Below are 72,089 nucleotides of genomic sequence, written 5' to 3' on the forward strand. Positions count from 1 at the left end.
TACAAATAAATACAATTAAATAAACTAACTAAAGTACAAAAAATAAAAAAAAAACTAAGTTACAAAAAATATTTTTTTTTACAAACATTAGAAAAAAATTACAACAATTTTAAACTAATTACACCTACTCTAAGCCCCCTAATAAAATAACAAAGACCCCCAAAATAAAAAAATGCCCTACCCTATTCTAAATTACAAAAGTTCAAAGCTCTTTTACCTTACCAGCCCTTAAAAGGACCTTTTGTGGGGCATGCCCCAAAGAATTCAGCTCTTTTGCCTGTAAAAAAAAACATACAATACCCCCCCCACATTACAACCCACCTCCCACATACCCCTAATCTAACCCAAACCCCCCTTAAATAAACCTAACACTAAGCCCCTGAAGATCTTCCTACCTTGTCTTCACCATGCCAGGTTCCCCGATCGATCCAGAAGAGCCTCCGATGTCTTGATCCAAGCCCAAGTGGGGGGCTGAAGAGTGACGTCCATCCTCCGGCTGAAGTCTTGATCCAAGCGGGCAGAAGAGGACATCGGGACCGGCAAACATCTTCATCCAAGCCGCATCTTCTATGTTCTTCAATCCGATGACGACCGGCTGATCTTCAAGACCTCCAGCGCGGATCCATCCATCTTCACCGACGACTTCCCGACGAATAACGGTTCCTTTAAGGGACGTCATCCAAGATGGCATCCCTCGAATTCCGATTGGCTGATAGGATTCTATCAGCCAATCGGAATTAAGGTAGGAAAATTCTGATTGGCTGATGGATTTGATCCTGGTTGGGGAAAAGAGGTACCTTGCTGAGTACGGCTCCCAACACCACCTGGGCTATACCAGAGACCATCCCGACCGCGAGACATCCACAGACCTACATCACAACGCATTGGTCAGCGTACTGACTGCTGAAAATGTCAGCCTGCCTGTCTGCACTTTTTTAACGAAAAGTGCCACTCCGCTTGTGAGTACCTGCCTTTTTGTCTATACTATACCTTTACACTGTATAGAGATATCTGCACTATGAGGCGCTCTCTTTTTCTTTTCACCAATGTGATAAAGATGTAATGATCTTTTAGCTGTGCCTCCAACGTGTTATAAAACTCAGGTTACAATATTAATTATACTCTATTGCAGTGGTAACCTCTAACGTATTATATATTTACGTAACAATATTTCCAAAGTTCTGATCAGTTAATCCTTATTAAAACATTATGATTATATTTATGCAGTAAATAGTGTATTAATTATGGCCAAATATATATGTTTAGTTGTTAGAATATTCTATACAAAGCACACCATAAAATATATTTCTATAAGTTAACCTTAGCTCCAAATAAATTAAACATCAGATGTTACCATAAACTTACAAGACAATTTATAATTAGCCAGCAACACTTGCTCCAATACCACAATATGGACTACTAACTTGACAATGCTTAGTTAACAATATAACCAAATCCTAATAAATCTATAGAATTTCCAGGGAAATATAATTAAGCTATTTTCATCCCCATATAATCTAATATACTTCACTTAAACCTAGAGATTTTTACATAATACTACCAATTCAACATATGCCAATTAATCTAGCATGAAACACTTCTTATTTAGCCACAATAAAACGAATTCTAAAATATATCACACTAACTGCAATTAACTTACGACATAAAAATATATAATTCCTTTCTTAATAATAATATTTAATACCAGTACACTTACTACCCTAGTCTAATCAATATTAAATATAAGAATAAGATACCCTTTAACTCACAAGCTGTAGCTATAATATGCTATAAAGAATTTATTTGCTAAAATCTAATAAAAATATAAAATAACCATTAATACATTAACACACAACCAATATTTGAGAGTTTCAGCTTTTCCAGATAAATGATTTTCACCGTCATATAAGTGGTGAGTTAACCTTGGTTACAAACTATCGCCCAATGTCATTGCTCCCAGTATTTTCAAAACTCTTAGAAAAATGCGTCCATACGCAACTATGTGAGTATTACCAACAATCTATCTGACCCCTGTTTAATCAGGTTTTCGCCCGAATCACTCCATTACAACTGCCCTCCTAAAAGTTTGCAACAACATCCAAACTGGCATGGAACAAGGAGACCTAACTGGAGCAATGTTCCTTGATTTTGCAAAGGCCTTTGACACAGTAGACCACAACATACTACTGCTCAAACTAAAAAACTCAGGTATTGGTGATCGTCCGCTAACCTGGTTTCGATCATATGTATTGGATTAATCACAGTATGTCTCCATTTTTGACAGCGACTCCCTCCCTCTCCCAGTCACGTGTAGTGTTCCCGAGGTTCCATTCTCGGCCCCCTACTATTCACATTATTTATAAATGATCTGCCAAATGTCTGCAAATCCTCTGTACACATGTACACAGACAACACAGTAATCTATGCAAACAAATCCGATCTGCCGCAGCTTGAGGCAGTGCTCCAAGACCAGTTCATAGAGGTAGAAAAGGGAATCTCAAAAAACAAACTCTTCCTAAACACTGACAAAACTGTCACAATGATCTTTGGAACGGTACCTAAATTACACAAACTACAAAATTCCCATCTACGCATCAAAACAAAATCAAATTGCACACTGACCGCAGTCTACTCTTTCAAATACTTGGGTATGTTGTTAGACCCCAATCTATCTTTTGGCCTCCACATAGAGAAACTGGTATCTAAACTCCAAAACTAGGTGCCCTGTACAGAAACAAATCCTGCCTCAGCCCTACAGTAAAGGAAAAGATTGTACAGCAAATGCTGATGCCAATCATGGATTATGGGGATGTAGTATATGCACCTGCACCGCAAACTCACCTAAATACACTTAATACACTGTATAACTAGTTCTGCCACTTTGTGCTACAATGTAACTACAGGACCCACCATTGTGACATGCTAAAAGAACTAAACTAGCTGTCGCTGGAATCCAGGCGCACCCTCCATCTTTCCAGCCTTATGTTTAAGAGCTTTTCTGGGAAGCTCCCACCCTACCTGAGCAGAATGCTCTCTCCAGCTGTTCCAACCGCCCATAACCTCCAATCCAGTACCAGCACATTATTTAGTCTGCCTCCATACAAAAAGAACACAGCTCGATCCTCCTTTTCCTACAGAGCACCACAATTATGGATCGACCACCCGCACACTTTAAAACCTTCCCCAAGCCTAAAATCCTTTAAGAGATCCCTCTTTGCATATCTCAAAACAGAATGCACCTGTCATGGTTGATTATATATTTCCTACCTCTTCTATGTTACATTTTGCATATATTATGTATTAATATTGTTTTTGTATTTTATTGTACTCTATTGTATCAATGCAATGTTTTGTGGACCCAGGACATACTTCAAAATGAGAGAAATCTTGATGTATCCTTCCTGGTAAAATATTTTATAAATAAATATGACGGGATGCACAAGTCTGGACGTAAATGGTAGGCCCAATTTTGTCTTACAAAACTCTGTGTATTTCCAAGGCAGCAGTTTGTCAGTAAGCCAAGTTAAGCAGCAAAAAAGACCCATTATTTCCTATGCCAGAGCTTTTATCCCAGTGATAAAGCCCACCTCTTTTCTTATCATTGGTGAAATTTGTGTACACTCTTATTCAGAGCTTGTCTCTCATTGGTTACTGGGAAATGTCATTCAATTTCCTTAAATTGGATCTCTCTGGCCGCAATTCCCACATCGGACACCGGAGGGCAACAGACAACGGAATGTAGCTTTGTTGCCAAAATCTTAACTGTTTAAAGATATCTATATAGAAATATACATTTAATACCGCTATAATTTCCTATCTTTAATAAACTATATGTTCAAGGAATGGCCCGCCCAAGCTAACTGAGCGCGTATTTACAAGTCCAAACATGGGTATATTCAACTTATAATATACCTATAATAGGCCAGAGGGGTATCTCAGTTGGTAAAATGCCCTGACTACAAAAGCCAGGTTCAAATCCCAGCAGGGCCAACTCAGCCCTTCATCCTTCCGAAGTCGATAAAATTATTACCATTAAAATTGGGTAATAGTAACAACTATTACTATTTAGCTGCCAATTTGGTTAATTCCGAGAGCGAGCGCTGAAAAAGTGCTTAGAGTCCTACTGGGAGAAAAGCGCTATATTAATACTAGTTATTATCATTATATATATACTTCCTATTGGATTATATCATATATATAATCTGTAAGTGGCATTCTGATGTGATTAATTATATATGCTATATTTACATTCGATTAATATTCCATTTTAATCTAAATTCAGTGTATCCCATTTTTAGTATATTTTGTGCATTTAATTATAATTCTGTTGTAATAAATTATACAGATATATTTATTGGATTCTCATTCCATTTTAATATTAATATATCCCATATTCAGTATACATCTTGATAATGTTATTTTGAATGCATGAAAACACGAATGTGATATAATTTATGGGACAACTCATTGAATATGTATTCCTTCACATGTCTGAAAAACAAAGATGTTATTTATTTTAAATATACAGTCATATTTTCATTTAATATAGTATATAAACCTGGGACATATTTCTTAATAATTTTTTAGTGCATGGACTTATGTTTATGACAAATATTTATAGGACTGCTTATTTTGCACACATTAATATATTATTTGGAACCGAATTCCTGAGACAAAGAAAAAACAGAATTTATGCTTACCTGATAAATTACTTTCTCCAACGGTGTGTCCGGTCCACGGCGTCATCCTTACTTGTGGGATATTCTCTTCCCCAACAGGAAATGGCAAAGAGTCCCAGCAAAGCTGGTCACATGATCCCTCCTAGGCTCCGCCCACCCCAGTCATTCGACCGACGGACAGGAGGAAATATATATAGGAGAAACCATATGATACCGTGGTGACTGTAGTTAGAGAAAATAATTCATCAGACCTGATTAAAAAACCAGGGCGAGCCGTGGACCGGACACACCATTGGAGAAAGTAATTTATCAGGTAAGCATAAATTCTGTTTTCTCCAACATTGGTGTGTCCGGTCCACGGCGTCATCCTTACTTGTGGGAACCAATACCAAAGCTTTAGGACACGGATGAAGGGAGGGAGCAAATCAGGTCACCTAAATGGAAGGCACCACGGCTTGCAAAACCTTTCTCCCAAAAATAGCCTCCGAAGAAGCAAAAGTATCAAATTTGTAAAATTTGGCAAAAGTGTGCAGTGAAGACCAAGTCGCTGCCTTACATATCTGGTCAACAGAAGCCTCGTTCTTGAAGGCCCATGTGGAAGCCACAGCCCTAGTGGAGTGAGCTGTGATTCTTTCAGGAGGCTGCCGTCCGGCAGTCTCATAAGCCAATCGGATAATGCTTTTAAGCCAAAAGGAAAGAGAGGTAGAAGTTGCTTTTTGACCTCTCCTTTTACCAGAATAAACAACAAACAAGGAAGATGTTTGTCTGAAATCTTTAGTAGCCTCTAAATAGAATTTTAGAGCACGGACTACGTCCAAATTGTGTAACAAACGTTCCTTCTTTGAAACTGGATTCGGACACAAAGAAGGTACAACTATCTCCTGGTTAATATTTTTGTTGGAAACAACTTTCGGAAGAAAACCAGGCTTAGTACGCAAAACCACCTTATCTGCATGGAACACCAGATAGGGCGGAGAACACTGCAGAGCAGATAACTCTGAAACTCTTCTAGCAGAAGAAATTGCAACCAAAAACAAAACTTTCCAAGATAATAACTTAATATCTACGGAATGTAAGGGTTCAAACGGAACCCCTTGAAGAACTGAAAGAACTAGATTTAGACTCCAGGGAGGAGTCAAAGGTCTGTAAACAGGCTTGATCCTAACCAGAGCCTGAACAAATGCTTGAACATCTGGCACAGCTGCCAGTCTTTTGTGAAGTAAAACAGATAAAGCAGAGATCTGTCCCTTCAGAGAACTTGCAGATAATCCTTTCTCCAAACCTTCTTGTAGAAAGGATAGAATCTTAGGAATTTTTATCTTGTTCCATGGGAATCCTTTAGATTCACACCAACAGATATATTTTTTCCATATTTTATGGTAAATTTTTCTAGTTACAGGCTTTCTAGCCTGAATCAGAGTATCTATTACAAAATCTGAAAACCCACGCTTTGATAAAATCAAGCGTTCAATCTCCAAGCCGTCAGTTGGAGGGAAACCAGATTCGGATGTTCGAATGGACCCTGAACAAGAAGGTCCTGTCTCAAAGGTAGCTTCCATGGTGGAGCCGATGACATATTCACCAGGTCTGCATACCAAGTCCTGCATGGCCACGCAGGAGCTATCAAGATCACTGAGGCCCTCTCCTGATTGATCCTGGCTACCAGCCTGGGGATGAGAGGAAACGGTGGGAATACATAAGCTAGGTTGAAGGTCCAAGGTGCTACGAGGGCATCTACTAGGGTCGCCTTGGGATCCCTGGATCTGGACCCGTAGCAAGGAACCTTGAAGTTCTGACGAGACGCCATCAGATCCATGTCTGGAATGCCCCATAATTGAGTTATTTGGGCAAAGATTTCCGGATGGAGTTCCCACTCCCCCGGATGGAATGTCTGACGACTCAGAAAATCCGCTTCCCAATTTTCCACTCCTGGGATGTGGATCGCAGACAAGTGGCAGGAGTGATCCTCCGCCCATTGAATTATCTTGGTCACTTCTTTCATCGCCAGGGAAGTCCTTGTTCCCCCCTGATGATTGATATATGCAACGGTCGTCATGTTGTCTGACTGAAACCTTATGAATTTGGCCTTTGCTAGTTGAGGCCAAGCTCTGAGAGCATTGAATATCGCTCTCAGTTCCAGAATGTTTATCGGGAGAAGAGACTCTTCCCGAGACCATAGACCCTGAGCTTTCAGGGATTCCGAGACCGCGCCCCAGCCCACTAGGCTGGCGTCGGTCGTGACAATGACCCACTCTGGTCTGCGGAAGCTCATTCCCTGTGACAGATTGTCCAGGGTCAGCCACCAACGGAGTGAATCTCTGGTCTTTTGATCTACTTGAATCGTCAGAGACAAGTCTGTATAATCCCCATTCCACTGTCTGAGCATGCACAGTTGTAATGGTCTTAGATGAATTCGTGCAAAAGGAACTATGTCCATTGTTGCAACCATCAATCCTATTACTTCCATGCACTGCGCTATGGAAGGACGAGGAACAGAATGAAGTACTTGACAAGAGCTCTGTCAGAAAAATCCTCATTTCTAAGGAATCTATTATTGTTCCCAAGAAGGGAACTCTTGTTGACGGGGACAGAGAACTTTTTTCTTTGTTCACCTTCCATCCGTGAGATCTGAGAAAGGCTAGGACGATGTCCGTATGAGCCTTTGCTTTTGACAGGGACAACGCTTGAATCAGGATGTCGTCCAAGTAAGGTACTACTGCAATGCCCCTTGGTCTTAGAACCGCTAGAAGGGACCCTAGTACCTTTGTGAAAATCCTTGGAGCAGTGGCTAATCCAAATGGAAGTGCCACAAACTGGTAATGCTTGTCCAGAAAAGCGAACCTTAGGAACTGATGATGTTCCTTGTGGATAGGAATATGTAGGTACGCATCCTTTAAATCCACGGTAGTCATAAATTGATTTTCCTGGATAGTAGGTAGGATCGTTCGAATAGTTTCCATTTTGAACGATGGTACCCTGAGAAATTTGTTTAGGATCTTTAGATCCAAAATTGGTCTGAATGTTCCCTCTTTTTTTGGGAACTATGAACAGATTGGAATAAAATCCCATTCCTTGTTCTCTTATTGGAACTGGATGTATCACTCCCATCTTTAACAGGTCTTCTACACAATGTAAGAATGCCTGTCTCTTTATTTGGTTTGAAGATAATTGAGACCTGTGGAACCTTTTCCTTGGGGGTAGTTCCTTGAATTCCAGGAGATAACCTTGAGAAACTATTTCTAGCGCCCAAGGATCCTGAACATCTCTTGCCCAAGCCTGAGCAAAGAGAGAAAGTCTGCCCCCCACTAGATCCGGTCCCGGATCGGGGGCTATCCCTTCATGCTGTTTTGGTAGCAGTGGTAGGCTTCTTGGCCTGCTTACCCTTGTTCCAGCCTTGCATTGGTTTCCAGGCTGGTTTGGGTTGTGAAGTATTACCCTCTTGCTTAGAGGATACAGAATTAGAGACTGGTCTGTTTCTGCGAAAGGGACGAAAATTAGGCTTATTATTAGCCTTAAAAGACCTATCCTGTGGGAGGGCGTGGCCCTTTCCCCCAGTGATGTCTGAAATAATCTCTTTCAAATCAGGTCCAAATAATGTTTTACCTTTGAAAGGAATGTTAAGCAATTTTGTCTTGGAAGACACATCCGCTGACCAAGCCTTTAGCCAAAGCACTCTGCGCGCCACGACAGCAAACCCTGAATTTTTCGCCGCTAATCTAGCTAATTGCAAAGCGGCATCTAAAACAAAAGAGTTAGCCAATTTAAGTGCTTGAACTCTGTCCATAACCTCCTCATACGAAGATTCTTTACTGAGCGATTTTTCTAGTTCCTCGAACCAGAAACACGCTGCCGTAGTGACAGGAACAATGCATGAAATTGGTTGTAGAAGGTAACCTTGCTGTACAAAAATCTTTTTAAGCAAACCCTCTAATTTCTTATCCATAGGATCTTTGAAAGCACAACTATCTTCGATAGGAATAGTAGTGCGTTTGTTTAGAGTAGAAACCGCCCCCTCGACCTTGGGGACTGTCTGCCATAAGTCCTTTCTGGGGTCGACTATAGGAAATAATTTCTTAAATATAGGGGGGGGAACAAAAGGTATGCCGGGCCTTTCCCACTCTTTATTTACTATGTCCGCCACCCGCTTGGGTATAGGAAAAGCGTCGGGGGGCACCGGAACCTCTAGGAACTTGTCCATCTTACATAATTTCTCTGGAATGACCAAATTGTCACAATCATCCAGAGTAGATAACACCTCCTTAAGCAGTGCGTGGAGATGTTCTAATTTAAATTTAAATGTCACAACATCAGGTTCAGCTTGATGAGAAATTTTTCCTGAATCTGAAATTTCTCCATCAGACAAAACCTCCCTCATGGCCCCTTGAGATTGGTGTGAGGGTATGTCAGAACAGTTATCATCAGTGTCCTCTTGCTCTTCAGTGTTTAAAACAGAGCAATCGCGCTTTCTCTGATAAGTAGGCATTTTGGATAAAAGATTTACTATGGAGTTATCCATTACAGCCGTTAATTGTTGCATGGTAATAAGTATTGGCGCACTAGATGTACTAGGGGCCTCCTGTGTGGGCATAACTGGTGTAGACACAGTAGGGGATGATGTAGTATCATGTTTACTCCCCTCATTTGAGGAATCATCTTGGGCAATATCATTATCTGTTGCATTACTGTCCTTACTTTGTTTGGACACTATGGCACAATTATCACATAAATTTAAATGGGGAGACACATTGGCTTTCATACATATAGAACATAGCTTATCTGATGGTACAGACATGTTAAACAGGCTTAAACTTGTCAACAAAGCACAAAAAACATTTTAAAATAAAACCGTTACTGTCACTTTAAATTTCAAACTGAAAACACTTTATTACTGAATATGTGAAAAAGTATGAAGGAATTGTTCAAAATTCACCAAAATTTCACCACAGTGTCTTAAAGCATTAAAAGTATTGCACACCAAATTTCAGAGCTTTAACCCTTAAATTAACGGAACCGGAGCCGTTTTTACATTTAACCCCTATACAGTCCCAGAATGAGGCTCTGTCTATAACTAGAAAGGCCCCCATCTGAAAAAGGTGTCCAACACAGTGCCTGCCGTTTTTCTAAACATTCACCAAGATTATAATACCAATAATTAGTTAGAATCTGCATAATATGCCTAGTAAAGCAATTGTTTTAGCCCAGAAAAATGTCTACCAGTTTTTAAGCCCTTTTTGAAGCCCTTTATTCTTTTATGTTTAACTAAGAAAATGGCTTACCGGTCCCCATGAGGGGAAATGACAGCCTTCCAGCATTACATGGTCTTGTTAGAAATATGGCTAGTCATACCTTAAGCAGAAAAGACTGCTAACTGTTTCCCCCAACTGAAGTTACTTCATCTCAACAGTCCTGTGTGGAAACAGCAATCGATTTTAGTTACTGTCTGCTAAAATCATCTTCCTCTTACAAACAGAAATCTTCATCCTTTTCTGTTTCAGAGTAAATAGTACATACCAGCACTATTTTAAAATAACAAACACTTGATAGAAGAATAAAACTACATTTAAACACCAAAAAACTCTTAACCATCTCCGTGGAGATGTTGCCTGTGCAACGGCAAAGAGAATGACTGGGGTGGGCGGAGCCTAGGAGGGATCATGTGACCAGCTTTGCTGGGACTCTTTGCCATTTCCTGTTGGGGAAGAGAATATCCCACAAGTAAGGATGACGCCGTGGACCGGACACACCAATGTTGGAGAAATAAATGTTTTTTTATTCTGAAACAGTTTGCTAAACATTTTAAATTCACCAATATAGCTACTCATTCCATTCAGCAGATACTTATCTAATATGTTACTGTTAGGCATTTCTCTCAGATCCATAAATATACATTTATACAATACGGAGGTACATAATAACTGAACATTTTACTATATGACTTGAACACAAGTAATTAAGCTTTTAAAGTTTCAAACTTATGCTTTCAAAATACACAGGTCTTAAAAGTTTCTCTTTGTCATTCAATAGAGAGGTAACGTCTGGATATCTGTGTATTTAGTGGGCTCAGAGAGGTTCAGTGATTAATCATTTGTTTATCAACATGACTATGTTAATTACTACATCCTCGAGATTCTGCTAGCTTATCTGAACTAAAGTACAGAATTGTGTCTCTGTCACCCCAGGGGGCATCCTGAACTAGGTAAGTATCAGGGCAATTATTTTAATTGAGTTATTTAGAAATACATCAAAGCAGCAGTCTGTGTATTGAGTGTATAGAGCTCTGGGCTGAAAAGTTTGATTTTTCATGCAACTAGCCAGACTTTAATATACAGATTAATTATTTTATCTTATCATATATAGGTATATGTATATATATATATATATATATATATATATATATATATTCTCTAATGTCACTCAGCCATACCCTGAAATGATATACCAGTATAAGCAGATTAATTGTATAATAAGCTAAGTTTTCGATACAAGCTATCATTTAACAAGTAGAGAAAATACAGTTAACGTTTGTATTGTGGTAACTAAGTATTCTGATTGGTTTCAATTAAAAAAACTTTTTTTAAGATGTGCACAATACAGGGGCAGAACTACCATTGGTGTAGCAGGTGCGGTGGCACCAGGGCCAAGGTGCTGAGGGGCCCATAGCAACCAGTCTATACATTGGCATGTGCAGAATCTGTACAATTTTATTATTGCAGGTCTATCTATCTCAATATCATTTTACAGAGCAGCAAGAATATTATTAATATTGCTTAATACTAAGTTATCTGTAGTGGGCCAAAAAAAAAAAAATGGCAATTCCCTGTAGGTAATTTTCTATAGTTATTTTAAAAGATCTTAGTAGGATCCTAGAATTTATTTATTTTTGGTGATATTTTATAAAACATGTGTGAAATAAAATATTTTAAGGTATATCGGTAGTCTCCTTATATTCTCCAAGTAAAGGAGTGTACAGTTCTGGCCAAAAGTTTTGAGAATGACACAAATATTAATTTTCACAAAGTCTGCTGCCTCAGTTTTTATGATGGCAATTTTTATATACTCCAGAATGTTATGAAGAGTTATCAGATCAATTGCAATTAATTGCAAAGTCCCCCTTTGCCATGAAAATGAACTTAATCCCCCAAAAAACATTTCCACTGCATTTCAGCCCTGCCACAAAAGGACCAGCTGACATCATGTCAGTGATTCTCTCATTAACACAGGTGTCAGTGTTGACGAGGACAAGGCTAGAGACCACTCTGTCATGCTGGACCACACTGTCATGCTGATTGAATTAGAATAACAGACTGGAAGCTTTAAAGGGAGGGTGGGGCTTGAAATCAGTGTTCTTCCTCTGTTAACCATGGTTACCTGCAAGGAAACACATGCAGTCATCATTGCTTTGCACAAAAAGGGATTCACATGCAAGGATATTGCTGCTACTAAGATTGCACCTAAATCAACCATTTATCACATCATCAAGAACTTCAAGGAGAGAGGTTCAATTGTTGTGAAGAAGGCTTTAGGGTGCCCAAGAAAGGCCAGCAAGCACCAGGACCGTCTCCTAAAGTTGATTCAGCTGCGGGATCGGGGCACCTCCAGTGCAGAGCTTACTCAGGAGTGGCAGCAAGCAGGTGTGAGTGCATCTGCACACACAGTGAGGTGAAGACTTTTGGAGGATGGCCTGGGGTTGCTTTTCAGCCAAGGGAGTTGGCTCACTCACAATTTTGCCTAAGAACACAGCCATGAATAAAGAATGGTACAAAAACATTCTCCAAGAGCAACTTCTCCCAACCATCCAAGAACAATTTGGTGATGAACAATGCCTTTTCCAGCATGATGAAGCACCTTGCCATAAGGCAAAATTGATAAATAAGTGGCTTGGGGAACAAAACATTGACATTTTGGGTCCATGGCCAGGAGACTCCCCAGACCTTAATCCCATTAAGAACTTGTGGTCAATCTTTAAGAGGCGGGTGAACAAAAAACCCCACATATTCTGACAAACTCCAAGCATTGAATATGCAAGAATGGGCTGCCATCAGTCAGGGTGTGGCCCAGAAGTTGATTGACAGCATGCCAGGGTGAATTGCAGAGGTCTTGAAAAAGAAGGGTCAACACTGAAAATATTGACTCTGCATAAACTTAATGTAATTGATAATAAAAGCCTTTGACACTTATGAAATGCTTGTAATTATACTTCAGTATACCATAGTAACATCTGACAAAAAGATCTAAAAAAAACTGAAGCAGCAGACTTTGTGAAAAATTAATATTTGTGTCATTCTCAAAACTTTTGGTCATGACTGTATACTTTGGTGCAAATTTTAAAGAAAAAATTGTTTCATAACATTGCTATAAACATTGTTGCAAACACTGCTGCTAGATGGCAAAAGACACATGCATGCTCATCAACACACCTAGAATTACTCTTTAACAAAGGATACCACGTGAACTAAGAAAAAATTATAATAGAGGTAAATGGAAATGTCTTTTTTTTTTTTTTTAAATGTCTTGTTCTATCCAATCGATTTGACTTTATTGTCCCTTTTAGTCAATAAATTATCCTAATAGTGAGAATGTGTAATCTGTAAGTGATTGCTGAACTGATTGCTTTTTATATATTATATGTGCATTTTTACTGTGAAATATCCCTTTTAAGAATATCAATAATGTCAATGGTTATATGTAATTAGCCCAGAATCAGATAACAGTGTATGATTATTAAGGGAATATATTGAATTGTCATTGTAGAGCATAAAGACTGCAATGATTTTTAAGTGTCTACAAAAACATACCAACTACCTAAACACTGACATTTCACCTAATAATAATTTTTAAGGGCTGGAAACCAGAGTGATTTCTATCATACTAGCACTGTAACAATGGTTGTCAAAGATAGTCATCACAGCACCCATGTGTATTTTAGTCTCCCTGTTTAATAATTCTATTTATAATGAATTGCCGTATTTCTCTAATGTAATCTGAGTTAAATGAATATAAAAGTGCAAAAAGAAAATGCTCTAATATATAAGAACATTTTACCATTTCTATGTATACAGGGAGTGCAGAATTATTAGGCAAGTTGTATTTTTGAGGATTAATTTTATTATTGAACAACAACCATGTTCTCAATGAACCCAAAAAACTCATTAATATCAAAGCTGAATAGTTTTGGAAGTAGTTTTTAGTTTGTTTTTAGTTATAGCTATTTTAGGGGGATATCTGTGTGTGCAGGTGACTATTACTGTGCATAATTATTAGGCAACTTAACAAAAAACAAATATATACCCATTTCAATTATTTATTTTTACCAGTGAAACCAATATAACATCTCAACATTCACATATATACATTTCTGACATTCAAAAACAAAACAAAAACAAATCAGTGACCAATATAGCCACCTTTCTTTGCAAGGACACTCAAAAGCCTGCCATCCATGGATTCTGTCAGTGTTTTGATCTGTTCACCATCAACATTGCGTGCAGCAGCAACCACAGCCTCCCAGACACTGTTCAGAGAGGTGTACTGTTTTCCTTCCTTGTAAATCTTACATTTGATGATGGACCACAGGTTCTCAATGGGGTTCAGATCAGGTGAACAAGGAGGCCATGTCATTAGATTTTCTTCTTTTATACCCTTTCTTGCCAGCCACGCTGTGGAGTACTTGGACGCGTGTGATGGAGCATTGTCCTGCATGAAAATCATGTTTTTCTTGAAGGATGCAGACTTCTTTCTGTACCACTGCTTGAAGAAGGTGTCTTCCAGAAACTGGCAGTAGGACTGGGAGTTGAGCTTGACTCCATCCTCAACCCGAAAAGGCCCCACAAGCTCATCTTTGATGATACCAGCCCAAACCAGTACTCCACCTCCACCTTCGGACTGGAGCTCTCTGCCCTTTACCAATCCAGCCATGGGCCCATCCATCTGGCCCATCAAGACTCACTCTCATTTCATCAGTCCATAAAACCTTAGAAAAATCAGTCTTGAGATATTTCTTGGCCCAGTCTTGACGTTTCAGCTTGTGTGCCTTGTTCAGTGGTGGTCGTCTTTCAGCCTTTCTTACCTTGGCCATGTCTCTGAGTATTGCACACCTTGTGCTTTTGGGCACTCCAGTGATGTTGCAGCTCTGAAATATGGGCAAACTGGTGGCAAGTGGCATCTTGGCAGCTGCACGCTTGACTTTTCTCAGTTCATGGGCAGTTATTTTGCGCCTTGGTTTTTCCACACGCTTCTTGCAACCCTGTTGACTATTTTGAATGAAACGCTTGATTGTTCGATGATCACGCCTCAGAAGCTTTGCAATTTTAAGAGTGCTGCATCCCTCTGCAAGATATCTCACTATTTTTGACTTTTCTGAGCCTGTCAAGTCCTTCTTTTGACCCATTTTGCCAAAGGAAAGGAAGTTGCCTAATAATTATGCACACCTGATATAGGGTGTTGATGTCATTAGACCACACCCCTTCTCATTACAGAGATGCACATCACCTAATATGCTTAATTGGTAGTAGGCTTTCGAGCCTATACAGCTTGGAGTAAGACAACATGCATAAAGAGGATGATGTGGTCAAAATACTCATTTGCCTTATAATTCTGCACACAGTGTATATATATAAGGTTAACCCCTAAAAAGGAATTAAACACATAGGGGTTGATCAACAATCCTTTAGAAACACTTATCAACTGATTTAAAGGGACACTGAACACAATTTTTTTTCTTTCGTGATTCAGATAGAGCAGCAATTTTAAGCAACTTTATAATTATCAAATTTTCTTCATTCTCTTGGTATCTTTATTTGAAATGCAAGAATGTAAGTTTATAGATGCCGGCCCATTTTTGGTGAATAACTTGGGTTATTCTTGCTGATTGGTGGATACATTCATCCACCAATAAAAAAAATGCTGTCCAGAGTTCTGAACCAAAAAAGAAGCTTAGATGCCTTCTTTTTCAAATAAAGATAGCAAGTGAACGAAGAAAAATTGATAATAGGAGTAAATTAGAAAGTTGCTTAAAATTGCATGCTCTATCTGAATCAAGAAAGAAAATATTTGGGTTCAGTGTCCCTTTAACTACACAATTCCCCATAGACATAGTGATTTTCTGTTGAAAATCATTAGATACATTTTTAGAAAGGATTCTGATTGACTACATAGTTATAGTCAGCTCCAGAGCAGCAATCCATTACTGAGAGCTAGATGAACACATCTGGTGAGTCAATGACAAGAGCAGGGTCAGCTCTAAGGGGGGGGCATTGGGGGGCAATAACCACCCAAATGGAATGCTGTGCCTCCCAGGGCAAAAAAAGTGATTTCAAAAAAACAAAATTTTTTTTTTTTTTTTTTACATTTTAAAAGTGACAGAACGTCCAGGGTCCCAAATGTCGCATAAACCATTTGCAGCCACTTGACCCTGGAGATCCGCCACTTAGAGGGCCCAGCTCTCTTTACTCTCCTCTATTTACAACCAGATAACAAATAAAGTTGCATTTCCCTGCTGGTGCTCTCACAGTTAACCTAAGACTTGCACTGCCCCTCCTCCTGCTAGCCCAAGGAGCTGAAGTGAGATCATGACATCATCAGACCTCTGCAGGAAGTGCTGGGAGAAGCTAACAGTCAATGAGAGGGAAGGCAGAAGTAATTTTGTGAAAACACAGCCGTATAACCAATGTGTGTGTGAGAGTAGTATCCCTTCCCTATTGTGCTTTATGTCCTGGCAGCCACAGATAAAGAAGCAAATTGGGGATTCCTTGGTTTCCCCACTGCAGGTCACACAAAACAAGTGTGCATTGTGCCTGCTTTATCTGCAGTGATCAGTGTAAAATGTGTGTCAGATTATAGGAGCTCAATACTCACATTTCACATGTAACTGTGGGACAATGAGTGAAATAGCCTTATGTTTATTATTTACATGTTTCAAAACATCTCCTATTTGTCCCCAAGGTTGTTTTATTTATATATATATATATATATATATATATATATATATATATATATATATATATATATTGTTTGTGTGTGTGTATATATATATATATATATATATATATATATATATATGTGTGTGTATATACATATATACTGTGTGTATGTGTGTGTGTGTATATATATATATATATATATATATACACATTAATAATATCTGTACAAGTAATGTACTGCTTGGCACTCAAACTTATTGTCACATAAATGCTTATTTGATCATTAGTAGGGTCATTGGTAGAGCTACACATGCAAACAGTGTCCACTGGCTGTGTCATATGTGGGAGACATTCCTGAGATATGACAAATGTAACCCCTGCACTGCCATAAATCTGGTAAATGTAACTGCTGCGGCACTGCCAGACATCTTATAAATGTAACCATTACACTCCTTGAGATATGACACATGCACTTCCAGAAATATAAACAAATCTAACTCCTGCACAGCCAGATATCTGATAAATGTAACCACTGGACTGCCACAGTAGGTCTGCTCTTATTTTGACTCTCATACATGCTTTTTAAACGCGTGCCCCCTCGTGAAAAAAAAATGCCCCCCCATTTCATTCGTTCTGGAGCCGACCCTGGACAAGAGACAAATGTGTGTATCCACCAGCTAGCTCCCAGTACTTTAAGATATGTTCATATTCTTTTTTAACAAGATTCCAAGAGTGCAAATTACATTTGAAAATAGAAGGCAAATTAAAAGTGTCTTGAAATAACATGCTCTATCAGAATTATGCAAGTTTAATTTTTCCTTTTCTATCCCTTTAAGGTTAGATAAATAATAACTATTGTCAAAATGTAATATACAGTAATAATTTTACTAAGATTTCCTTATATACCTCTATAGTTATATTTATTAAGATGAAAGATCACCTTATAAACATCATACATTTAAAAAATCATGTTTAATAAAAGCTCGAATCACTGAAAAAAAATTGGGTAGCCTCTGAATTTTTTACTTGTTTTTATGACAACAGCAAATAACAAAATATAAAAATCTTAGGCTCTTACTACTACTGACAATTATGTTGCTCTGTAGCTATATTTGTGAAATCACTTTAAAAACCCACAATACTCAAACATGTTTTCTCTTCTGTATAAAAGAGAATATTTCAAAATGTTATGTTAGATAGTACTTGTACTGACTAAAATCCAACATTTGTCTGTTGGTGTTGTACCTGTCAGACACAGAACTGGAAAATCACAAGTCCTAGTACATAATCAGGCACTTTCTTTTAGTTTCCATTTATAGTTATACATCTTTTACATAATCTTATATGCTGGACTTTTATGTATGTGACAGAAAATATTTAAGTAATGGACCCCTTTAATCCTAGTATTGGAAATGATAAACATTCACACATTGCAACGTCACGGTGACTACAACAAAGCGGAACTACCTTTCCTAACTCAACATGCTGCACGGTTTCTAATAATGACTGCATTAGCCTGGAACGTACCATTTTTCCACTAGGGGCGTTATTTGATATTTATACTAAGCAACCTCTCCTGAAAACGTTGATATTATTTTGGGAGTTGTTCATAACCTATTAATTCACATAGAACGTAGATCTATGATAACACCATAACCTTTACAGAATTATAGTGGGAGACTGTGGTTGATCCCGATCTAGTTCCGCTCCGTCCTGTAATTTCGTATCTGCTAAACTTTGTCTAATACGCATGTTTGTGTGATGGGCAAAAAGAAGGCAACATGTGGGTTGGGGAGAGCGTTGATTCGGGAGAAGAATCAGAGTCATCGTGTTCTGCGGGGCAAGGATTCTTGGGTAAATGTGGTGTCTTCATATTGTGTCAGAATCACACTGCTGTTGTGTACTAGCCATGACTGTACGCTGTAAGGATAACTTAAAGGACATGCTTCTGATGAGTATTGTCAATAATTATAACATTTTGAAGCATAGAGGAAATGTACTAGAGTGTTTGCCAGTAAATTTGATAAAATCATAAATACTTGTGACTACACTCTGTCTGAAGAAGGGCCTGTAGTGGCCTGAAAGTTTGTGGGGGGGGGGTTTACGCTATTAAAGGTAACTTCAACATAAGGTGTTTTTTTTTCTTCTCTAAAGCTAATGCTCTTGTACTGACTAAAATTTTAAAATGTGTTTTAAAGGGATATGTAACCCCAATTTTTTTTTTTTTGTAATTCAGACAGGGCGTACCATTTAAAAAATAAATAAATTCCGGTTTACTTATATTATCAAATTTGCTTCATTCCCATGATATTCTGTGTTGAAGAAATACCTAGGTAGACATCTGGAGCACCTAGGTATCTTCAACAAAGGATTACAATAGGAACAAAGCAAATTTGATAATAGAAGTAAAAAGGAAACATTTTAAAAATGGTATATTCTGTCTAACTCACAAAACAAAAATTTTGGATTTAATAGCAGTTTAAATATGTGTTTTTTAAAAAAATCTGTCTCTTTTGCAGCTCCATACCAGTGAACTAAATGATGGCTATGACTGGGGTCGATTGAATCTTCAGTCTGTGACAGAGCAGAGCTCCATTGATGACTTCCTAGCTACTGCAGAACTGGCTGGAACAGAATTTGTGGCAGGTAAATATGAGACTAATAATGGGATACTTATGAATAAAGAATTGGTATAAAAACTAAAGTTGGTTTGGTATAATATTTGACATATTGTCTTCAATTACTGTATATTAACAAACAATGTGCTGTATGACTCATTCAATTAGTTAACTGATGAAAAAACTCTCTTGCATTCTTTTAGAGAAGCTTAATATCAAGTTTGTCCCTGCTGAAGCCAGAACAGGTTTGCTTAGTCCTGAGGAGACCAAAAGGGTTCATAAACTCCAGGAGGAGAATGAGCAGTTTTTATGTATCCCAAGAAGGTGAGGGTTTTTTTTTTTTTTACTTTTGTATGTCCAGTGGCATTATGAAGTAGCTGGGTAGGGGCCATGAATATAATATTTTCTGTTATTTCCTAAAGTTGTTTGTTATCCAAAGTGCTAAGTAACTGCATAATTTAATGTAAATTGATTTATGGATAATTTGCTTCATATTGGCTTAAATTTTTGTTGGGTGGTTAGTAAAATCACCTGTGTGGTGCAGCAACTAAAGAGGTCTTGGGGAGAACACTGTCCTGTTTGTATTCTAGTTTTTTGTTTACATGGTGCATGGGATTAGTTTTATCTAACCACTTCTTATTTTCTTGATTTTGGTTTTAAAGGGACATGAAACCCCACATTTTTATTTCATGATTCAGCATGCAATTTAAACCACTTTCTAGTTTACCTCTATCATTATTTCTTCATTCTTGTGGTATCCTTTGTTGGAGCAACAATGCACTACTGGGAGCTAGCTTAATACACCAGGCGAACCAATGGCAGGAGGCATATATTTGCAGCCACCAATCAGCATCTATCTCCCAGTAGTGCATTGCTGTTCCTGAACCTACTTAGGTTTTTCAACAAACTATACCAAGAAAATAAAGCACTTTTTTTTTTATTTTTAAATCTAAGTAAATAGGAAAATTGTTTTAAATTGCATGCTGTCTGAATCATTACTGTCTCTTTAACTGTAAAAAAATAAGTTATAAAATACACAGTTGCACATGTGGCTACAAGTTCTTAGGTCACAATGAAGGCATTGCATTGTATATACGATAAATCATGTGTCAGTACTAAATTAGTTACTAAGAAAGCACTCCCAAGTATAAAGTAATGAGAAGAATGTCTATTAAAGCTCTTCTTTTTCTTGTGAAATTAGTTGGTTAAAATAGCTCACCAATTTGTTACCACAGATTGTTTCCAAAATATGCTAAATATATTTTAAAGGGGATCAGAATAAAAGCTCATAAATCCTTTTAAGGTGACTTAAAGAATGTAAGGATGGCTATTTCTTTGGAAGCCCAATGTTTACATTTTTTCTATATACCAATGTGACGTTTTGTACAGACTTTTTGCACCGGCATCACTGCCACCAAATGTTTAACATGCATATTGCAGTAGTCCATCGATCATGGTTTAGATACAGTGGAGAACTTATAATGTAAGTAGGAACTCCTTACTCCATGTTTGCAAGCTTTTGGAATGACATTCAGTGAACAATAAAGTAAATAAATAGGTTGGCTGCTGTCCAGTCTTGCCAAACGGTAAGCCTTTTGCTAATATGTATATTTAGTTTGTTGTGTACATTATGTGGATCTCAGGTATTTTCTTTTTCGTTTAACCTGATAATGCAAAACTTGAATTTTGATTTGCTTTTTCCAGGCCATACTGGGATAAAGACACCAGTGCAGACGTGTTAAGACAGTCTGAAAGAGAGAACTTTTTGGAGTGGAGACGTCAGCTTGCTCAGTATGTAGATATATCACTCGGTCATGTTATTGCGTTTGTTATTAAATAGTAATAATCAGAGTTTACCTGTTTTGTCACATGGCAGGTTAGAAGAGGAAAAGAAACTTATCCTAACTCCATTTGAAAGGAACCTTGACTTTTGGCGTCAACTGTGGAGGGTTGTTGAGAGAAGGTATATTAGAGAGCTAATTAAGATTTATTTTCTTAACTATAATTATACAGTAGCTTCATTGTCAGCACCGATTTGCATTTTTCAGCATGATTAGTCTTGATTGGTCATATTTTTAATGCTTAAAGGGATATAAAAGAGTCTAATTGCTGTAATAAAAAAAACTCTTAGCAGTGGATTATACTTTAATATAATTGCAATATGTAATTCATAATTTTGATCATGCTCAGGAGAGGCAGATTGCAACTTATGTTCTCAACATGTCTGCTTCCATATGTAACCATGGGCTATGGCTACACTGACAATTTGTAATGCTAATTTTGCAAGAACAAATTCATTTTGCTGTTTTTTTTTTTTTTTTTTAACACAATCTTTTTATGTTTACTTTGATTTATCATATTATTTTGTTATTTAAGGAGCACAGTTTCATATCCCTTTGTCACTCACAGGCATTTAAAAGACATTCCTTTATAAGCATTGTTGACAGGGCATTAGTCTGAAGTGCAACTAATTATTGTTTATAGCACAATTGCTTCTAAATTAAAGCTAAATAAAGAATAATACAAATAAAAAGAAAGTTATTAAAATGTAACGTTATTAGTATAAAAAAATACACTTAAGAAAGAGTGTCAGGTGGTAGGAGCAAAGTCCGCATAATATCTTTGCTGTAATATATTACTTAGATTTCATTACCTATGACAACTCATCACAACCTTAATGTTATTTGAGCTGTGTAGCATTTTGTTGGTTAAGATTAACCCCTTAGTGACCAGAGCACTTTTCCATTTTCTGTCCGTTTGGGACCAAGGCTATTTTCACATTTCTGCAGTGTTTGTGTTTAGCTGTAATTTTCCTCTTACTCATTTACTGTACCCACACATATTATATACCGTTTTTCTCGCCATTAAATGGACTTTCTAAAGATACCATTATTTTCATCATATCTTATAATTTACTATAAAAAAAATATAAAATATGAGGAAAAAATGGAAAAAAACACACTTTTTCTAACTTTGACCCCCAAAATCTGTTACACATCTGCAACCACCAAAAAACACTCATGCTAAATAGTTTCCAAATTTTGTCCTGAGTTTAGAAATACCCAATGTTTACATGTTCTTTGCTTTTTTTTGCAAGTTATAGGGCAATAAATACAAGAAGCACTTTGCTATTTCCAAACCACTTTTTTTCAAACTTAGCGCTAGTTACATTGGAACACTGATATCTTCCAGGAATCCCTGAATATCCCTTGACATGTATATATTTTTTTTTAGAAGACATCCCAAAGTATTGATCTAGGCCCATTTTGGTATATTTCATGCCACCATTTCACCGCCAAATGCGATCAAATAAAAAAAATTGTTCACTTTTTCACACATTTTGTTACAAACTTTAGGTTTCTCACTGAATTTATTTACAAACAGCTCGTGCAATTATGGCACAAATGGTTGTAAATGCTTCTCTGCAATCCCCTTTTTTCATAAATAGCAGACATATATGGATTTGGTGTTGCTTTTTGGTAATTAGAAGGCCGCTAAATGCCACTGCGCACCACACGTGTATTATGCCCAGCAATGAAGGGGTTAATTAGGGAGCATGTAGGGAGCTTGTAGGGTTAATTTTAGCTTTATTGTAGTGTAGTAGACAACCCTAAGTATTGATCTAGGCCCATTTTGGTATATTTCATGTCACCATTTCAACGCCAAATGCGATTAAATAAAAAAAAAAGTAAAATTTTTCACAATTTTAGGTTTCTCACTGAAATCATTTACAAACAGCTTGTGCAATTATGGCACAAATGGTTGTAAATGCTTCTCTGGGATCCCCTTTGTTGAGAAATAGCAGACATATATGGCTTTGGCGTTGCTTTTTGGTAATTAGAAGGCCGCTAAATGCCGCTGTGCATCACACGTGTATTATGGCTAGCAGTGAAGGGGTTAATTAGGTAGCATGTAGGGAGCTTGCAGGGTTAATTTTAGCTTTAGTGTAGAGATCAGCCTCCCACCTGACACATTACACCCCCTGATCCCTCCCAAACAGCTCTCTTCCCTCCCCCACCCCACAATTGTCCCCGCCATGTTAAGTACTGGCAGAAAGTCTGCCAGTACTAAAAAAAAAAAGCTATCCTTGATAAAACATAAATAAAAAAAAATGCATATTTACATATGCTGCTCTGGAGGATCCCCCCTTAGCCCCCAACCTCCCTGATACCCCCCAAACAGCTCTTTACCCATCCCCCTCTAACTTATTAGTAGCCATCTTTGGTACTGGCAGCTGTCTGCCAGTACCCAGTTTATAGTAAAACCTTGTTTTATTATTATTTTAAAATAGTTTTCTGTAGTGTAGCTTGCCCCCCCCCCAAAAGACAAACCCACCACCCCTCCCAGATCTCTTAGATCGATATAAATATATATATTTTTGGCAATCACTGCCACTTTTCCCCCATACATGTTCTGTAGTGTAGCGGTTCCCACCCGCTTCCTACCCCCCCACCGCGCGCGCGCACCCTCGTGCACGCGCGCGCACCCGGCGTTCCCGCCCACGATCCCGCCCCCCGCCACATCATACGGCCCATCGATGGCCGACCACCCGCCTCCCAGACTGGCTCCCACCCACCAACGAAACCGGCCATCGATGTCCGGTACAGAGAGGGCCACAGAGTGGCTCTCTCTGCATCGGATGGCCAAGGGGGGTTATTGCAGGATGCCTCGATGTTGAGGCATCACTGCAATAACCGGAAAGCAGCTGGAAGCGAGCAGGATCGCTTCCAGCTGCTTTCCAGACCAAGGACGTACGCCACACGTCCTCGGTCATTAAGTGTATTTTTTTAGAGGACGTGTGGCGTACGTCCTTGGTCGTTAAGGGGTTAAAGGGACATTAAACCCAAAATTTTTCTTTCATGATTCAGATAGAAAATACAATTTTAAACAACATTCCAATTAACTTCTATTATCTAATTTGTTTCATTCTTTAGATATCTTTTGTTAAAGAAATAACAGTGCACATGGGTAAACCAATCACATGAGGCATCTATGTGCAGCCACCAATCAGAAGCTACTGAGTCTATCTAGATATGCTTTTCAGGAAAGAATATCAAGATAATGAAGCAAATTAGATAATAGAAGTAAATTAGAAAGTTGATTAAAATGGTATTCTCCATCTGAATCATGAAAGAAAAAATGTGGGTTTAATGTCCCTTTAACCGTTAAGATGCTAAAAGGTTCTGCAACTCATTGCATTTCTGAAATACAAAAAATAATGTGTATATGCAGGCAGCAATGTGACTGCAGACACATCACAAGGGATAGACATTACATCAATGGTGACATTGTCCCCATCATAAATCTAAAATGGTTACATAATTGCAGTAAATATTACAATTTTATTCATAAGTATATGATTTGTAGTTTTGATTATTTTCATAGCAAATTATTAACTTATTGGGTGCCTAGACTGATCTAAATGTACAAGAGCTATTACATTTTACCAACACTGATTTTGTGAGTGTTTTAATAAATTTACACTGCTCCTTATACTAGAATCCCATGATACATTTTCTTTGTTGGGTACTTGATCTCCTCCAGTGTGCATTTTGATACCAGACATTGAGTAGTAGAGAGTATGTATGAGCATATGAAATGAGGGTTTATTGAATAGGGGCACGGATAAAACTATACATAAAACTCTTTCGGCTTGAACTTTATTTATTTAGTTAATTCTACTCCTTTACAGAATTTACATTTTGTCAAACTGAATATTTTATTTTAATCACTAATTTGCCATTAAGGGAAACACATTAAGGTATTATTTACAGCTTTTGACCCTATAATGATAGCCTGATATCTACTGTAAACTTTAGTATTAGTGTTTGTCATCTGTTTGTTTATTCTACTGCTCTTCATGCATAATGTTGATCATATAATCAAAAGCTTCAGCTATCAAATTGTGTTGCTCTGTACTGTTCGCCTAAAAATGTGATTAGCCTTACTCCTTTGTCCACTCTCCATGAGACATGTACATTTTGTAGCCAGGTACTAAATACATACAGTAGGTATATGATTTCATGCAGTCATGTCCTGCAATTAACTGAGCCTGGCATAGTTCTCTCTCAGTGATGATCCCCTCCCAGGGTACAAGCACTTTTATGGAATGTGCCAAATTCAGATAATTTTTGGCCTACAATTGCATCTAAAAAAATAATTTTGATCTTTCAAGTGAGTTAGTGTTTCTTCTTTTTTTAATGGAAGACACATTTATTTTGCAGTGATATAGTTGTGCAGATTGTAGATGCAAGAAACCCACTTCTTTTCAGATGTCAAGATTTGGTAAGTTTTATTTATTTATTTATATATATATATATATATATATATAAAAATAGTGTAGATGGGGGAATTGGAGTACATCTCTTTACCCACAGCCGCTTGAGTAATGTCTGTTTTACCCGTAATGTGTGTGTGTGTGTGTGTGTGTGTATATATATATATATATATATATATATATATATATATATATATCTGCATGAGAAATATCAGTAACTGATAAAACCATATTCTATTTAGTTTGGGACTTAACTTCCACCTTTCTTGCTAGTTTCTACCAATGCTTGCTTATAGCACTTGTGTGGGTTCTATATCCGAATATCTACTATCAAATTGTGTTGTTTCTTTTCTAGGAGCGATATGTTAAAGAACTAAGCAAACACAAAGAAAATATAATCTTAGTAAACAAAGCTGATTTGTTAACTGAACAACAACGCAAATCATGGGCAGAGTTCTTTGAGAAGGAGGGCATAAAAGTGATATTCTGGTCAGCTTTAGCAGAAGGAGAGAGACTTGCTGCAGAAGCAAAGGTATTGTACACCAAAACTGAAGTTGATCAGTAATTCAGTAATTTTTATTACTATTGCAGTGCAGCTTTAAATTAAGTTTTTGTGGTTTTTTATGCTGGAGTTTAATTTAAATTGCAAGGAGAAACATTTGAAATAAAACAATTAATGTATTGGTAAGTATTTTGAATTTCTATTTTTTTTTTTTTTTAACTGCTATTCCACCTGAAGAAACATTTATACTTTAAAGCAGGATGAGCTTCAGGAAGGATCTTTGCAAGAAGAGTGCTCAGATGATGGAGAAAGTGAAGATGAAGAGGATGGAACAGCAAACTCTCCTTTGAATGAACATGATAGTGATACAAGTGATGAGTACGAGGACTGTGAAGAGGAGGAAGGGTGGCAGACCTGCTCTGAAGATGCAGAGGATGAAAGAATAACAGTGGACCAAGTGCCAGATACAACACAAGACAAAGTTGTCTGTAATTATAGTCATTTAGTGCACAGTGATGAACTGCTGGAAATATTAAAATCCATTCACACAGGGCAGAGAATTAAACCAGAGCAGATCACAGTAGGACTGGTGAGTTCTTTTGGCTCTGTTTGTCAGGATTTATGCATACATAAAAAGTTTGTTTTATCAGCAATTAAACACTAACACTACATGACAAAAGATCTGCATGCAATATAAAGGTCTCAAAATATTTAAAAGGACAGTGTACGTAGGCAAGCAGCTGATAAAAAGGTCACCATATTCAAACCCCCCCCCCAATGAAACACTTGTGCTGCTGTGTCTTTTTTACATAACTTTCTACAGCCAATACTGCAAAATGGTACGTAAAGGAGCTATTCTTAAATAATGTAATACACTCCAGTGGCAAAAAAAATATTTGGAAATCCTTTTTATAGTGCTATGCCCCTTTAAACTGTAATTTAAAGAAATCATTGTTCTGCAGTCCAGTGACGCCCCATTTAAAATAATCTTATGTCCTTTACTGTGGTCACTTAGGGACAGATAAGCTATTGGCTTATGCATGTGACTTCTGGGAACTGGAGAAAACCTCAATTTTCAGAGTTACATTACAGGAAAAAGAGATTTAAAAAAAAAAAAATTAATATGGTAAATTAATATGTATGTCTATTTTAATATTAGAAAGGAATCCTTACCTCTTCTGCAGATGTGTTGCCTGTGGCCATTAATAATCTTGTTCTACTTCTCAGCGTTATTACGTCTCGATTCAAGTGGAGCCTGACTAGCTGTTTTTCCTTCTTTTTATAGGTTGGTTACCCTAATGTGGGTAAGAGCTCAACAATCAACACTATTCTTGGTAACAAGAAGGTTTCAGTTTCTGCAACCCCAGGACACACAAAGCATTTCCAGGTACTTAAAATTCAACCATATTTACTGTGTAGGTATTTTGAACTTTAGAAACAATGTAGGAATATGTTTATGATTAAGTGCCACTAGGGGGCGTTCTTTTCATCTCTAGATGCCATCCAGTCTGCTGTTTGATGGCTTTTACTTGATTCAATACAATTGTGGATTATATTTTTACAGCACACCATGCAGTGCAATAATTTTCATTTTTTCAATGTAGGAATTTACCTCTTTGTAATCTTTTTGTGTTTATACTGAGCAGTAGTAACTATATATGAAGGCACCATTTTTTAAAAAAAAAAACCTAGAAGAATGTTTATTACATAGTAGCCAATTTCATAGCAGCAGTATTGGATAAAGCTTCTATATTATATATACAGATCTGGGGTACAAGTTGTTATTATTATTTATTTGTATAGCGCCGCCAAATTCTGTAGCGCTGGGTACAGTGATAGGGGTATACAATGACAAGGATTTGTGATAAAATACAAAACATAACTAAACTAAACAAATCTAGTACAGGAGGAAGAGGGCCCTGCTCTGGAGAGCTCACAGCCTATAGGTTTAGGGTGCAGAGACATAAGGTTGGGGGTAGCTTGTCACATCACTTGCAGCAGTGAGTCAGGCAGTTCATGTATTAGTTTGGTTAGGAAGAGAGCTGGAGGAGAGATGGTAAGCCTTTCTGAATAGGTGAGTTTTCAAGGAGCGTCTGAAGCTATGCAAGGTTGGAGACAGTCTTATGGAGCGGTGTAGAGAGTTCCAGAGGACAGCAGCAGCACGTGCGAAGTCTTGGAGGCGGGAGTGGGACGTAGAGATAACAGGAGTGGAGAGACGTAGGTCAGAGGTTGATCGAAGAGGACGAGATGGGGAATATTTCACGATGAGAGAGGAAATATAGTTGGGAGTTAGACTGTTGAGTGCTTTGTAAGTTAGGGTTAATCTTAGCTGTATGTGGTGGGATGATCCATAGCAGTGAATAATAATATTAGCTATTGCTGCATTGTTTAAAAATCCCTCTTTTGTTCCAGACCTTGTATGTGGAGCCAGGCCTGTGCCTCTGTGACTGCCCTGGGTTAGTGATGCCGTCTTTTGTCTCAACAAAGGCTGAGATGATCTGTAGTGGGATTCTACCCATTGACCAGATGAGAGACCATGTCCCGCCAATCTCTCTCATATCCTTCTTAAAGCGCTGTAAACTGCTTTACTCATTACTCTTTTTCTGTATTATATTATTATAGAATCACAATTGTGCCTTTGTATGCTGGGTATGTTTCATCATTGAGTTTTTTACTTTGTTTTTCTATCATGCTTATTTTAATTCCTTTTGCTTCTTTCTTTCTAATGATACAGTGAGTCCACGAATCATCAGTAATTACTATTGGGAGTATCACTCCAGGCCAGCAGGAGGAGGCAAAGAGCACCATAGCAAAGCTGTTAAGTATCTCTTCCCTTCCCACAACCTCCAGTCCTTCTCTTTGCCTGCGTTGCAAGGAGGTGGTAAAGTTTAGGTGTCTGAAAGAAGTTTCTTCAATCAAGAGTTTATTATTTTGAAGCAGAGCAGTTTTGCTCTGTCTTCCTGTGGGTTTAGCCGTAGACCACATCAACCATCAGGGAGGTGTTCCTTGGCCATGACAGAGGTAATCAAGATTATTCAGTGGGCGGAGACACACAACTGCTGTCTATCTGCGATCCACATTCCAGGAGTGGACAAATGGGAAGGGGATTTTCTGAGCAGACAGACCTTTCACCCGGGGGAGTGGGAACTCCATCCAGAGGCGTTTTCCAACTTGATTCTCAAATGGGGACAGCCGGAGTTGGATCTCATGGCATCTCGACAGAATGCCAAGCTCCCGAGGTACGGGTCGAGGTCAAGGGATCCTCAGGCTGTACTGAGAGATGCTCTGGCGATCCCTTGGAATTTCAGTCTAGCATACCTATTTCCTCCGTTCGCTCTCCTTCCACGGGTCATTGCTCAAATCAAACAGGAGAAGGAATCGGTGATCCTCATTGCACCAGTGTGGCCACACAGAATCTGGTATGCAGACCTCGTGGGGATGTCTTCTCTCCCACCTTGGAGACTTTTTTTTTAGCCATGGGCTGCTGTAGCAGCTAAGAACGGCGATCAGTTGAAACAAAGGAGCTTTCTATATGAAGTATCTTATACTTCATGAATGAAAGTCCCCTTTATTTGTTTCAATAGTCAATCCTAGCGTTTGTACAACGCTAGGATTGACTTTCACGTTAATTCTAAGCGCAGGTTTCCAAGGTCGGTTATTGGGACCTTAATTCAGGCTCGTAAGCCTGTGACTAGAAAGATTTACCACAATATATGGCGCAGATATCTGTTCTGGTGTGAATCCAAGGGGTTCTCGTGGAGTAGAGTCAGGATTCCTAGAATTTGGTCCTTTCTCCAGTAAGGTCTGCAGAAGGATTTATCTGCAAGTACTTTGAGGGGTCAAATATCGGCCTTATCTATTTTGTTGCATAAACGTCTGGCGGATGTGCCAGATGTGCAATCCTACTGTTAGTTAGAATCAGGCCTGTGTTCAAACCTGTTACTCCTCCCTGGGGTATTAACCTTGTTCTTAAAGGACCAGTAAACACAGTAGATTTTCATAATCAACAAATGCATGATAACAAGACAATACAATAGCATTTACTCAGAATTTCAAATGAGTAGTAGATTTTTTTTTCTTTCTAACAAATGTATATTTCCACTCCCCCTGTACCATGTGATGGCAATCGGCCAATCACAAATGCATATACGTATAGTCTGTGAATTCTTGCACATGCTCAGTATGAGCTGGTGACTCAAAAAGTGTAAAAATAAAAGACTGCACATTTTTTTTTATGGAAGTAAATTGGAAAGTTGTTTAAAATTACATGCTGTATCTGAATCATGAAAATTTTATTTGACCTGAGTGTCCCTTTAAAGTTCTTCAGCAGGCTCCATTTGAGCCTATGCATTCCTTAGATGTTATCTTGGAAAGTTTTGTTTCTTATTGCAATCTCTTCTGCTCGTAGAGTCTCTGAACTCTCTGCGTTGCAGTGTGAATCCCCTTATCTTATTTTTCATTCAAATAAGGTAGTTCTGCGTACTAAGTTAGGTTTCCTTCCTAAAGTGGTTTCAGATAGGAACATTAATCAAGAAATTGTTGTTCCTTCTTTGTGTCATAACCCTTCTTCTCATAAAGAGCGTTTGCTGCACAACCTAGATGTGCATGCATTGAAATACTATTTACAGGCGACTAAGGATTTTTGCCAGTCTTCCGCTTTGTTTGTCGTTTTCTCTGGGAAACGCAAGGGTCAGAAAGCTACGGCTACTTCTTTCTTTGTGGCTGAAGAGTATTATTCGCTTGGCCTATGAAACTGCTGGACAGCAGCCTCCTGAGAGAATCACGGCTCATTCCACGAGGGCTGTTTCTTCCTCCTGGGCTTTCAAAAATTAAGCTTCTGTGGAACAGATTTGCAAGGCTGCAACTTGGTCCTCTCTACACACTTTTTTCAAAATTTTATAAATTTGACACGTTTGCCTCGGCTGAGGCTTCTTTTGGGAGAAAGGTTCTTCAAGCAGTAGTGCCTTCTGTTTAGGTTCCCTGTCTTGTTTCCCTCCCTTATCAGTATCCTCTAGCTTGGGTATTAATGCCCAATAGTAATTACTGATGATCCGTGGACTCACCTTGTCATTAGACAGAAAACTAAATTTATGCTTACCTGATAAATGTATTTATTTCTTGACACAGTGAGTCCACGGCCCGCCCTGTATTCTCAGACATGTTTTTTTTGTCAATTAATCCTCAGGCACCTCTGCACCTTGTTTTTGCTTCCTTTCTTTCCTTTTCCTTCGGTCGAATGACTAGGGGTTGTGGGAAGGGAAGATATACTTAAAGTGAATGTAAACTTTGATGCTAAAGTGCCCGGTTTTTAAAAATTTGATTAAAAACAGGGGCACTTTAATTCATCAAAATTTAGATTTCACTCCTGTTGTGAAAACAAAACTTACCTTTTAATCTTGACAGCAGATCCAGCTTTCTCCACCCGTCGCAAAGCCTCTTCCTGAGTCTAAAATGAGGAATCTGGCTTCCTCCAATCACGGCATTGAATCAGACACTGATTCCCCCGGGGGGGAAGCCGTGAAATCCATCATTTCTGACATCAGAAATGGCTTGCGACGACCGGAGGAAGCTGGAGCAGCTGTCAAGTTTAAAAGGTAAGTTTTTTTTTTGTTTGTTTTTTCACAACAGGAGTGAAATTTAAATGTTGATGAATTAAAGTGCCAATGATTTTTAATAAAATTTTAAAAAACCGGGCACCTTGGCATCAACATTTACATTCACTTTAACAGCTTTGCTGTGGTGCTCTTTGCCTCCTCCTGCTGGCCACAAGTGATATTCCCAATAGTAATTAATGATGATCCGTGGACTCAACCGTGTCAAGAAATAAATAAATTTTATCAGGTAAGCATAAATTTAGTTTTTCCTCAGCTGAGGGACACTTTCAGAGATAAAGCGCTGTTTATCGAACTTATTTTCTTGTAATATGATTCTCTTCTTAAAGGGACAGTAAACACGTTGTAATTACACTCTGCTACAGTTTTCCAGCAGTTCCACCCACCACTTGCCTTATGTGGAGGAGCCAGACTTGACCTGTTACTGAAGTAGACAAGGCTAGCCATGCTCCTTATGTTAGAAAACTTCCCATTGTTTTGCAGTTCTTATCTCTGCTGCAGCAAACTCGTAATTTTCAAATTTAAAGGGACGCTAAAGTCTAAATTAAACTTTTATGATTCATGAACATATACACAACTTTCTAATTTACTTATTTCTTCAAATTTGCTTTGTTCTTTTTGTTGAGTAGGTTCAAGAATAGCAATGCATGACAAAAAGCTAGATGAACTCATCTGGCAAGCCAATGTCAAGAGGGCATATAAGTGCAGCCACCAATCACTAGCTAGCTCCCAAAAATGCACTGCTGCCCCTGAGTTTACCTAGGTATACTCCAACAAAAGATACTAAGAGAATTAAGTAAAGGGGTCAAATAAAAAATGGTATATTACAAAGTTGTTGTTTTTTACTACAGAAAATCAAACTTTTTATGTTTCAGTCATTGTGTGTTTACTTTTTCTTTAACCCCTTAACAACCATGACATACCCTGTATGTCTCTGGTCATTAAGGGTTTTTCAGGCCAGAATAGCGCAGTCTTGCCGCCAGAATAGTGCTGGTCCTTAAGAGGTTAATTTCAAATTATTTTAAGTGTTGTCTTCCTTGTTTCCAAAACTAAAACTAAATGGTCAGTGTATGGCCTGCTTTCCGCCATTCATTTTTGTTAATGATATAACTGTACTGTTAAAAACGGATAAAACCATTGCTTTGTGTTTTTCCCGTTGTTCTATGTTCTGTGTGTTCCTTTACAAAGTCACATTGCTCAGCGTGTCCCTCGATATGTATTAGAGTCTATATATGGTATCAACATCATCCGACCCAGAGAGGATGAGGATCAAGAACGAGCGCCCACAGCCGAAGAACTGTTAACAACCTATGGATGTAAGCATTATATGATGCTTCCTTTATGATCGCTAATAGCTTATTAAATGTAGCTCCACAGTACAGTGTAAAAAGGAATATATAGCTGTACAGTCAGTAAATGTGTAAATACAGATAGATGCAGCAATAACGTTAACTGCTAAAAGCTGAATCCAAAATGTTTTTTCTTATGTATATAAAACTATATACCCTGCTATCTTGCCCATCTTTATTTTAATGTGTATGAGAAGACAAGAAGAGAACAAAGGTCAGGGGTTTTGTAAAATACAAATATAAAATGAATTTGTGGAGAACAGAGAGGGTTTATCAGCAGATAAATACATTTGTGTTTATCTGCATGAAATGGGCTATTACAGTCATATGAAACCGTGTAAATAATATGTTGCCAGGCATGCCACACCTCACCAGATGTGTAGTTTGTTGTAGGAAACAGTATGCGCTCCTTCATCAGGCATGTTGTGTGAATTGTCCTAGATTTGTAAATCTGTGTTACAAAAGTGCTCCATCTGCTTGCCAGCATACTCTTTAAAGACAGTGACACACAGAAAAAATGTGTTTTTGTGCGACCTGAGTACCCTGCAACAACCATTACAAATAAAGGAAGTATACAAGGGAGCAATTTCACATATATTTTTATATACGTTTAAAAAAATTCCCTTACATCTGAATAAATTACAAACTTCCATGTGTTTTACACTGATACAAGCAATTATGTTTTTCACACAAAAATACAAGTTTCCTATTCTAGTGCAATATGCTTCCATTCACGTGCCTTACAAGTGGTGTTTGTTTTTTGTTTCATTTCTTTTTGTAATTGAAGGAAAACGCACACTTATTCTGCAGGTATTTTTAAATCTAGCTGATAGGGTTATGTCAGGGGGCTAAAATAGTCATTACCTCAATTACTAATTTGAATTTATAATTGAGCCTCGCTATTGTTTTATGTATTATCACGCTATAAGCACAAACTAATACTTTGGAGCTAGATTATTGGATTGTTGGTATCATTGTAGGCAAAGTTTCTCTTCCTCTTTTGACAAAGGTATTGAGACACAAAATATGTTGATGTTGCCTTGAAAACAATGATCTGCTTGATATTTGCCTTTGCATGAACATTGCGGTTTCTCATACTAAAAAAAAGTTTGGTTGCTGCTTATGAATGGTTTTGTTTTCTATTTAGTTGCTATATGTTTTCGATAGGTTAGGCTCTGCATAATATTGCCCATGGGCAATGAGTATATTTTATCACTTACTGTTCTTTATAAACTGGTGTGTGTGTAATTAATGATGATTTCCTTTAACTGGTTACCAGAGTATTGTTTTGGGTTTGTGTATTTTCTTACTAACCAGAACAGTATATGACAGTACCATATGGAATACAAGAGCCTTCAGGTGATTGTTGTCTTACAAGTTTCATTTATATAGAATATTAAGACGTTCTGCCTTGTGGTTTATTGTGGCACACAAACCACTATTTGCTGTATAGTCTCAATACATGTTTATTAATTAGGAAACCTTGATTTGTATGTTTTAGACATACTACGGGGAGAAGTCTGTTTGCACATTTTTACCATTCACATTCTAGTAGACCAGAGAAAATTTTCCTTGTGTTTGAATATCTTTAGGTTTATATGTTATGTCCCTTCCCATAACCTTAATAATTATTTGTCGTATGTATATGTAATCTTAGATATGAGAGGATTCATGACTGCCCATGGGCAGCCTGATCAGCCGAGATCTTCGCGATACATCCTGAAGGACTATGTTAATGTAAGTGCCTTCTAGCTATTTCTTTCTATTATTATTAAGTATAGCAGTTTGTGAAATTAAAAAAAATTGTTTTAGTACGTTTTAGGTCTCCTCAAAGCTATAGAAATGGTTATTTTTTTTAATAATGTCTACTGCTGTATTTAGGGCAAGCTGCTTTATTGTCACCCACCCCCTGGAATTGAACCATCAGACTTTCAGCTACAGCATGCTGGGGATCAAGAGAGGAGAGAATTGCAGCGAATCTGCGATTTAAAGGCACCTGGTGCAATGAAGGGCAAACAAATTGAAAATGTTGTAGACAAAACATTTTTTCATCAGGTAATTTATAGATATCTGTTTTTAGGACTAGATCTAATTTTGAAAATGTAGACATTGCTCTAGGCATCCTTGCACGAGTTTTGACAACTTTATATTAATACAAGAGTAAATGTCAAACACTTATGAAGTAGTCAACTATTACTTTTATGCTTATTTACAAAATGTTATTCTACAGAAACGGTCTATAACTGTATTATAAATTGTCCAAATATCTCACATGCAAGTGGCTGTTGTTTCATTGGTGTATACGTTCATCCAGCTGATCCCAGAAACTGCTTATTTCAAACAAAGTTATTACCCCGTTCTTAGCACAGAACCAATTAAGTTACTGCTGCTGAGAATTAGTTTACTGAAGAACTCAACTACCTTTTTTTTAAGAAGAATTAAAGAAAGCTTTTGCTAATAGATTCTTTTTGCAACTTTGTCTATTTATATTCACTTAGAATCTTTATAGAGCCCAAGTTGTGGTACTAAGCTACACCAGGAAATAAAAAGTAATTAAAAATTGTCAGGGTGAAAATGTAACAATACCTCATGTAATCTGTCATTTTGTGAGTTCTAACAGGGGTGGCCCTACCCTCTACTTAATAAAGACTTTTTAATATCTTCTTTTATCCAACTGGCTATATCTCACTCTAGAGCCGGCTAAGTAACTTTTACCTCTGCCCATAACAAAGCAAGGTGAATGCCCACCAGATTAATCAGAGTCCAAGTCATTTGATAGCCATCTGAATTCAGGTAGGGAAAGGACCAGGGCTTTTTAAGAACCATTACTAACCAGTCGCCAACTCTTACTTTCAAGCACTGACATGAGTTTCTTTTTCCTCACAAAAAGCTAACAAAATGAGACTGCTGTCCAGATATTTTACCCCTCCACAATAAAAAATCCTGATCAGGCCCTTGTGGCATTTAACCATATACATGTGTAAACCTCCAACAGTTTTTCTTGTTTATTCAGATTCTTCATAGCCATTAGCAACAGGTCAACCTCCGGTCTAATAAAATGACATGCCTTATTTATATAATTTGATGTAATAAAAATAATTGCCACTTTTTCAAGGAACTATTGCATTTTTTGGTGCAGAATTATATTATAGCTGTCACATAGATTTTAGAACATAAGCTTTATAAATTTAATTTGCATGCCTAAAATTTTTTGTATTTCCACTTTCACCTTTACTACATGACTTATTTTTACAGGAGAATGTGCGTGCTTTAACAAAAGGTGTCCAGTCAGTCATGGGATATAAGCCAGGTTGTGGCCCTCAGCCATTAACTTCAGTCTACTCCGAGAACGCAACAGGAAAACCTTGGAAGAAGCACGGGAACAAAAACAAAAAAGAGAAAATACGTAGACTCAACAAGCACTTAGATGCATAAAACTTATAGAAACAACTGCAACGTGGAACCAAAATCTTTGTATATATAGTAACTGAAAAACATTTGTCAGACATTTCTTAATTGCTAATATTACAAAAAACAAAATTTGGATTGTGCAATAAAACTTTTTCATTTATTTCTGAATGTCTGGTCACGGTTGTGTTAAAGGGACAGTTTACACCAATTTTCATATAATTGCATATAATAGACACTACTATAAAGAATAATATGCACAGATACTGATATAAAAACCCAGTATAAAACTGTTTAAAAACTTATAGAAGCTTCCAGTTTAGCAGGTAACTGGAACACCCACTGCAAGTGGGAAATATCAGACACTCCCCCTTCCTTTGCATATGCAAAGACCCTTTACACAAACAGAAGCAAGCTGGAGTAGGTATTCTCCTAAAACTTTGGGGCTTGGTCTTAAAATCAGAGCAATGTTATTTAAAAATAAGCAAAACTATCCAGTAAAAAAAAAATCAAAAAACTTTGGGCTATATACATAGATCATTTACAAAACATTTATGCAAAGAAAAAACGAGTGTATAATGTCCCTTTAAGCTTTAGTAGTTTGTGATGTAACCTGAGTGGCTGGGGTGTTGTCCCAAACCTTTTGTTTGATATTTTACCTCTATGTGCAACCATTTTCTCTATCTAAAATAAAGTATGCTCCAGACAGCTTTTACTTTATAAAAAAACTGCCAGTTTTTCAAGTACATAGTTTTATTTTTTTTTTTTTTACAGAGAAGAATGTTTTTGTGGTGGTTGATCCTTAGTTTTTCCCCTTAACAGATGTCTTGTAAGCACATTTTCCTCATCTGTGCAATCAGCACGTCTCCCATGATTACAACACTTTTATTTCTGTTGGGAAAGAGACAATAATGTGATTACAATTGTTTTCACTAAAGTAAAAGTCTTTGTATCTGAAATGTTTTATAATTACAAGTTATCATCTACCACAGTTATACCAGGATACCCATGTTTTTTTTACTCAATAAAGCAAAATGTAGGTAATATTCTTTTGGTAATGTGGAAAGGACAGTAAAATGCAAAATGGTTCATGATTCAGATAGAGCCTTCAATTTTAATCAACTTTCCAATTTACTTCTATTATCAAATTTGTTTCATTTTCTTGGTATACTTTTGATTGAAGAAGTAGCTAGGCACTACTGGTACAAATCTCAAAATCTGGAATTCCAAAATTATTCAGAAATCTAGACCTTTTTCATTAATATTTTTTTTTTTTTTTTTTTAAAAAGTACAATTTTCCCCGCCAGTAAATCACAAACTTCTCTGGCTGCGTCTCGTTTGCTTTTGTGGGTTCTACAATGCAAATGAAAGTATTTATTTAAAACAACTATTGCCTTTCTGATTACAGTCCTGCACTATGTATAGAAACGTACTAAAATGTTGTTGTAGAACTACCTTTTAGGTTGCCTGTATCTTCTGTATTATGACATAAATATTGCCTATAGTGTGCTTCTCAGAACCTATTTTTATGAGTGCACCACTCAGCTAATATTTTAGCTAAATAAAGCGTATATTAATATTTTTCAGTTTATTGCACAAATTTTCATTAAAAAAAATGTATGTTAAATTAAGCAATGTATTTGTTTGTGCTTTGGCTAAAAGAAATCATAATATTATAAAGTGTTACACTGCCCCCAGCCGGCTACTTTATAATGCCACCCAGCTGGCAACCTTTTCTGTGGAGAACACTGGGCCAACTATCATTAGATATTGTTGTTTACACTTGGTCCAATCCCCTGTCCAAGCTGTCCCATTTTAATGATGCAAATATTCAGAAATCCAAACCTTTTCTAGTCACCATCAGTTTGGATAAAGGGTTTTGCACTTGTCCTGGGTGCTAGCTGAACACCAAGTGAGCCAATGACAAGAGCTATATATGCGCAGTCACTAATGGGCCTCCCGTCATGCATTGTAGCTCCTGAGCCTACCAAGGTATGCTTTTGAACAAAGGATACCAAGAGGGTGAAGATAACAATTTAAAATGATATGCTTCATCTGAATCAAGAACGTTTAATTTTGACTTTACTGTCTAACTCTCTAAAAATCCTTTGAAACGCAAATCTAGGTAAGCAAAAGAAGTTGGAAAGTTTTTTTAAAATTGCATAAATAATGAGAGGTTTATTTTGACTTTACTATCCCTGGAAAGAGGATATTGATTTCTATTTAGAGAATAACACGTTCTATTATGACATATTTCTGCCAAATACCTCATGAACAGCATATATTACTTTTAGTAATTTAAAGGGACATGAAAGTCAAACGTCCGTTCTATCTAAAAGAGAATATTTTTTAAAAAATAACTTTTTTGCCTCTCAGCCAATGAGCAGTAGAGATATAACAACCTTCCGTTTCCTCTTAAACAGATTTTATTCAACCCTTTATTCCCACAAAAATGTACGTGTGTGTATATATATATATATCCTATATTATAAAAGACAAGAGTTTGTCTGAAGCCGTCATGCGCAGTTCAGACAAACTCTTGCAGCTGATCGCACGCGCACCCACCCGGCAGCACAGCTGATCAGTGAAACAAAAAAGCAGCGCGAGGACCGGCAAGTGAAGGCAGAGAGAGAGATAAAATTAAATATAACACGGCCCGTGTGAACGGGCTTTAGGACTAGTATATATATATATATATATATAAAACCCCTTTTTTTATATACATGGTAGGGGGGAAAATTATGTATCTTTAATTGTTTTCGTATTTTATTTCAGAAATAACCTAAATGTTCTCACAGAAGTATAATTATAATTGTAAGCCAAAGAGAGCCTGGAAAATATAAACCAATTAGGGTATTAAAGGATTTATTTTACCAGCTGTTTTTAATCATGTAATCTGTTTATCATATATGTGCCAAGTGTGAAACGTAATATATTTTCCAGAGCATTTCATATAAATTAAATTATTAAATGAAAGCGCACTATTTTATCTGCTTTTATTTTTAAATCTGCCCTTTGCTTAGAATTGCATTCCTGTGTGAGTCAGATCTATCTTTAGTGATCTCTAAAGGGACCGGAATAAATGGTAATCGTTAAACGTGTCCAAATTGTTTTCTACATAACTTTTTTTTTTTGGTATCATAGAATCTAGGCCTATATTTAACCTCAGAGTTGGTGGGTGTATTCCCTTGTCCAATGCTAAAATCAAGTATTTGTATTTGTAGTGGAGTTGTTTCTCCACTACATTCCACTGCTACTATTAAAACACTACTTGCAGGCCCTCTGCTGGATATTCACAGAAGTGTTGTTTATTAAAGGGACAGTCTACCGTAGAATTGTTATTGTTTTAAAAGATAGATAATCCCTTTATTACCCATTCCCCAGTTTTGCATAACCAACACAGTTATATTAATATACTTTTTACCTCTGTGATTACCTTGTATCTAGGAACCTTCTTCCAGCCCCCTGATCACATGACTGTGACTGTTTATTATCTATTGTCTTAAATTTAGCATTGTTTTGTGCTAAATCTTAAATAACCCTCTGTGCCTGAACACAGTGTTATCTATATGGCCCACGTGTACTTTCTGTCTCTTTGTGTTGAAAAGAGATTTAAAAAGCATGTGATAAGAGGCAGCCCTCAAAGGCTTAGAAATTAGCATATGAGCCTACCTTTGTTTAGTTTAAACTAAGAATACCAAGAGAAAAAAGCAAATTTGATGATAAAAGTAAATTGGAAAGTTGATTAAAATTAAAAGTCCTATCTGAATAATGAAAGTTTAATTTTATACTAGACTGTCCCTTTAACCTCAGTCAATACCTATCAAAGTAAAAAAAAGTAATCTTCTTGTAATTATGATAAATTCACATATTAGATCAGTGTCACTTTTGTATAATGCATTAATACCTTATTTGCTGCAATAGATTTTCAATATATCACTTTATAATGTAAGTACATGAGTCCATCTGTCCTCATGATTAAGGGCCCTCTACCTTTTTATGTAAATGTCTTCTGATTATTGTACCCCACAACTGTATACTCTTTATGTTACCGCACTATGTAATAAGTTTGCTGCTAATAATATGTGGGATGGTTAGGCTTGTAAAGTGTGCAGTGTGCCGTTTCAATTCTCAGAACTGAAAAATCCACAATTGTCAAATAGCACATAAAAGTATATTACAAAGTATTTTTACTTACTACACATAATTAAGCATTTAGATTACCATCTAAAACTTGTTTTATTGTGCCTTTAAATTCATAGAATTTTAATCTGTGCACTGGATTAAGTTTCATGCTGCAGAGGTTGGACCAGTTCTGATCTTGTGCTTTCTGACCCTAGTTCTACTAATTGGATTCTTGCCTGTTTTCCACCCGCCTTGACTCCTATCTTGCACTTTGATAAGACATTTGTAAGCTATGTTGGGCTGGCATCTATGCTACAACACAGTCTTCAGTCTCTGCAATATACTAGGCTTTAGGCTCCTATGTATTTTTGCCTGCTTAGGTTACCTACTTCTGAGCCCCAGCAGTATTTACCAAATTGTGTCCCTACACTTACTAGCACCAGCTTGGCTTCTTGCAGAACTTCATAATCTATTGCATGTGTTCTCAACTCCAGGCCCTCAAGTAACCCTAACAGGCCAGATTTTCGTGATATCTTAGAGCACAGCTGAAATAAGCGGATCAGTAATTATGGCTACTAACCTGCTCTCACCAGAGCTCTAGCTAAGATATCATGAAAATCTGGCCTGTTAGGGGTACTTGAGGAATGGAGTTGAGAAACACTGATCTATTGTACATAACTATCCTTCCTTCACATGCAAGTTCAAGACCTTGAACACATTGGCTTAATTATGAAGCAATAGTACTTGGCTCTTTGGACTTAAAGGGACATGAAACTCAATTGTTTTCCACATTTCGATAGAGCCTACAATTATATACAACTTTCCAATTTACTTCTATGTTCAAATTTGCTTCATTCTTTTGATTGGAGGAGCATTGTACTACTGGGAGCTAGCTGGACACATTGGTCGAGCTAATGACAAGAGATATATGTTCAGCCACCAATTAGCTGCTAGCTCCCAACAGTACATTGCTGTTCCTGAGCCTACCTCTAGGTTTGCTTTTATAAAAAAAAAAGCACACTAAGAGAATGAAGCAAAATAGATTAAAAAGGACAATTACTTGCTCTATCATGAAAGTTTAATTTTGACTTTACTGTCCTTTTAACCCCTTAACAACAGTACAGGGTACATCTGCTGTCGTTTTCACTCTAGGGCCCTGGTTTTCAAACCTGTCCTCAGGCCTTCCATAACTAGTATTAAAGGGACAGTAAAGTCAAGATAAAACTTTCATGATTCAGATACAATATGTCATTTTAAACAACTTTCCAATTTACTTTTATTATCTAATTTGCTTCCCTCTCTGGTATCCTTTGCTGAAAAGCATACCTAGGTAAGCTCAGGAGCAACAATACACTACAAGGAGTTACCCACTGATTGGTGGTTGCACATATATGCCTCTTGTCATTGATTCAACTAGCTCCCAGTAGTGCATTGCTGCTTTACCAAAGGAGACCAATTAAGTAAATGTGATAATAGAAGTAAATATGAAAATTGTTTCATTGTATGCTCTGAATCATGAAAACAATGGGGTTAGATGTTCCTTTAATGGGCAGCCTTGAGCTTCCTTTTTTCTTTTGTAAGATGATCAGAGTCCATAGGTGTCCATAACATGTGGGATATATTTCCTGCCACTAGGTGGAGATCAAGAACCCTCACAAGAGCTTTAATCCCTCCTACCTCCTGTCCCACTCAGTTTGTTCTTGGCCTCAGAGGAGAGAGGTGCTCTGCAAGCAAGATTTTATTATTTTCTATCCAACCATTTATTGGGAGCTCAGACCTGACTTGGGACCCAGTACCCCTCTTCCATCTTCATTCAGGGAAGACTTAAGGATAATTTATCTAAGATTCTGAGTGAAGCAGGGGTAAAGAAATACCTCAGTACCCTCATGGGTAAATCTCAGCCATATTTGCCCTCAGGCATTGCAGGGACCCTGTCCCTTAGCCTCCACATGAGGGGTTTCTTGTATATCCGCAAGTATCTACTGGATCAGCATTCTGTGAGGGAGAAAGGCCTCAGCAAGCTGGTAAAATACAGTGGAGGCGTGCTGCAGTCCAGGTAAGGGACTCAGACATTAAACACATACCAGAACTATCGCTAGTACTCTACTTATATAGATGTTTCATAGTTGGGTGTTCACATCCTTTACACATAGTGCTTAACCTATGTGTTAAACACCAAAAAATGTCAGAATTCAGAGTTAAAATCCCATTCCATTGCCCTATTACCCCTAAGCAGCTCTCAGTATGTTTTTGACTTGGGTTCACCTTCTTTCCTCTCAAACCAAAAAAGTTAGCGGTTCAGATCATTGTGGATGCGGATAGGGTGGGGGACAGAAGGGGAATCAAAAGAGGGGCTTTTATTCACATTTGCATGTAAATTATGTGTTTTTACTCACAGGCTTTGGTCTGCATATCGTTCAGGAGTTAAGCTCCGCCCCCTATTTTTGGGCCCTTTCTCCCTCACTGTATCAGTAGCTGGCTGAAATTTACTCAGGGGCTGTCTGCAGGCATTTTAAGCTATCTGGACCCAGTTTTTAACACTTTCTCTGCTCAGGAGGTGGGTGAGTATCCTCATAGGAGTAGCTGAGGGGGTTGGTTGGTGGATGTTTTCTGAGGGTAAATTATTTGGCTGTTTTATGACTTCTGGGGCTCTGAGGTGTTCTTATACAGCCTTAAAAACTTGGCTTTAGAAGACTGTAACTACAGGTGTCTCTAGAAAAGGCCGCACTTTGGGCAACATTTTGGCACCTAGCATGCTAAAAAAAGCTTCAAGCGGAAGCAGTTGGCTATTACTTAAGGGTCATTTTAAGTGCCACTTCTCTAGCTGCATTGCTTGCAGATGCTAGTGTCACTAACAGGTTTCAGTCGAAAGTAACCCAAAGGGTGTTTCTTTCATCAGGCTGTACCAATTGTCGGACCAGTTATGCCATCTATTTGACAGAATGCATAGACTGTAACAAGCAATATGTAGGATGTACCACACGTGAGGTGCGGTCACGAATAAGAGAACATCTTAATAATATAGATAACGATATTGATGTCTCTGATTTGGTACACCACTTTATAACGATCCACAATAAAGTAGTTAAAACATTCAAAAGGCAAATGATGACCTTGACATGGGAGGGAAGGGGCCTGTTAAAATAAAACAGAGCAGAAATTTTTTGCAGGTCGTGTCCACTGATAATAAAGTCACCCCTCGGCCAACTCCCACCTTCTTCACTCTTTTCCCCTCCCCCGCCCTTTTTTTTTCTCTCACCTTCCCCACTAATTCCCTTTCACTGATTAACTCATGCCACTCTTTTATTCACCCCTATAAGGATAAAGACATCAGACCACTACCCAAACACAGCTGTATGATTTAGGTAAGCTGTGAATAAGGAACTATTTAAATGTTACTAGTTTGATGTTATCATTCAACTCAACGAATGTTATCTTTTGTTATACCCCTATAGCTGAGAGCCTCCGGGCCCTTCTGCTATGCAAGCAAAGACTATATGGTGCTATCTAGCTTCAAGACCAAGCGTGTGTCTGAGGCAAAAAATGGATCTTTAACCAACTTAAAACATGGATTATCCAGACAATCAGACTTTTCTCTTGATGCTTGTACTTTTATGTTGTTATTCAAAGTTTCATGACTACATATTGTTACCGCACCTTTCTAAATAAAGCTTGTTTTTTTTTTAAAAAAAACATTCAAATGGCAAATTATTGAAACTATTATGAATGCCCCAAGGGGAGGGGACAAAACTTCTAAACTTTTTCACAGAGAAGCCTTTTGGATCTTTACTCTACAGACTAGACTTCCAAAGTGCTTTAATGCTTCTGGTGATATTATTAACCATTGGCAATTTTAAACTGTGCTTATATTGTGCAATTTCAGATCTAACTTGGTGTTTGGAGGATTACCCTAGTCACTACATTATGTATGCCCAATATCATATACTTTTAATGGGATTCTGAAATTACTGGAAGTCTGCACTATTCAAAAACTAGGTATAATTATACATAGGATTATGATACTCTTTGTGATGACGACATAGTTGCCAACAGTCCCATTTTTCCCGGGACAGTCCCGGAATTTGGGACCCTGTCCCTGCCATTTAATTGTCCCGGATTGTCCCTGCACTCTTCCCTGTGTTATTTTAAAAAAAAAACAGATTTTGCTGCAATTCCGAGTTCCGCCAGCAGGTGTCACTGTCAAAGTGAAGTATAGCAAGAAACTGAATTTCTAGCTGCTTATCTACAAAGCTTCTTGCTGTGGGGAACTTCCTGCTTCTGATTCAGATCAAACATTCTTCACACAGATGATCTATGGATCATTTATCAATCACCATGGACAAATAATGTGAAATTGGTGCTAGGATCTGTTTGTGCAGGGTATTTAGCAGCTGTAGTGAGGTGAGTGAATAACTCAGTTAGTTTAGATGACAGTGAGATAGTATGAGCTTTGGGGGTTTATCAGTATTGCACTATTGTGTACTGCCCACTCCTGTTGTCACTGTTCTTTAATCACAGCTAAGTGCTGCAAACTGTGTGACATTTTAGTAGTTAGCTCTGTGATCTGGTGACAGTGAGCTGCTGCTAGTGAAGGGTTAATAATACACATTGTACAGATCTGGGTGACAATGTGCTGCTGCTAGTGAAGGGTTAATACACTGTACAGATCTGGGTGACATTGAGCTGCTGCTAGTGAATGGTTAATAATACACATTGTACAGAACTGGGTAACAATGAGCTGCTGCTAGTGAAGGGTTAATACACACTGTACAGATCTGGGTGATAATGAGCTGCTGCTAGTGAAGGGTTAATACACTGTACAGATCTGGGTGATAATGAGCTACTGCTAGTGAATGGTTAATGCACTCTGTACAGATCTGGGTGACAATGATCTGCTGCTAGTGAAGGGTTAATACACACTGTACATATCTGGGTGGCAATGAGCTGCTGCTAGGGAAGGGTTAATACACACTGTACATATCTGGGTGACAATGAGCTGCTGCTAGTGAAGGGTTAATACACACTGTACAGATCTGGGTGATAATGAGCTGCTGCTAGTGAATGGGTAATACACTGTACAGATCTGGGTGACAATGATCTGCTGCTAGTGAAGGGTTAATACACATTGTAGATACCTGGGTAACAATGAGCTGCTACTAGTGAAGGGTTACTACACACTGTACAGATCTGGGTGATAATGAGTTGTTGCTGGTGAAGGGTTAATACACTGTATAGATCTGGATCATAATGAGCTGCTGCTAGTGAAGTGTTAATACACACTGTACAGATCTGGGTGATAATGAGCTGCTGCTAGTGAAGGGTTAATACACACTGTACAGATCTGGGTGACAATGAGCTCCTGCTAGTGAAGGGTTAATACACACTGTACAGATTTGGGTGACAATGAGCTGCTGCTAGTGAAGGGTTAATACACACTGTACAGATTTGGGTGATGATCTTTTGCAAAAGAATAAATCAGGTGTAAAGATAATGGTCAAAATCAGAAACTACTTTCTAGAGAAATTAATCTTTTGATCAGAAACAGCTATAATAGTGATCTACTAAGTAGCAAAGTAGCACTAAAAATATGGCTATAGTGCATATTCCCTCATTTGTTCTATACCTTTTAGTTTCATATTTTTATTTATATATATATATATATATATATATATATATATATATATAATCTGCACTATAATAAATAGGCGGGCCAAACTATGCTAATTATGTGGGTTTGGCAAAGTGGGCAGGACTTTAGGGCAGGGGGTGTGGTAAAAAAATTCATACAGGTAATTGATAGCTGGAAAGTGTCCCTGGAAATGTTGGCAACTATGTGACAATCCAATTGAATAGTTTGCTTTTATTCATGGTTCCTATTCTATTCATTAGAACTCTGTATAATATGTAAATTTATATATCTCCCACAGGATAGCCCATAAGATTAGAAACAAAATGTACATACAATACAAATGTATCGAGGCCTTGATGGCTTTAAAAGGGTGATTACCGGATATTGCAGTATGGTCTATGATTAAGGCTTTTTTCTTTACAGCTGAAACGCGTAAGACCGGCAGGAGCTTTGAGCCATAGCGTCTAATATTTTTCAAAATTGCTCTATTTTTCTAAATATTTTTTACCCCTCATTCTTGTTGTTTTGTGTGTACCTTATGCAATAAACCCTCAATTCTTGGATGGGAGCTCGCTGGATTGTGTTTGTTCTTTGTTTGCATAGTGTTCTTATATGCTGTTTGTTTTATTTTAGGTAAATACACTTGTTATATAAAGCTTTGTAATATATCTTTATTTCCATTTACTTTCAGTTTTGCTTATTATTTTGGTGTCATGTCTGTACTCCCATCTAATATGACTGACCCATTGGAAAAGGGCCCCTAGGGAACATACTGCAGCCCAAGAACAAAACTGTTCCAGTGGACCAAATTAACCAGTTGTGTGCTGTGTCCCACATCTCCAATTCGCAACCCATAATCCTGTCAGTATGTTAATTTTGAACCTTCTAACAGATTAAAAATAATGTATCCACTTTCAGAGAAGAATTTAACAGCCTGTGAAGTAGTCCCTGAGGTTGATGGAGCTATTTCTACCTTAGCCGGATGCACTACTATTCCTATGGAGGATAGTTCTTTGTTTAGAGATCCAATTGAACATAAGCCCTTGCTTAGGAAATTATTTTCCCAATCAGCTCTTCAGCTTAGACCTGCAGTAGTAATCACTTGTATGGCCACTGTGGCGTCGTCCTGGTGTGATTCTCTTTCTCAGATAGTTTCTGATCAATTTCCTGATGATATTTGCAACTGCATTAAAGTCCTTAAGATCGTTAATAATTTGTGAGGCAGTCTTTGACATCATAAAAATTGATGTCAAGAATATGTCCATTGTATTTTTATTGAGGAGAGCTTTATGGCTTAAATCTTGGTCAGCTGATATGGTCTTTAAGAATAGGCTACTATCAGTCCCTTTTGAAGGGAAGATGCTTTTTGGATCCAAATTCGATTTTATTATCAAAACTGTCACTGAGGGAACAGGGGCTTCTCTACCTCAGGACAAAAAAGTCTAAGGGGAAGTACAAACAAACAAATCATTTTCATTCCTTTTGCTTGCCTAGAGATCAAAAGTCACCATCAAACCAGAAGTCTGAATCCTCCAAGCCTTCCTGGAAGCTTGGATCTTCTTGATCTAAGAACAAACAGACCAAAAATCCCAATTAAAATCAGAAATCTGCATGAAGGGATGGCCCCCTGTTCAGAAGATCTTCTGGTAGGGGGTAGATTGGTTTGGTTTCAGAAGGCCTGGTTTTGATTAGTTCAGGTCCCTGGGTTCTCAACATTTTATCCCAGGGTTATCACATAGGCTTTTGCACCAGACCCCCCTGGGAATGGTTTCATCTGTCTCACCTGTAAAGGCAGCTGTCTTTGACAAATGTGGAAGGCCCCACCTCAGAACTAATTGATCGAACACATCCTGATGAAGAGGACATGGGAGTAATCCAACCTATTCCAATCTCTCATCAGGGACAGGGTTTCTATTCCAACCTCTTCATTGTCCCAAAGAAGGAAGGCACCTACCGTCCTATCTTGGACCTAAAGACTCTGAACAAAAATTGTGTACCTTCTTTCAAAATGGAAACAATCCATACCATTTTGCCTCTAGTTGAAAAAGGTACATTTATGACAGCCATAGACTTAAATAATGCATATCTGCACATTCCAATTCACAAGGATCATTTCCAGTTTCTAAGATTTGCTTTTCTCAGTTTAAATTTGTGGCCTTCCATTTCGTTCTGCCACAGCCGCTCGCATCTTCATGAAGGTATTAGGGGCTCTCTTAACAGTGATTAGAGCTCATGGGTTCTCCATTTGGACAATATTTTGGTACAAGCTCCATCTCTTTCTCTGGCTACTGCACATACCAGTAGAATGGCATCTTTACTACAGGAGCAAGGATAGGAAATCAATGTCCCCAAAAGTTCTTTTTCACCAACCAAAATGGTGGTTTTTCTGGAAGTGATAATAGACTCTGTTGAAATACAATTATTTCTCACAGAACCAAACTTCAGTCTGCCTGTCATTCCCTACAGATGGCTCGTTCTCCATCTTTAGCACAATGTATGGAAGTAGTGGGTCTTATGGTAGCACCGTCATTCGCAGTACATCTTCGTCCTCTCCAATTGTCCATGCTTCAACAGTGCTCAAAGGATTGTTTCCATTTGGAACAGCAGTTCAGTTCTTCAGTCAAATAATCTCATGGTGGAGGGAAAGCCCTTATTTGACCCTTGGAGCTTCTTTTCTTCGACTGTAGTCACTACAGACGCAAGTCTGATGGGTTGGAGCGCTGCTTGGAAGTCCAGTGGGCACAGGAAGTATGGATCCACAGGAGGAGAGGTTACTTATCAACATCCTAGAACTCTTCAGGGCCCTTCAATCTTGGCCCCAGTCAATGTATTGGATTCCAGTCAGCCGTCACTGCCATGGCGTACATCAATCATCAGTGAGGGACTCGAAATCCCTTAGCTATGTGAGCGGTATCTCACATTCTGTCTTGGGCAGAGAAAAACCACTGTACCCTATCAGCCATTCACATTCCCGGGGTGAACAATTGGGAAGCAGATCTATTTCTGGAATGCTCCACCTCAGGACTAATTGATCGAACACATGATGAAGAGACTATTCTTTTGCACAAAACATACATATATCATAACAAACCAATTGGATGAGTAAAAAAAAATCCTTTTATTAAAGTGGTCGGTAACAATCTTCAATCCTCAGAAGAAAAAAAAGGAGAATACAGAATCATAGGTCTTCTTTATATGACATTTATTTTAAAAAAAAATACATGGAATATTGAGCATTTATCTGGGTACAGATGCTGCTAAATCTATAAGCGATTGAGATACCTTAGATTTAGCTTCTGAGGGTGAATATATCTCTGATATAGCAAGATTCTATTTCTAAAAAAGACTCAGACTCCTCTTCCTTTATGTTTTTTTTTTTTGTTTTTTTTAAATAAAGTTTTTATTGAGAAATTTCAATAACATCAAACATACGCAACAGATCTGCGAGTCAAAAACATCACAAAGAGATAGGTGACAACAATACACTTGAAAACAATAATTGGCAGCTCACTTCCAGCAGTAGGGCAACTTACTAAACAGTCGTTACTATAATCAAAGTAAAAATTTTCTCAAGAGTCTTAATTAAGTGAGGTGAGAAGGAACAGACAAATAATACTTCCATAGGTCTCTATATAACCTTCATCTAATTTGGTTTTTCTCATTTTTCATTTAACTTTACATTGTAAACCGCATGCCATACAAAACAAAATAATACAATGTAATAACTCTCACAGTTTATTGGAATATGCACAGAATGAGAAACGGTGGAGATCTCAGAGGAGAAGGCGAGAAGAGAAGAGTAAAAAGTTCGGGAAGGGATGAAGATTGTAGGAATACTCGGTTAACCCATTTAAGGGGGGGGATTTTTCACACCAAGGTGACCAAAACTCATAATAGGAGTATAGTTTATCCTGCATTGAGTAAGAGTATGCCTCCATTTTTAGAAGAAAATTAACAGCAGTTAGAATCTGTGCAATGGAGGGGGGAGTGGGGAGCTTCCAGGCTTTCGCAATTTCTAACTTAGTTGACATGAGTATGTAAATGGTCAAGGCTTTTTGTGCTGAGGAAATATTCGGAAAGTGTAGATGGAGAAGACATGTTTGTGGGATCAGTGTAGGTGTAATGCCTAGCAAATGTAAAATGTAAAAGATCTGAGTCCAAACTGGCGCTATCTTATTACAAAACCACCAAATATGAGCCTGAGATCCTAGTTGTCCACATCCCCTCCAGCAAGTCGGTGGATGGGTGCTGTATATCTTATGTAATGCGGTCGGAACTAAGTGCCAGCGGACTGTCAGCTTATAGTGTAGCTGCCATAAGGTCGTGCAATGTAGTAACTTCTTAGAGAAAATTAGTTCTCTGTACCAGGAGTCAGCGTCGGCCGCAAAATTCAATTCTTTCTCCCAGGCTATGTGCTGGGAGATTTTATGTTGGGATGAAGGAGTAAGTAAAATGTCATAATGGAAGGAGAGAGTACCTTTAAGTCTATGGGGTGGTGACCATCTCTAGGTAGGTAGGTAAATATCTAGTTTGTTCCCAAAAGTATAAGGTATCTGAGATCACCGGATGGGTGATGTTAAGGCTTTTCTTGCAGTGAGACGGAACCCAGGGCAAGTCAGTCAGATGTAGGCCTGATGGCAGGAGGGAACATTCAACCTCTCTCCAAGAGGCCGGACACTCAAGTTGACCCCAACTCATCAGATGAGACAGTCTGGCTGCTTGGTAATACAGGATGATATTCAGTAAACTGAGCCCTCCTTTATCACAGGTCCATTGCAAAGTTTGTCTGGAGGTCCTGGGGTTTTTTACCTTTCCAGACATAGTTAGTGATTAGGCTCTGCAACTTGTTGAGGATGGGTCTAGGGACATTGATCGGAAGTGATCTGAACAAATAGGTTAACTTGGGAATAAAGGACATTTTAATGGCGGCAATCCAACCTGTCCATGAGGTTTCACGATAGTCCCAAGAATCCAGAAGTTTCCTCCATTCTGGGAGTCTTTCCATATAGTTCTTGGAAATTACCATGGCCGTTGATGGGGAAAGGTGGATACCTAAGAGTTTAATAGAACTAGGTGACCATTGAAATTGAAAGTTTCTCTGTAGGGAGGACAGCTCGAGTGGTGAAACATTAAGATGTAAGGCTTCCGTCTTAGACAAGTTAAGCTTATAATAACTCATGGCATTAAACTGGGTGAGTATCCTGAAGATGGCCGGGAGGGACTTGGACGGATTAGTAAGCAGAAGAGTGACATTGTCCGCGTACAAAGAGATTTTATGCTGAGACGACCGGACCTGGAACCCAGAAATATCAGGATTGAGTCTAATAGCTTGCGCCATAGGCTCAATGGAAAGAGCAAACAAGAGAGGGGAGAGAGGACACCCCTGTCTCATTCCGTTGGTGACATCAAAACGACTAGACTGGAAACCAACTCCTTTGACTCTGGTCACAGGGCAGGCGTAGAGGGCCTGAACCGAGCATATGAACTCCTCAGGTAGATCAAAGGCATGTAAGGTTTCCCAAAGATACTCCCATCTCACCCTGTCGAAGGCCTTCTCGGCGTATAATGACAGGGCGAGCATGGGGGACTCAATCCTAGCCCCTTCAATTAATATGTCGAGGATACGCCTTGTGGCGTCTGGGCCTTCCCTTTGAGGAATGAAGCCCACTTGGTCCGGATGCACCAGAGTGGAGATAACTTTCGCTAAACGGTTAGCGACAATCTTAGCATAAAGTTTAGTGTCTATATTGAGCAGGGAGATTGGGCGATAGCTCCCACACTCCAAAGGGTCCTTACCGGGCTTGAGAATGGTAGAGATTGATGCCTCTAAGAACTCACTCCAAAAATGTCCCTTGTTTTTGACTTCATTAAAGGCTCTACATAAGATGGGGGAAATCAGAGAGACGTAGGCCTTGTAAAATTGACCCGTAAAACCATCCGGGCCCGGTGATTTGGCTATTTTGAGGTCTCTGATACTCAACCTAACTTCTTCAAGCGTTATCGGAGAAACAAGGTCTGGAATATTTGATTGATCTAACTGTGGGAGGTTGAGAGTCTGCAAATAACATTGAATGCCGCCAAGCGGGAATGACTTCACTGAGTCGGACGATTCTAAGTTGTAAAGTTTATAGTAGAAGTCCCTGAAGACCTCACCTACAGCTCTAGGAGATGACACTAGTCCATTGTTCGAATTAATAGTAGTTATCTTTGCTTGGACAGTTCTATGTCTTAATTTTCATGCTAGGAGAGAAGAAGCTTTGTTACTTTTATATTAGTATATCTGCTTAAGTTTTTCTAAGTTGGATTGGGTTCTATAGACTTCTAGGGTTCGTATCTGTTTGGTGATTTCTGCAATTTGGGCATTTAAAGAGGAAGAGTACGAAGCAGACAGCTTGTTTTTCAAAGACCTAAGTTGACAGTTGAGAGATGCGAGGGAATCTCCCTGTGTCTTCTTAAGCTTTTGCTATATAATAACCTCTGAGGTATGCCTTAAAGGGCCACTGTAAGTAAATATTTTCTATGCCTGTTACTAACTAACTACCCCAAATACGCTTTTTATCAATAGCATTTCATTAACATATCTCTACCGTATATCAGAAATCTTGTCTGCAAATTTAATTGTTTTCCAAACCCACTCCGTGGGTATCCTTTGCTCTGTACCAATCCGTTTACAATACCTAGGTTTCAAAATGGCGCTTTAAACACAAAGTTATTGGTTTAAGTATTTTGAAGATGCAGTGCTGAAAATAGTGGGCAGGATAACGTGAAATCATCGGCGAATAAAAGATATAACTTTTAGAACGCTATGAAACTTCGTTTTGGAGAAAATATAGGTCAGTAGGTTTTAATTAATGTTTATTAACTTTAATATGTTAGTTGTTTAGCTTAAAAATTATAACAGAAAGTAATCCTTTAAGAGAGGCCCAGATGACTTCTTCCGACAGGGGCGGAACATCATTTCTAGTCAGAAATTCTGCTATGATCTCCTGAGTTTCAACTTTAAACGTTGGGTTAGTGACAAGAAAGTCTTTAAGGCGCCACGTGGATATTGAGGTATGAGGGGAATGCTCGCCAAGAGTCATGGTTAGTGAATCATGGTCTGACCAAGAGATAGTCGAAATTGACGCATTTGTAACAGTATCTAGGAATCGAGACCCCAGAAAGAAGAAGTCGATCCGGGTGTAGGATTTATGCGGGGGAGAATAAAAGGTGAACTCCCGACCCCTTGAGTGGAGAGCTCTCCACACGTCGTATAAATCATACTGCTTAAATAGGTTTTGGAAGGCAACTGAAAGGGGATGTAAAGCCCTTTCGGGTAAAGATATCCTAGGGCCAGTTCTGTCTACAGATGAGTTCCACACTAGATTAAAATCCCCTCCTATCACTAGTTCACCCTGAGCCACGGCCGACACTGACTCCAGTAACTGCCTGAGAAATTTGATCTGCCCCGAATTGGGTGCATAAATATTCACTAGAGTGAATAATTTGCTATTAAGTTTACAAATTAAAATGATGAACCGTGCCTGTGGGTCTTGTTCAATGTGAATGTGTGGGTTCATATGTGATAGAGGAGTTGAGGAGAATTGCAACCCCTCTGGATTTGGTGGTGAAGGATGCGGTAATCACTGCAGGGAACTTCTTATAGGTGTATGTGGTGTCTACGTTAGCAAGCCAATGTGTCTCCTGGACAAAGGCTACATCTTTTTTAGAGCGATGGAGCATGTTAAGCAGGAGACTACATTTAGTGGGGGAGTTGAGGCCTTGGGTAATTAAGAGTCAAGAAGCGCAGCTGCGTCATTGTGTGCGAGAAGGCAGAGCAGAAGGGTGCTGTCAGGGAGAACAAGAAGGATCTAATCTCCACTATTAGGTGTAATCCTAAACTATGAGAGTATAGCTATATATCATGGTATTACGCAACTTGTGTACAATATAGGCTGGGGGGGGATTGCAGCGGGCAAGAGCCGCTCGAATAATGAGGGAGGGGGGAGATATAGGGGAGGGGGGGTTAGGAGCTGCTAATAAAACGTAAAGATAATGTTTCAGGTGGTACATCCCAAAGAAGGGATAACTGTGGAGGAGAAAAAAGGAATGAGTATGAGTAGCAGACCGAGTGTTAGTTTAGAGTTAAGAAGGTACTAGAGTTGAGGTGACAAGGAGGGGGGGTGTTGGAGCCGGGTCCCCGACCTTGAAGGAATATAGGGAGAGAAGGGGGGGGAGTGGAGGGGAGTAGATAGAGAGAGGGAGAGGTCTAGCAATAAGTGGACAGTGGTGAGGTCTTAACAATAGTCATAACCTTTAAGGCAATATAAAATGAACCAGTACAAGACTTCAAACCAAATTTACAACAATTCTAGGCATATTGGTATAAGTATACATTCTTAGCAAAGTTAAACACACAGACAAAATATCGACCCAATTAAGTAGCGAGGGCTAACCTACGTGAGAGCTGAACTTTACATACAATAAGGTCTACTATATTCTCGTAACCTGTGATGTGTGGATTCTGTGCACGGGATATGGGATGTCCCTTTATTCCCCTAAAAATATATGAGTCCTCCATCCTAGTAAGGGAGGCAGTCAAGGCGACAGGGAGATAACAACTATTTTGCCATTCTAAGGGCCTAAGGCATTATATGTGGGAAGAGGGATATAGCAATATCCAATCAGGATTACGGACTATAGGTAGGTCTATATCTAGGGCTATGCGTCAGTGACAAATTTATACCAATTAAACTGTAAGTAGTGGTAGGGGCCTATTTGGGGATGGTGGAGAGGTTCAAATGCTTTCTCGATAATATAACTTCGTCCTTGGTGAGGAGTAGTATAGGAGGACAACCGATTAATCTCAAAAGTACAAATCTAAGGGCTTAGGTTACTATGTGTAGCAGAAAGGTCTTGCTAGGTTCCTGTAGGCGTTATATACTAATGTCGTGTCCAATACTATCACTATGTGCTCGCAGCTAGTGTGTCTTGTTTAGAATGAGGAAAGCAATGTATACCTAGGTAATTTGACTGGAATAACTCTATTTCCGTGGGGTTATCAAGATGTTGTATGCTTGGAATAATAGGAGCTAGGTACATCTAAAACATTTGAAAAAACATATCAATTGTAAGGCAACAATACAAACAAATACATTACATTACCCATCCTCTCCCGATAAGTCCACTTCTTCCTGTGGTGTCGGGTATTCCCTACACACTGTCCAGAGCACCAGAGAAGGGGGAGACTATAACTAGAGGTGAGATACACTAAAAGGGTAAGGGTGGGCAAGACATTCAAATTATAGAGTAGAGAGTTCAGAAGAATTATTCCTCATTACTGAAGATTAGGCTTCTTTGGGCGGTGGTGAGGAATCTCTCCTTGCGGCATGAAAACTGAATGTCTGAGGTAGAGGCCACCAAGGAGGAGCCGTGGCGCTGAGTTTCTCCGACTTTTCGGGGGTGGTAGAAGGTTGATTGGAAGAGTGCATGAGCTTCAGTGATTGAAGGATCTTGAGCCCCTGTTCTGGGGTTGTGATGGCATATGAAGATTCTTGAAATTGAAAGAAGAGCTTAACAGGGAAGCCCCATCTGTATTTAACATTATTGTTTCAGAGGCATTGGGTAACTTGTTGGAACAGCCATCTCCTGGAAAGCGTATGGGTAGATAAATCCGGAAAAATTTGAACAGTCTGAAATGGATCTTTTAAGTTCTTATTCTGAAATGATGCCCTGAGTAACCGCTCTTTAAAGGTATAATGATGCAAACGGACAATAACATCTTTAGCTGAGCCTGATGGGGAGATTCTCGATCTGAGCGCTCTATGTGCTCTGTCGATAAGATTTTCTTGAGTTGTAGTAGGGCCTAACAGCTCTGTAAAAAGGGCCTGAAGATGTTTAGTGAGGTCAGTAGGGCCAATGTCTTCTGGGATACCTCTGATTCTGAGATTATTGCGACGTGATCTGTCTTCTTGATCTGCAAGTTTTGTTTCTAAGTCAGTAATCATCTCTGCCAAGGATTGCGTATAGGCAAGAAGATTGGAATGGTCTAAGATGAGATCTTCCTGCTTCTTCTCCAGTGACTCTGTTCTCTCGCCCAGCTAGGATATGTCTCTCTTCAGTTCAGAGACTGAAAACTTGAGTTCTTGTTTCAATGAGGAGTAGTGGGAGTCCATTTTATTCGATAACTCTTTAATGGATTCGAGGATGGATGAGGATGTGTGAGTTGACCTCTCAACAGAGTGAGATAGGGCTCTAGAATGACTTTTAGAAAACATAGTTGAATCTCTGGAATCGTCATCTGACATATCGTTATTAAATGTAGTTTTATTAGAGAAATGGTCTGATAAAGTCCGCTTCGGCAGATTGTTATGCTTTTGCTTTTTCCTTTGTGAGTGGGCCATGGCCAGTAAGGTGCGTCAAAGACACCAACACTTATTTATTGTGCTTAGGTGGGCGAAATTCCAGGTTAGGATGGTGAGCGGGGATTACAGCCCCAACACCCCCCTGCGTTAGGGGCCTAGCCTTGCGTGCTGTACTGATGAATTAACTTCAAATTAGTAATTCATCTTGGGACAAACCACGGACTCCACACTCAAACCCTTACCTCTCGGACCCTCCCGCTTTCTTCACTTCTCCTCCACTTCTTGTTAAGCAAACTACTTCACTTGGATACTGGTGGGTTGCTAACTCTCTCTCCGGGGAGTTGCTCTCTGCCGAGCGAGTAAGGAAAAGGGATTATGGGATATGACCTGTAGGCAATGAGGGCCAACGGGAAAGGGGGGAGAGAGGTTAGGTAGTAGTTAAATTAAAAAGCTCAAGTCCAAGAGAAGGGGGGAGTATGCTCAAGAAGCTTTAGAATTCAGTTCCCCTTAGGTCATGTCGCAGGACAGCCTCTATATTAGCGTGCGGGGGTCCTGTGTGAGAAGGGTGCTGTAGTAGTTGACACCAAAGGGAGAGTGGGGTATAAGAGAGCTGCAGGGGATCTATAAGAAAAAGAAGCACAGAGGCGCCAACATGGCCTAGTAATGTCACGGCAGTCGGATACAAAACATCAGCAGGATAGGAAATATACTCACAAGCGTAGCGCACCCAAATGGTGCTATTGTGGCAGCCTGGAACATCAAACAGTGGTCCAGCTCACTGGTGTCTCCAGCCAGATAGAGATGATCCTTGGCGAGGGCCTATCCTATGATGCCTATAAGGGCAAAAAAGGCACACACATAGCCCAGTAACGTTTTTACACCAGATAAAAAAGGATTCAAGGTTGTACTTACAGGAAACAAAGCACCACCAGGTGCAATATCAGCAGTACTGGGACCTCTCAGCCGCCCAGTGGACTGTGGAATCCAATTTGCAGGATGCAGAAAATCACCACTTTGGAAGCAAGTGTATATTTAAAAACTTTTTTTTTATTAAAAAAAGATAGCCTGAGGAAACAGCCTGTGGTGGCTGAGAAACATGTCACTGTTTTTAAAATAAAAGTTTTTAAATATACACTTGCTTTATCACAATTATTCTGCTCCTGTTTGGGGGCAGAGTGTGTGTGCTAGTCCTATCTTCCAAAGTGGTGATTTTCTGCATCCTGCAAATTGGATTCCACAGTCCACTGGGCGGCTGAGAGGTCCCAGTACTGCTGATATTGCACCTGGTGGTGCTTTGTTTCCTGTAAGTACAACCTTGAATCCTTTTTTATCTGGTGTACAAACGTTACTGGGCTATGTGTGTGCCTTTTTTGCCCTTATAGGCATCATAGGATAGGCCCTCGCCAAGGATCATCTCTATCTGGCTGGAGACACCAGTGAGCTGGACCACTGTTTGATGTTCCAGGCTGCCACAATAGCACCATTTGGGTGCGCTACGCTTGTGAGTATATTTCCTATCCTGCTGATGTTTTGTATCCGACTGCCGTGACATTACTAGGCCATGTTGGCGCCTCTGTGCTTCTTTTTCTTATAGATCACGCCACACCAGGATGACCGTCCTATGACAGAGAGCTGCCTTCTTTCTTTTGGACTATTCTTTGTGCGGACATTTTATTATTTGATTACACCAATATCATCTGTGAGCATATCATCTCTAATAATCTGATATAAGTGTGCTAGGTTTATTGTATATTCTCTTAATTATCTGTATATATTTGCTTTCCTGTTTGCTGCTTATTGTTAGCGCCCCCTAGGAGTGTGGTGTATGTTCTATATGCACCACCCTCCTTATATCTTTTGTTATCACAGAGCTGCAGGGGAGCCAAGGTGTAGGTGGGATAAAAGAGTCCACGTGTCGGCAGTGAAATCTATATGAAAGGGTGTATAAGGGGATGGTTTCCTCAGGTTGTTATTCCCTTGTTTTCCTTAGGTAGTTCAAGAAATGAGCAAGGGGTGCAGGGTCTGTGGAGGGGGGTGCACCAATAATAGGTAACAAGTAGGCCTCTAGTAGTGTTGAGGAGCTTATCTGGCCACACTCAGCAGATGGTAATGCTAGGCCAGTGGTATAAATGTGGAGGGGGATCGATGTTACTGTCCCTTTAAGCCCTGCAGCGGTTCCCTCAATGTAGATAAGGTGATGAAGCTAAACTACTTCTTCCCCAGTATTGTCTCCCGCAGTAAAGATAAATAAGCAGCAAACAAGTATAGTCTTACCCCCTTCAAAAGCAGCAGGCAGTGTCCGTGTAGTTCCAGAGTCAGCAGTACTGCTGGGTCTGACTGGGAGGCTGCAGAGTGTAAAGCCTGTCTCAGCTGTGGCTCTTTGGTGGATGGACTATGCTGCAAAGGAGAAGGAGTAAGTACTTGCGGTTGCAGCTGCAGCTTGTCTGGTCTGATCTTCAGTCACTATGGCGGCAGTACCGCTCCCTGCATGAGCTGGAATGGCACCAAGAATTTCCTCCTCCACAATACAGTGGTCAGTTGTATACTACCCCAGTTAGGGGGCGAGGTATTGCTAGGAGGTAGCGCTTGTAGGAGTTGGGAAAACAGAGGTGGGTAGAGTTCCAGAGTGAGGACAGACTTACTCGGAAGCTCCCACGAGGCCTTAACAGTCCGGACTGGAAGTCTGATGCTCTCTCCTCTCAGAGCCATTGTAAGCAGGGATATCTAGTTAAAAGTTGATAACGGCAGTCCTCCAACACGCTTTCAGCCCCTTTCAAGTGTGGAGAAATATTCTCTAGTAGTTTAGGGAAAGAGCTGGCAATAAAAAAATATAATATAGGTTTGAAAAAAGAGGTTAAAAAGCACTCGGTTTGCAGAGCTCTAATATTGTGTGTCCACCATGCAGCATGGCAAGCTCCGCCCCCTTCCTTTATGTTTAAATTGGAACATGTAAGTACGTTACTTAAAAAGGTATTATGTACATTAGGTTTTCAAGATGCTAAACCGGCTGAAGAAAAATCTATTTTTCCTGTTCCAGATGCCATTACTAAAATATTTACCAAGAAATGGGCTAGACCAGGTATTCCTTATAATCCTCTAGTTTGGAGCTTTGGGAGACTATTCCTAATGTGGATGGAGCTATTTCGATCTTAGCAAAGTATACAACCTTTACTTTCAACGATCATATGGACTGAAAATTAGTGTCTTTCCACAGGAAAGCTTTTCAGCAAGCAGGGTTTTTAGTCAGAACAGCTATGAGAATTGCATGTTTTGCGTCAGCTGGTACTCTGTTGTATGACAGTCTGTTGTATCAAATTTCTTGTGAATCCTTAGATGAGAATTCCCTACAATCCTTAGACAGGATTAGTTCTGCAAATGCATTCATCTGTGATGCAATTGTGGGCATTATCAGAATTAATGCAAAAAATATGGCTCTAGCTGTTTTAACTAGAAGGACCTTATGGTTAAAATTTTGGTCAGCTGACATGGTTTCTAAGACGGGCTTTTGACTCTTCCCTTTAACGGTAAGGTATTATTTGGTCCTGATCTAGATGCTATTAACGGGGGCAGGGGCTTTACTCCAATCTATTTATTGTTTCCAAGAAATAGGGTACTTTCAGGCCTATTCTGGATCTAAAGTCATTGAACAAGGTTCTCAAGTCCCATCCTTCAAAATGGAAACAATCAGAACTATTCTTCTTCTTGTTCAACAAGTTCAGTTTAATGAATTCAACTGTCATAGATTCAGTTTGTTACTTTCAGAGAAAATAAAGTTGCAGTTGACTTGTGCCAAGCTTTAGTCATCTTGTAATTCTACAGTAGTTCTCTGTATTGAAGTGCTAGGTCTAATAAATGCTGCATCAGATGCCATTCCTTTTGCTCAGTTACACATGAGACTTCTTCAGCTTTGCTTGTTGGATCAATGGTGCAAGGATTACAATCATCTTTCTCTAAGGATTCTGTTGGATCTTATCACAAGACATTCTCTTTTCGTGGTGGACAAATCACCAGTCCATCTCTCTAGGGGCGTCTTTTCTTCGTCCATCCTAGACAATAATAATGACAGATGAAAGTGTTTCAGGTTGGGGTGCAGTGTGAGGCTCCAGGAAAGTGCAGGGAGTTTAATTACCTCCGGAGACAAGGTTACATATAAAGGTTAACCAAAAGATATGTTCAAAAGAGTGTAATACTACAAATATGGCTCTGTACAACTAACGGTTCACTGCATACCCCACAGTAATAATTAATATTCTCAGGTTGCTATAACACTGGGCTGTTTATTTGGAGGTTCCCTTGTTAGATCAGTGCAACAGCCATAGCGAAAGTAACAAGCAGGGAGAAACAACTCTCTTAAGCCCAGCGGGTAAATCCGGAAATCAAATGTCAACACTGTATACAAAGAAGTTTTTACCTTCGTGCTCCTGTATAGATCGTTACCTTTTCACCATGAAATGGTCCCAATCACCGGTCTCACAGCTATCCAAACCAGTCCCACGATTCACTGGAGGGCAATATGTTCAAGGAGACTTGTTTGTTCCTGATCCAACCAAAGCAGTCTGAGTGGTTGATGGGGAGGTGAAGTAAACTTAGTTGCAATTCCTCATACAGCGATTTCCCGAACGCTGTCAAATTTTAAACAAAAATTCAAGAGGACAAAGAAATTGCAGGCTGTACCATTTGAGAGCAATTCAAATCCAAAAGTTGTATTTAGAACATTGTTAAAAGGAAGAGTTTCCAAAGCACACAAAAGTGTTTACATACAACCTCAGCACACAGGAGCTGCCTCTGATGCGTTTCCTGCTATAAAACTCCTATAAAAGGTGTTGGAGCTCTGTGCAATCTTCAGGGCTTTCTAGAGTTGGCCCTTCTAAAGGTAGAGTGTCATCTTCGATTTCAATCAGACAATGTCACGGCTGTGGCATATATAAATCATCTGGAGGAATATGCAGTTCTCTAGCAATGAAGGAGGTGTCTGGAATACTCTATTGGGCAGAGAACAATTGCTTTGTCATTTCTGCAATCCACATTCCAGGTGTGAACCACTGGAAAGCGGATTATCTCAGTCTCCAATCCCTTCATCCAGGGGAATGGTTTCTTCATTCAGATGTCTTCAGTCAGATAGTCCAGAGATGTCCGGTGATAGACCTAATGACATTTCAATTAACCCCTTCGCTATAAGGATTTTCAAAGAAGAACTTGCCCAAAATACAGAGACTTTTTAGCAGTTTTGCTATCACTCAATAAAAACAGAAATAGAGCTTAGTATTTTTTATTTTCCTATTAAAACAATATATATTTTTTAAGTAGACAACCGAAAGTATTGATCTAGGCCCATTTTGGTATATTCTAAGACCCCATTTCACCGCAAATGTGATCATATAAAAAAGAAATCATCAGCTTTTTCATAAACTCGGTTTTTCTCTGAAATTATTTTCATACCGCTTGTGCAATCATGACACAAATGATTGTAAAAGCTTCTCTGGGATCCCCTTTGTTCAGAAATAGCAGACATACATGTATTTGCCATTGGTTTTTGATAACTAAAAGATTGCTAATTGCAGCTGTGTACCACACTTCTTTTATTCCCGGCAGAGAAGGGGTTAATCTTGTAGCTTGAAACGTTAATATTAGCTGTAGTGTAGAGATTACATTCCCACTAGACACCTACCAACCGCTGATCCCTCTAAAACAGCTCTCTCTCTTCACCCACCCACACTCATGCCCACCATCTAAGGTACTGGCAGACAGTCTGCCAGTATGCAGTTTATTTTGTATTTATTTTTTAATTATTATTATTATTATCCTCCTCAAACCTTCAACCTCCCTGATCTCTCCCAAATAACTCTCTAACCCCCTGCCTCCACTAATGGCAGCCACCTTTAGTACTGACAGCTGCCTGCCATTACCTCATTTATAGAAAGCAAAGAATTGCACAAGCACCAAGGGTATAAATCAGCTTGTTTGCAGGTGTGCCAACTATTGGACCTGCACCAAGGTCCCAAGAAGTCAGTCCAAAAATAATGATATAGCTGCACCACCAACTGTATTAAAACATCATTATTTTATTGTGCCACTTAAAACAGACAACGTTTCAGACCCATGTCCTTATTCATGTCTAACATACAACTCTAAAAACAAACCTTATAAAGGCTGCGGCTCCACCCACCACACCTGTTCTCACCTGTGTTCAATTAATACAAACTTTTTTGTTTTTCTTAATGCCATCTAGTGGTCATTATTTACATCTCTAATTACATTTATCATAGTTTTTCAACAAAGGACATAAAGAGAACAAAAAACTTTTTCATCATTGTTAATCATACATCAAGTTAATCTACTCAGTACACAAAATAATTGAATATACGCTTATTGTCATTAGTTATTGTATTGCAATGTATTATTTTCAAAAAATAACATACAAAAATGTTATGGCATTAAGCAAAACAAAAAAGTTTGTATTAATTGAACACAGGTGAGAACAGGTGTGGTGGGTGGAGCCGCAGCCTTTATAAGGTTTGTTTTTAGAGTTGTATGTTAGACATGAATGAGGACATGGGTCCGAAACGTTGTCTGTTTTAAGTGGCACAATAAAATAATGATGTTTTAATACAGTTGGTGGTGCAGCTATATCACTATTTTTGAATTACCTCATTTATAGACCGTCTTTTTTTTTTTTTCCTTTTTATATTCACATTTTATCTGTAGTGTAATGGACTCCCCCCTGCCATTAATCGTTAAATAGGGAACCCCACTCCCAATTGCACCCATTTTCTATTGTGCAGAGCGCACGCTGCAATGCAGATCTACATTATGTGGTGACGTAAATCTACATCAAATTGCGTTAAGGGGTTAAACAACAAACTTTGCAGATATTTTGCAAGGTCCAAGGACCCTCAAGCAAAACTTGTAGATGCTCTGGCAGTTACTTGGTCCTTTTGTCTGGCATATGTATTTTCTCCTACGGTTCTTCCAAGAGTGATAGCTCAAATAAAGCAGGAATTCATATAGCTCCAGCTTGGCCTTGCAGAACTTGGTTTGCAAACTTAATGCAAATATTGAGTTCTCCCCTGTAGTCTCTTCCTCTTCACCACAACCTTCTGCCGCAAGGTCCATTTTATCATCAAAATCTATCAACTTGATGGCTTGCAGATTTAATGCATAATTTTGAGACAGCAAGGTTTTTCAGATTTGATGATAAATACTTTAATTGAAGCTATAAAGCCAGTTATGAGAAAAATCTATCATAAAATCTGTAAAGTTTTAATTTTTGGTGTCAAAATCATAATTTTACTTGGCATTCATTAAGAATTCCTAGAATTGCAACAGGGTTTGGACAAGGGTCTGTTTGATATCCACAATTTTGTTCAGGCCTTAGTCATATTACCCCTGTTTTAAAACTGATCTCTCAACTTGGTTCTAAGATTTTTACAGTCTTCTCCATTTGAACCTATTCGTTCTCTTGACGTTCAGTTACTGTGATCTAAAGTTTTGTTTCTCTTAGTCATTTTGTCAGCTAGAAAAGTATCTGAGCTATCTGCACTTTCTTGTTTTCCTTCAGGATAAGGCAGTCTTAAAGTGAAGGTAAACTTTGATGAATGAAAGCCTGTTTTTTAATAATACTATTAAAAACAGGGGCACTTTCATTCATCAAAGTTTACAAAACAGACGTTTTGATTAAAAACTTACCTTTCTTCTCTTCACAGCCGGAGCAGCTTCCCTCGCCCGGAGATCCTCTCTTCACACGTCAGCAATGACTAATCCGGCTTCCTCCAATCACAGCATGGCCTCAGGCAATGACTACCCTGGGGGGAAAGCCGTGATTGGAGGAAGCCGGATTAGTCATTGTGGACGTGTGAAGAGAGGAAATCCAGGTGGGGGAAGCTGCTCTGGCTGTGAAAAGAAAAAAAGGTAAGTTTTCAAAACGGTTGCTTTGTAAACTTTGATGAATGAAAGTGACCCAATATTTCTAAAAAACAGGCTTTCATTCATCAAAGTTTACCTTCACTTTAAGAACTAAATTAGATTTTGTTACCAAAAGTAGTCTCTTCTGGCAACTTTAGTAGAGAACTTGTAGTTCCTTCTCTTTGTCCCTAATCCTCAAAATTCTAAAGAAAGACTATTAAAATAATTTGGATGTAGTTCATGCTCTGAAGTTTTATCTTCAGACTAATTAGAAATTTAGCCAATCCTCTAGTTTATTTATTAATTTCTCTGGTTCACGGAAGGGTCAGAAGGCTTCTGCCATTACTCTAGCTTTTTGGCTAAAGTTTTTAGTCCATAAAGTTTACTTGATGGCAGGGAAGTCTCCTCTAAAACATATTACTGCCAATTCTACAAGATCAGTTTCTATTTCCTAGGCTTTTAAAAATGAGGCTTCTGTAGAACAAGTTTGCAAGGCATGGTTATCTGTACATTTATTAAATTCTACCACTTTGATGCTTTTGGTATAAACATCCTCTAGGCAGCAGTGTCTGGAAATTAGGTGCTTTCTTACTTATGGACTCTACCGCTTGGGTATTAGTTTCCCAGGGGTAATGGACTTGTGGACTTTCACCCCCTTCCAAAAGAAAACAAAATTTATGCTTACATGATAAATTAATTTATTTCACGGTGTTGAGAGTCCATAAGGCCCGGCCAATTTTATTTTATATGTAATTTTGATGGTGGAAGTTCTATATTTACTCCTCATTTCAATGTTTCTGTCCTTCCTACCTACTTCTTGGCTATACGAAAGACTGGATAACCAGTGAGGGAGTGTTGGAATACTTTTGTAGTTTTGGGGGAACAGTTGCCTTTTCCTAGTGACCAGGAGTTGAATCCCAGGAGAAATGGACTCGTGGACTCTCACCACCTCAAAATAATTTAATTTATCAGGTAAGGATAATTTTTTTTTTTTTTTTTGCACTGTCACTAGAGCATGCAATTTTGAGCAACTTTCTAATTTACTCCTATTATCAATTTTTCTTTGCTCTCATTATATCTTTATTTGAAAAATAAGACATCTAAGCTAAGGAGCCAGACAATTTTTGGTTCAGACCCTGGACAGCACTTGTTTAATAGTGGGTGCATTTAGCCACCAATCACCAAGCACAACCCAGGTTGTGAATCGAAAATGGATCGGCTTCTAAACTTACATTCTTGCTTTTCAAATAAAGATAGCAAGAGAATGAAGAAAAATGTATGCTAGACATAATTGAGAAAGCTGCTTAAAATTGCATGCTCTATCTGAATCACGAAAGAAACATTTTTTGGTTCAGTGTCCCTTTAAGGTTTATTGTGCATTTTCTGTACAAGGAAGTAAAAATTAAATTCTATATCTTTCAGTTTATATGAGGCAAAAGTAGGTCACACCTTAGTGACAGTCTATGGACAGGTGTAAAACAGCCCAAACAAGAAAACTGACAAACATGGGAGATGTGAGACAAAGTTATCAGTAAATAAATGTAAATATAAAGTATTGCAGATGATCTAAGGGAATGTTATCTCACATACAGTACTAAGATTCCTACAGGCAGTGCGATCATGTCTTCAGATCTTGATTGGCAAACACTCACACACGCATGCTCCTGTTAATAACACATAGTTTAACATTCTTTTTATTAGATTTTTCATTGAGAGACATACAAGAAAAGCAGAACATAAGTTGAAAAGTTCAAAATCTACTACTACAGTCAACAGTGTAAAATATGAACATGCCTAGACATAAATAGCCTAATAGTAAAACAGCTGGAGGGAAAGATAACATAACATAGCTGTGCCTAAACATTATATTCCCTCATTTTAAAATATAAACCACAAAAGAAAAATATGAAAATATGAGAAGGCAAAATGATGTCATCCACCAAAGACAAACATAGTAACAATAAAAGGTTTAGTAAATTAAACCAACAGGTGTTCTGTCGAGAACTCCAATTCCTTAAAAACTTCAATCTGACGTCACTTCCGGTGACTCTTCTATTTTCGCTATCTGTTTTTGCCTGTCTTGGGGGGCACACCGCCGATCCTCTGGCATACACCCCAAGTAACCCTTGCCCCCCTTGAACCCCCCAGGCAGAGGCAAAATAGATAGTGAAGATAGGCGATTACAGTGCCCATCTGATTGGTTGTGAATCCTGTCACTCACTGAGACACAGACCAATCAGATGTATGGAGTCACCGGAAGTGACGTCAGGGGCCCGATCCGATATGCAGCGTCACCCGCAAATGCCGGCGACACTGAATTTTGCGCTGGTTTGGTATCCTATATACGGCGTAACCTAGAAGTTACGCTCGTATATTTCTGCCGTCGCCCGTAGTTTTTTGGGCCATAGACAGGTATACCAAACCAGCGCAGTTTGGTATCCAATATACAGAGTAAGGACTTACGTGGCAAAAATGGAGAAATCTTACTCCATTTTCACCTCGCCACAAAAAGCAGCCGTAGTAAGCCTTACGCTGTCTATTGGAGCCCCGTAACTCCCTAAACTAGCTACAAAATAAACCTAACACATGCGCAATGTCTATCTACCTGTCAACCGCGATCTGCTAAATAAAACCTAACACCTAACGCATGCGCAATGTCTATCTACCTGTCAACCGCGATCCCCCGCCGCAATCCCTAATAAAATATTTAACCCCTAAACCGCCGCTCCCGGACCCCGCCGCCACCTACATTAACTACCCCCTAATGTGATCCCCCTACACCGTCGCCAACTATATTAAACTACCCCCTAAAGTGAGCCCCTTACACCGCCGCCATCTACCTTACCTACCCACTAAAGTGAGCCCCTTACACCGCCGCCATCTACCTTACCTACCCACTAAAGTGAGCCCCTTACACCGCCACCATCTACCTTACCTACCCCTAAAGTGAGCTCCTACCCCGCCGCCATCTATTTTAAAGTTATTAACCCCTAATTTAATCCCCCTACCCCGCCGCCACCTATATTAAATTAATTAACCCCTAATTTAATCCCCCTACCCCGCCGCCAGCTATATTAAATTATTTAACCCCTAAAATACTAAACTATCCCTACCACTAAACCTAAGTCTATCCCTACAAATAGCCCTGAAAAGGGCTTTTTGCGTGGCATTACCCCAAAGTAAACTGCTCTATTGCCAGCCCTTAAAAGGGCTTTTTGCGGGGCATGCCCCAAAGAAAACTGCTCTTTTACCAGCCCTTAAAAGGGCTTTTGGCGGGGCTTTGTCACAAAGTAAACTGCTCTTTTGCATCTAATCTAAATCCCCCTACACCGCCGCCACCTATAATAAATGTATTAACCCCTAATTTAATCCCCCTACACCGCCGCCGCCTATATTAAACACATTAACCCCTAATCTAATCCCCCTACACCACCGCCAGCTATATTAACTATATTAACCCTAATTATATTAGGGTTAATATAGTTAATATAGTTATTATATTATATATATTAACTATATTAACCCTAATTATATTAGGGTTAATATAGTTAATATCGTTATTATATTATATATATATTAAGTATAATAACCCTATCTAACTCTAACATCCCTAACTAAACTCTTATTAAAATAAATCTAATATTAATATTATTAATTAAAATATTCCTATTTAAATCTAAATACTTACCTATAAAATAAACCCTAAGATAGCTGCAATGTAATTAATAATTACATTGTAGCTATTTTAGGGTTTATATTTATTTTACAGGTAACTTGGAATTATTTTAACTAGGTACAATAGTTATTAAATAGTTAATAACTATTTAATAGCTACCTAGTTAAAATAATTACCAATTTACCTGTAAAATAAATACTAACCTAAGTTACAAATACACCTAAACGATCAATAAATTAAATAAACTACAAATATCTAAACTAAAATACAATTAAATAAACTAAACTAAATTACAAAAACAAACACTAAATTACAAAAAATAAAAAAAAGATTACAAGATTTTTAAGCTAATTACACCTATTCTAAGCCCCCTAATAAAATAATAAAGCCCCCCAAAATAAAAAAAAATCCCTACCTTATTCTAAATTAAAAAAGTTAGCTCTTTTACCTTACCACCCCTTAAAAGGGCCTTTTGCGGGGCATGCCCCAAAGAAAACTGCTCTTTTGCCTGAAAAAAACCCCCACAATACCACCCCCCAACATTACAACCCACCACCCACATACCCCTAATCTAACCCAAACCCCCCTTAAATAAACCTAACATTACCCCCTGAAGATCTCCCTACCTTGTATTCACCCAGCCGGGCAGAACTCTTCATCCGATCCGGGCGATGTCTTCAATCAAGTGGCAAAGAAGTCTTCTTCCATCTGGGCGATGTCTTCAAGCAAGCGGCAGAGAGTCTTCTTCCATCCGGCGATGTCTTCAAGCAAAGCGGCATCTTCAATCTTCTTTCTTCGCTCCTCCGCCGCGGAGCATCCATCCGACACGACGACTTCCCGACGAATGAGGTTCCTTTAAATGACGTCATCCAAGATGGCGTCCGTCGAATTCCGATTGGCTGATAGGATTCTATCAGCCAATCGGAATTAAGGTAGAAAAATCTGATTGGCTGATTGAATCAGCCAATCAGATTCAAGTTCAATCCGATTGGCTGATTGAACTTGAATCTGATTGGCTGATTCAATCAGCCAATCAGATTTTTCTACCTTAATTCCGATTGGCTGATAGAATCCTATCAGCCAAACGGAATTCGACAGATGCCATCTTGGATGACGTCATTTAAAGGAACCTCATTCGTCGGGAAATCGTCGTGCCGGATGGATGCTCCGCGGCGGAGTAGCGAAGAAAGAAGATTGAAGATGCCGCTTTGCTTGAAGACATCGCCGGATGAAAGAAGACTCTCTGCCGCTTGCTTGAAGACATCGCCCGGATGGAAGAAGACTTCTTTGCTGCTTGATTGAAGACATCGCCCGGATCGGATGAAGAGTTCTGCCCGGCTGGGTGAATACAAGGTAGGGAGATCTTCAGGGGGGTAGTGTTAGGTTTATTTAAGGGGGGTTTGGGTTAGATTAGGGGTATGTGGGTGGTGGGTTGTAATGTTGGGGGGTGGTATTGTGGGTTTTTTTCAGGCAAAAGAGCAGTTTTCTTTGGGACATGCCCCGCAAAAGGCCCTTTTAAGGGCTGGTAAGGTAAAAGAGCTAACCTTTTTAAATTTAGAATAGGGTAGGGAATTTTTTTTATTTTGGGGGGCTTTATTATTTTATTAGGTGGCTTAGAATAGGTGTAATTAGCTTAAAAATCTTGAAATCTTTTTTTTATTTTTTGTAATTTAGTGTTTGTTTGTTTTTTGTAATTTAGTTTAGTTTATTTAATTGTATTTTAGTTTAGATATTTGTAGTTTATTTGATTTATTGATAGTGTAGGTGTATTTGTAACTTAGGTTAGTTTTTATTTTACAGGTAAATTGGTAATTATTTTAACTAGGTAGCTATTAAATAGTTATTAACTATTTAATAGCTATTGTACCTAGTTAAAATAAATACCAAGTTACCTGTAAAATAAATATAAACCCTAAAATAGCTACAATGTAATTATTAATTACATTGCAGCTATCTTAGGCCTAGATTTAGAGTTGGGCGGTAGCCGTCAAAACCAGCGTTAGAGGCTCCTAACGCTGGTTTTTACCGCCCTCTGGTATTTGGAGTCAGTCATTAAAGGGTCTAACGCTCACTTTTCAGCCGCGACTTTTCCATACCGCAGATCCCCTTACGTCAATTGCGTATCCTATCTTTTCAATGGGATCTTTCTAACTCCGGTATTTAGAGTCGTGGCTGAAGTGAGCGTTAGAAATCTAACGACAAAACTCCAGCCGCAGAAAAAAGTCAGTAGTTAAGAGCTTTCTGGGCTAACGCCGGTTTATAAAGCTCTTAACTACTGTGCTCTAAAGTACACTAACACCCATAAACTACCTATGTACCCCTAAACCGAGGCCCCCCCCACATCGCCGCCACTCAATTAAATTTTTTTAACCCCTAATCTGCCGACCGCCACCTACGTTATACTTATGTACCCCTAATCTGCTGCCCCTAACACCGCCGACCCCTATATTATATTTATTAACCCCTAACCTGCCCCCCACAACGTCGCCGCCAGCTACCTACAATAATTAACCCCTAATCTGCCGCTCCGTAAACCGCCGCTACCTATATTATCCCTATGTAATCCCTAATCTGCTGCCCCTAACACCGCCGACCCCTATATTATATTTATTAACCCCTAATCTGCCCCCCTCAACGTCGCCTCCACCTGCCTACACTTATTAACCCCTAATCTGCCGAGCGGACCGCACCGCTACTATAATAAAGTTATTAACCCCTAATCCGCCTCACTCCCGCCTCAATAACCCTATAATAAATAGTATTAACCCCTAATCTGCCCTCCCTAACATCGCCGACACCTAACTTCAATTATTAACCCCTAATCTGCTGACCGAATCTCGCCGCTACTGTAATAAATGGATTAACCCCTAAAGCTAAGTCTAACCCTAACCCTAACACCCCTCTAAGTTAAATATAATTTAAATCTAACGAAATAAATTAACTCTTATTAAATAAATTATTCCTATTTAAAGCTAAATACTTACCTGTAAAATAAACCCTAATATAGCTACAATATAAATTATAATTATATTATAGCTATTTTAGTATTTATATTTATTTTACAGGTAACTTTGTATTTATTTTAACCAGGTGCAATAGCTATTAAATAGTTAAGAACTATTTAATAGCTAAAATAGTTAAAATAATTACAAAATTACCTGTAAAATAAATCCTAACCTAAGTTACAATTAAACCTAACACTACACTATCAATACATTAATTAAATACAATACCTACAAATAACTACAATTAAATAAACTAACTAAAGTACAAAAAATAAAAAAGAACTAAGTTACAAAAAATAATAAAATATTTACAAACATTAGAAAAATATTACAACAATTTTAAACTAATTACACCTACTCTAAGCCCCCTAATAAAATTACAAAGCCCCCCAAAATAAAAAAATGCCCTACCCTATTCTAAATTAAAAAAGTTCAAAGCTCTTTTACCTTACCAGCCCTGAAAAGGGCCCTTTGCGGGGCATGCCCCAAGAAATTCAGCTCTTTTGCCTGTAAAAAAACACATACAATACCCCCCCCCCAACATTACAACCCACCACCCACATACCCCTAATCTAACCCAAACCCCCCTTAAATAAACCTAACACTAAGCCCCTGAAGATCTTCCTACCTTATCTTCACCTCACCGGGTATCACCGATCGGTCCTGGCTCCAAAATCTTCATCCAACCCAAGCGGGGGCTGGCAATCCATAATCCTGCGGCTGAAGAGGTCCAGAAGAGGCTCCAAAGTCTTCATCCTATCCGGGAAGAAGAGGCGATCCAGACCGGCAACCATCTTGATCCAAGCGGCATCTTCTATCTTCATCCGATGAGGAACGGCTCCATCGTGAAGACCTCCAGCGCGGATCAATCTTCTTCCGACGACATCCAACTGAAGAATGACGGTTCCTTTAAGGGACGTCATCCAAGATGGCGTCCCTCGAATTCCGATTGGCTGATAGGATTCTATCAGCCAATCGGAATTAAGGTAGGAAAATTCTGATTGGCTGATGGAATCAGCCAATCAGAATCAAGTTCAATCCGATTG

At 38.7% G+C, this 72,089-nt stretch overlaps 1 protein-coding gene across 1 annotated transcript; it reads left to right on the plus strand.

Annotated features, from left to right (window-relative positions):
• Positions 1 to 18,176: 18,176 nt before the first annotated feature.
• Positions 18,177 to 36,526, plus strand: LSG1 (large 60S subunit nuclear export GTPase 1). The gene is made up of 14 exons (XM_053710205.1): positions 18,177 to 18,451; positions 19,117 to 19,243; positions 19,419 to 19,539; positions 20,920 to 21,006; positions 21,092 to 21,178; positions 25,440 to 25,500; positions 25,848 to 26,024; positions 26,251 to 26,583; positions 27,280 to 27,381; positions 28,407 to 28,550; positions 32,799 to 32,922; positions 34,613 to 34,692; positions 34,837 to 35,010; positions 36,211 to 36,526. The coding sequence occupies exons 1-14, from the start codon at positions 18,359 to 18,361 to the stop codon at positions 36,388 to 36,390; spliced, it is 1,890 nt and encodes a 629-aa protein (XP_053566180.1). The 5' UTR covers positions 18,177 to 18,358; the 3' UTR covers positions 36,391 to 36,526.
• The last annotated feature ends 35,563 nt before the right edge of the window (positions 36,527 to 72,089 follow it).

The sequence above is a fragment of the Bombina bombina genome, chromosome 4, assembly GCF_027579735.1.
Source record: "Bombina bombina isolate aBomBom1 chromosome 4, aBomBom1.pri, whole genome shotgun sequence".
NCBI classification, from domain to species: domain Eukaryota; kingdom Metazoa; phylum Chordata; class Amphibia; order Anura; family Bombinatoridae; genus Bombina; species Bombina bombina.

What these genes read in the sequence shown, in the direction of transcription:
- LSG1 (XM_053710205.1), top strand. Translation starts at nt 18,359, where the DNA reads ATGGGCAAAAAGAAGGCAACATGTGGGTTGGGGAGAGCGTTGATTCGG. An exon ending in TGGAACAGAATTTGTGGCAG is followed by an intron (nt 19,244 to 19,418) that starts GTAAATATGAGA and finishes GCATTCTTTTAG; the next exon opens with AGAAGCTTAATATCAAGTTT. An exon ending in ACAAAACATTTTTTCATCAG is followed by an intron (nt 35,011 to 36,210) that starts GTAATTTATAGA and finishes TTATTTTTACAG; the next exon opens with GAGAATGTGCGTGCTTTAAC.